The 62,705-nt window shown below is 43.1% G+C and overlaps 3 protein-coding genes across 6 annotated transcripts in view; 2 read left to right on the forward strand and 1 right to left on the reverse strand.

Moving 5' to 3' along the window:
- Positions 1 to 24,759, forward strand: part of LOC122189784 (myosin VIIA and Rab interacting protein) — a 191,422-nt gene extending 166,663 nt beyond the window's left edge. For 3 of the 4 annotated variants that reach the window (XM_042889159.1, XM_042889160.1, XM_042889162.1), the window contains 7 exons: positions 4,400 to 4,639; positions 15,307 to 15,501; positions 18,539 to 18,700; positions 20,296 to 20,400; positions 20,496 to 20,556; positions 21,321 to 21,439; positions 22,086 to 24,759. In XM_042889159.1, the coding sequence (XP_042745093.1) occupies positions 4,400 to 4,639; positions 15,307 to 15,501; positions 18,539 to 18,700; positions 20,296 to 20,400; positions 20,496 to 20,556; positions 21,321 to 21,439; positions 22,086 to 22,118 (915 nt within the window). In that variant the 3' untranslated portion in view covers positions 22,119 to 24,759. The remainder of the gene's footprint in view (positions 1 to 4,399; positions 4,640 to 15,306; positions 15,502 to 18,538; positions 18,701 to 20,295; positions 20,401 to 20,495; positions 20,557 to 21,320; positions 21,440 to 22,085) is intronic. The other variant, XM_042889161.1, reaches the window with a different exon arrangement.
- Positions 24,760 to 26,815: 2,056 nt separating this feature from the next.
- On the reverse strand, positions 26,816 to 31,674 carry LOC122189860 (prolactin-releasing peptide-like). The gene is made up of 3 exons (XM_042889329.1): positions 31,638 to 31,674; positions 28,434 to 28,602; positions 26,816 to 27,143 (listed from the first exon to the last, which is right to left on the reverse strand). Exons 2-3 carry the CDS (start codon positions 28,579 to 28,581, stop codon positions 26,965 to 26,967), a joined length of 327 nt encoding a protein of 108 aa, XP_042745263.1. The 5' UTR covers positions 28,582 to 28,602; positions 31,638 to 31,674; the 3' UTR covers positions 26,816 to 26,964.
- Positions 31,675 to 39,924: 8,250 nt separating this feature from the next.
- Positions 39,925 to 43,441, forward strand: EIF1B (eukaryotic translation initiation factor 1B). The gene is made up of 4 exons (XM_042888647.1): positions 39,925 to 40,060; positions 41,520 to 41,683; positions 42,364 to 42,465; positions 43,054 to 43,441. The coding sequence occupies exons 1-4, from the start codon at positions 40,030 to 40,032 to the stop codon at positions 43,096 to 43,098; spliced, it is 342 nt and encodes a 113-aa protein (XP_042744581.1). The 5' UTR covers positions 39,925 to 40,029; the 3' UTR covers positions 43,099 to 43,441.
- The last annotated feature ends 19,264 nt before the right edge of the window (positions 43,442 to 62,705 follow it).

Below are 62,705 nucleotides of genomic sequence, written 5' to 3' on the forward strand. Positions count from 1 at the left end.
AAAACGATTGCTCTTTTGAACTCCCTTATGAGTTGCCTTGCATCTTCAGTGCTGACTGTACCTCTCTGTTGTGCTCAAAATGCAAGGTTTGGGACTCTGAGCCATTCTCCCTTTCATTTTACCACGTGGGCAAAAAGAGATTCTTTCTGCTCTCTGCTCCTTCAGCCATAGTGGGGCAGGCAGCAATGCTCTGACTTGAGATCACATGCATGCTCTTAAAGCAATGCAGTTTTCCCTGGGAAGTAGTATGGCTGGGTGCGTGCCTTTAGTTTGTGTGTGGGCACACACCCTGGTGGGACCATCAGTGCCTGCCTGCTGCTGTTTGTTTCTCCATTCTCTGGTACAGAAAACTCAGAGCAGGAAGGGGCTGGCCAGAAACCATCATAGCAAGGAAATTGCTAGGGATGAAAAAACCTAGGAAACAATTACAATCATTAAGAGCCTAAGGGGTCGGATTTGAGCTATTATACTAAATTAACTAAGCATCATTTCCATTTCTAGGAAAAATAAAATTAAAGGGATGTGGGGATTTCATGTGATCCCCAAAGTAGTGCATTGGTCTAGAGCCATGGAGGCTGCATCAGAGAGGGACTTACATGTAAACAGTTTGCAAAAGATGGTAGCATACATGCATAGTGAACTGCTGACTGTCAGCTTAAGGACATTTCACTGTGTAGTTCTCACTCTGTGTACATTTTCACATGCTGAATTTACTGAAAACACACAAAATTGCATCACAACGTCGGTGAACAACTGATCATATGTAAATTGCAGTGAAGAAACATACTTTTTCCATATCTTATTGCATTGTAATGGTAACACAATAACTTGTTAACAGTTATGTTTTCATCCATATTTTAGAATAAGACTTCAGTTTAGCAATCTAAGCATTGGGCTTTCTCTTTAATTTGTCTCTTTACTATAGTCTCTGAGACTCACAATAAAAGGAAAGCAGGCTCTTTGCTCTCTCCCTTCTCCAAATCTGCAGAGCTGTCACCAGTAACATTCTGGAACAACTGCAGTCAGTTTGTATCTTACAACTGAATTTTATAGAACATTTCATAGAACTGTCTGGGATTGCACTCAAACAAGGGAACTTAATATTTCATGGAATAGCTTGTGTTGGAAGGGACCTTAAAGCCCATCCAGTTCCGCCGCTGCGCTGTGAGCAGGGCAGCCACCCACCAGACCAGGCTGCCAAGGCCCCATCCAACCTGACCTTGAGTGCCTCCAGAGATGGGGCACCACAGCTTCTCTGGGCAGCTGAATTTGGGGAGATTTTTGCCACTTTATGATGGGTAAAAGAACAGCCTCCTTTAGCAGGTTGCCTGTAGAAATGTTGTAAACACAGCCATGAAGCAAGCACAGTGGGATGTGAAAACTGTCCTGACAACACCAAAGTCCTACTAACAAGTTTCTGATTGCTTATGGAGCATAGAAGACTAAAATTCCTGGGGAGCCATAATTGAGTGGTGCAGCCTTTTATCCACCTACCCTGCTTGTAACAGGAATTATTTTCCAACTTCTTTACAAGAAGTGACCACTCAAACCATCAGACTCTGTTTTCGCCATCATTATTGTTGTTGCTTTATTGGCTTTCGTTATCATTTTGAGTGGAGATGTTGCTTAGTGTAGCTGTAATTCTTAGATGTCTGGTGGAAAGTAGAGTCACTTAATTGCTTCCAGTGATGAGAGTGCCCTCATTACAGAATTGATTCTTTTATCAGAAGACCTTCCCCATACAGTGCAGGTAGGGGGGAGCACTGTGGGACTGCTGGTGCCCGCAGGATGGTGCTTGGGGTGTATTTATGGGAACGGCTGCCCTGAAACTGCCCCAGTTCTCACTGAGAAGCTGCCTGCAAACTCACTATCTGTGTCTTCTTCATCTGGAAACTGGAATTTCTAATCTATTTCCTATTTGAATGGATCTTTTCTGTCCAGGGTTTATAATGTAGCAGGGACTTCTGGAGCCTCAGAGACAGTATTTGGCTTGCTTACTTTATTTTGAGGCTTTTGCATTCACTGAGATTACTCTGAGTTATCAGCCATTTGCTTGCAAGGATTTGCCCAGTGTGTATTAGGAAAAGTGTATTTCCTCTTCATTGTCTGCCAAAGGATTTACAATTGCATTAAACCTACTTGATTTACTTTTAGTGTGGCTGTGTCAGCCTGCCAGACCCTCCCTCAGGCTCTGCTTTCAGATGAACCAGCAGGCCTTTCATTCTTGTTGGCAGATGTTTATGTTATTTACTGCTGATACATGCTGATAGGAACTTATACAATGATTTATATGAACAAAAAGATGTCACTAAACTTAGCAGATAGAGCAAAAGTGTGACCAGTAAAGAATAATGAAATTTAAGAGAGCATCTATTAAATAAATAATACCTTTCAGTGTCTTTATTATTTTTATTCATTGTCACGGCTTCTAATGCATTTTTAATCAGCTAATCCACAGAGGAGGTAACATTTCATCACAAATAGTCAAACACAAGTCAAGCAGCCCAGCAATAACAGAAGCAGCAAAATGTAGCATTTCAGGATATCATTATCTCTGCGTGTAAGCAGGAACTGACAATTCCTACAGATGTAAATACTCCAGCTGCTAAATGTGAGGAGGCTGGCAAGCAGAAAGATGGGGAATAAGAATCCAGCTGAAAGCAAATAAACACCCTCAAAGTGCGTCCTCCCACAGGACTCTATGCTGAAATTCTGTGTCTGCATAGAATGGTGGTTTTTTTGCTCCCTTGCAGTCTCAACTCCAGGCTAAACCGTACTCTTCCTGCCCAGATGTTTCTTGAGGAAGCCTAAACTCATGGTGCAGAGCTGTCAGAGCTCACTAGCAAGTCTTGTGATCCTAAACCACATCATCTGGAAGCAGGAGAGTAGGTCTTTGGAGGTACCATTCAATAAATGCCCAAATACCCATATTAAATAAAGAGGGATTTTAGTAATTAGCTGAGACTAGGTAACTAATAATAATAAATATTTCAAGCTAATGAATTGCATCTCCTAAAATGCAAATGTGCCGTAAATTATCTAAATTGTGATAGTTTTTCTCCAAATTACTGGATAGATGGATTCAGCAGCAAATTTCAGATCTTACAGTAGCTTAGTATGTATTTTTCCATACCAAATTGTAACACTAAGCTGTGAAAGTGCCTGGGAATACAGTACAGCTTGCTGTATGAGAGATGAAGGTTGACACTACAAACATAACGTGTCACCATGAAGAGCAGTTGAGTGAGGAGGATTTGAGGGAATCATCAGAGTTAACATTTGCTGTGACAACTGGAGGCAATTGGTCCATCCATAAACGCTGCTGCTGAGGCTGCAGAGAGAGAGTAGCTGTGCAAAGCAAATCTGCTTATGTATTTCCAAATAAATGGCAGAGAAAGTGCAGCTTTTAGTCTCTCCGGCCATGTCTGGTTCTGTCACAGTAAGAGAGCGCAAGGCAAATTTCCTGCCAAATAGCAATAATTTCCTGTCTGAAGATTGCTCCGAACCATTACCTTAGATCTGCTGCAGTGTGCCTGCCGCTTCCAAGTCCCAGGCTGTGTTCTTTATAGCCTCCTCCTGGATGGCAGAAAGAAGAAAGCATGCTCTGCACATGATTAAATGTTGAGCAGGCACCGTGCTAGGCAGGCACGTAAAAGGATTTTGCTTTCTTTCTATTCAGCCTGCAAAATGAAAAACTTGTGGTCAGGTCTGTTTCTAACCCACCCTATTTAACCAAACATCTGAGTACTTTCACTTTGAGGATTCAGAGGTAAGAAAAAAAGATGCTCCTGAAGTCACATTCTGAGGTGGCTGGTGTTTGGAAAATAATTATAGCTGTAGTGGGTCCACCTATGTAACAGTCACTGGGAAAGCTGGAAATCTTAATGAATGTTGCTTTAAAAAAAAACCAACAAGAAGTTACTTTTCAAACCTTGCTTCCAGTAACCCTTAGGAAAATAAGAATAATGCTCAGGACCAGCAGTAAAGGAATCTGAGCCTGGCTTTCAGCTTGAAGGTGGACACAACTGCCAGGCTGTCAGAATAAGTTACTTCTTGCACTTTAGTTTCCTTATATGTACCATAACTGAGAGTGATGACAGTGCAGTACTGGGAATGAGAAATGCCAATATTCTTTCATTTTATTACCTGCACTGAGATGTGTAATGATTTTAGTAGCTCCTTTCAATGTGACATAAAAGCCAGGAATTAGAAACGTTATCCAACACAACAGGTGTAGGTTGGCCTTCCTCTGTTAAGATGTGGTAATTCTTTTTCAGCCCACATTGTTTGCTTTCTTTCTATCCTGTCTGCACTCTGATTGTACGTATACCCTTTTCTGTGAAACTGCTTTCCTTCTGTACCTATACCGTTTTACACTGTTCTTCTAATTTCTTTGTAGGATTTGGATGATTTATCAGAAACAGATAGAAGCAGTGAGGATCAACATCAGAATATCAAGCCTGAACTTATGGAAGAGGAGCTTAAATCCAGGTTATTTCAGCTTGCTGCTAAAATGAGTGACAAAGAAACATCTTCTGGTGAAGAACAAGAGTCTGAACCTAGAACAGACCCTGAAAACCAGAAGGAAAGTTTGTCCTCAGAAGAAAACGGCAAAAGCATTCAGGAGGAGTTAAAGAAGGTGAGTGCTTATTAGAGGGAAGTAGGTCCATGCTGTACAAGTTAGAATCCAGAAAGAGGAACCTGTGTCTAGAAAATCAAATGTTGGCTGATTAAAAAACTTCAATCTCTGAAGTGCTTCTGAGCTTGCATCTCTTGTGCAGGTAAAGCTTCAACTAAGGTATTTGTTCTATCCTGTGAGCCTACAGCATTAACTCAGAAGCAGTGAACATTGTGTAATAAACCTGTGAAGTGACTGATGCTAATGGAATTATGTCTGTTTATGCTGATGGAGAATCTGCACATATGTTTTTAGTTAAAACTATATCCATATCTCCTTTTTTTTTTTCTCTAGCTCATTTAATTTTTTTCAGTCCTGTTGTTTGCTTTCCTTTTCTTAGTATTGTTCAGCTCATTCTGATATTATGGATTCTTCTTTTACTTCTATCTGTAGGGATATTCTGTGCTTCCTTAGAACTTTACAGCCCTTTTATGCTGCCAAATAAGCAGCTCCAGTCAGTGGTGACATATTGTAGCAAAATGGTAATCTAGTGCCAGATAATGAATAATCCAATTCTGATAATGGAGGAGATCTTCCACTCATTTCATTTCACCCTTACACTATGAAGTCTGACTTCAGTGTCACCCCACAGGGCTTAACATCTGCTCTCTTCCTGTTCCTGAATTTCTTTTCATATCGTAGGGTGTACTTGGTGCTGTGTTCAACCATTTTTGTGCTCAGTTCACCATACAGGAGAATTCCTCAAGTCCTATCCATAGCCTTTAATTCTGGACTTTAATTGCATTGTGTTATATCCTAAGCTAACCTACATATTCTGTTGAATAATTTGATATTGCTGGTCTGTCTTGGTAAACCGAAGATGAGCTAAATTAACGGGGGGGGGGGGTAATCTCTTTCCTTTGTCTGTTAGATGCTGGTAGCCTTCCTTTCTGCAAGTGCACATGGCTGGCTTATGTGCAACTTGATGTCCTCCAGGATCCTGTTTCCTTTTCTGTCAAGCTGTATCCTAGCCAGATAGTCTCCAGCCTATACTGATACAAGGGAGAATTCCTCCCCAGATGCAGGATTTTGCATTTTCTTTTGTTGAACTTCATGAAATGCCTGTCAGCCTGTTTCTCCAGCTTGTCAAGGTCCCTTCTTGAATGGCAAGAAGGCCATCTCAGGTCTCAACCACTCCTCCTAATTTATTCTCTGATTCATTGTTTCTGCCAGTAATGATGATAATATACTGGCCCCAGTACTGGCCACACGGGTATACAACTAGTGGCTGACTTCCAGTTGGACTTAAAGCCTCTCAGCATAATCATTTCAAACCAGCAGTTCAGGAAATTTTCAACCCACCTCAGTGTCTACCTGTCTACACATTTAGTCCATACTTGTTCAGTTCATATAAGAGGATACTATGACAGACAGTACTGAAAGCTTCCTTAAAGCCAAAATATCATTTTATGCTCTTCGAGTAGTGAAGTAGTCATTTACGTCATTGTATAAAGCAATCAGGTTGGCCAGGCATGATTTTCCTTTCATAAATCCATGCTAGCTACTCCCAGTCACCACCTTGTTTTTCATGTTTGAAAGCGGCTTCCAGGAGGATTTGCTTCTGGATCAGTGCCCAGCAACATTCCCCAAATTATCATCATCTTTCAAAAATGAAGAGGAGCAATCTCCCAGTGCCAATGGCCAGCTCCCTTAGCTCTGGTGAGCGTGCTCCATCAGGTCCCGTGAACATGCATGTGTCCCATTTGTTGAGATGTTTGCTCATCTATCAAGAGCTTTTTTTCATTGTTCCAGACTTTTCTATTGGACTCAGGGGCCTGAGAGCAAATCTTGTGTGTAAGTTGAGCTGAAGACAGTATTGTTTAGCCATAGCATTTTTCTTGTCTCATGTCACCATTTCACTTCAGTAATGGGGCCCATTTTCCTTCATCTACCTTTTGTTACTGGTTTACCTGCAGAAGCTTGTTGCCATTTGTGTTCTTCACCAAATTCAACTCCAGGTGGATATTAGCTTTCCTGACACCATAACTATATTTTTGGACACTGTCTCCATGGTCAACCTGGATCTCTTGAAGGGACCTTCAGTGATCATCCAGTACAACATACTTCAAGACCATCTAGAATCTAAAGCATATATACCCATGCATTAACTTGTAAATGACTAGATGACATGTCTCAATGGAGGCAAGCACAGAAAACATATTTTCAAAGAACCAGTAATTTTAGATGCCTTAAAAGCCAGAGACCCTGTAAACTGTCATTTTTAAAAGCCTGATTTTAGAGGAATACGTGTATAGGGAGTTACAGATCTTAGACTGATGTTGGACATTCTCAGCCAGAGACCCAAACTTCTGATTTGGGCATGAAGTTTCAAAGCAAATCTATAGTTGCTCTAACTGAGCAAAGCTTTGTTGCCTACAGTCCACTTGGAGCTTCTGACCACAGACTAAACTGTGTTTTAGTATATTTTAGTACTGTAATATATTCTGTAGTACATTTCAGCTGTGCTGCCTGTCTTTGTTAGCTATTAGTTTTCTATTCTCAAGCTCTATTCTGGCTCACATTAGCAATGTTAAATCGCAGGGAATTAGTGATTACAGTACACGTGACCACAGAATAAGATTTCAGAAAACATGTATCTTCTGTTGGATCACTGGCAGTTGAGTACTTCATGCTCATGAAAATCTGCTTTCTATATGTCTACACCTTTAAAAGTCTAGAGTTCTGTTTTTAGTGGAAGCAGGGAATCTCATGTAATCACACTGATTATATGATGCTTTAAAAATAATATATTAAGGTTTCTATCAGTGAGAAGAACTGGCACACCTTACATCTTCAGTGGGGAGTCAGCTGATGCTGGACATTCATGGATTTTTATTTCTTCCCTCCAACTGAGCTTTTGTGTTGTATGTCTGCCTTTAAGATACAAGATGGAAAATGCTGACCTGTGAGATACTTGTTTAGATCATGTATGATACTTGAGGGGTTAAATGGGTATTAATTAATATTGGCTAATTTTAGGACTTAAACTTTTCTAAAACGTCAGCACACTCACCTTCAATGTTTCTAAGTCTAATTGCCTAAAATGGTCTTGTGGAGGTTCACAGCTCCCTAAAGCAAATATAACCCCACAGCACGCTTGTTTTTATAGGTAATATTTTGTGCTTATTAAGTTACAGAAGCAGTTTGTGGTCTTTAACCAGTGTGCAGACCCCTAAAAAGCCTGCTCATCCCAGCTGCATAATGAAAGGCCATGGGGGTCTTTTTTTTCCCCCCCCCCCACTAATACCCTAGCCAATTAAAAGCAAAAAATAAAGCAAATAAGTCAGGTCTGTATTTCAAGGAACAGACAAGAGTTACATCCTAGAAAGCAATTTGATCAGTATCCAAGTAAATGTTTAAATCCTCAATTCAACAAAGAAGTCGAGCATATGTTCTAGTTTTTGCTGGACACAAATGCTACTCGTGAGATTTCTCCCAGATATCATTTATTGATATTTACTATGCAAAATTAAGTTGATCCTGAGAGTGTTTTGTCAAAATCTGAGTGTGATTTCAAGTAAAATAGATGCTTCAAGAGCATAATTGTAATTTTTTTAAAGTTTTTAATAATGGACATTGATGTTTGTGATCCCCCAATTCTGACACCTTCTGGGCTGAATGCAGTTGCCTATGTCTGGATTTCTTGTCCATCTGAGATGCCTTGGGATATCCCACAGGATCTTGAGCTGCTTGTCTGGGGAAAGCATGTCCCTCATGTCTGTCTGACAGCTGTGTTTGAAAGTCCCCAGATGCTTTGAGGTGTTTCAAACTGCACCTCATGTTTAAGCCATTGAATCTACCTGGAGAAGTGAAGAATGTGTGGGATTTCAGCAGGCTTCACACAGGGAATACAACACCTTTGTAAATAGGTTTTCTATAGTCTTGGATTTTATACTTATGTGAAGTTTGTCCAAGACATCTCTGTCCAGTGTGCATGAAATGGGAATCTCATTCAGTTGTGTGATGATTGAAAACTTATTTACTTAGCAAGAAAACGTAAAAGTCATTTGACAGGTACAGCTACAGAAAATCAGTTACGATTAGTATAAACTCCTGTTAACAGATTGGCAGAAAAAAAATAGGTTGTCACACACACACAAAAAGTTATTGTTTTGTTGTGTTTTTTATGCAGTCCAGAAATTTGGCAGTGACAGATGAGATCTGTCAGATCTGCCCAGAAGGCATTCAAGGAAGTGCTGCTCTTCAGCTCGGTGACAGTGTCCCAGCACAGCCAACAGCACAGCTGTGGTTCTGTCACTGCTCCAATGCAAAACCAGTCAGTGTAGTTTGAATAGACTTCAGTAAGTCAGGGAGATTAAGGTAAAGCTCCTGATTTGACTCTGGAGAGTGGTAGTATGATGGGTTTTATGAGCTTGTTTGGGACAGTGAACTCTAGGAAAGGGACAGTAGTAAGCAGTAAGAAGTGATTTGGCACAAGACATCTCATCTAAGCACAGGTGTTTCAGACATGAGTGACTGGCATAAGTGGAGTACATACCCTTTTGTAATGTGAAACACACACAGCATCCAGAAATTGAAGAGATAGCTGACTTAGCACTGCTGCAAAAATCTCCTGTTGCTAGTTCCATGTTGTTTTGGGGTGGGGGTAGAAATCAGTATTTCCAATCTGCTTTATTTTGTGAAAAACTATGTGTCATTTGCAAAATCTGTCTTAATGAGATCAGTTATTTTGAATATAAAATAAACCAGACTTTGCTTTGTTTTAAATATTTTAGTAATGAGGATAATACTTCCTAGTATTTTATGTTTGTTAGTTTCTTTGTCCTTGTGCTCATCCCGAAGTTCTAAGTCTGAAGCTTTATAAATATTAACCTCTGCAGATATTAACATAACTTTTCTGCCTTCTTATTTAACTGCTTTCCCACTATCTAGGAAAAACAAAAGGCTTTTGATCTTCATTTAAAGCTGCAGTTTTTATCCACTGTATTGCAGCAGGTGAGAGCATTTTGTTTTGTCTGTGTCTTTTGACATCTCTTACATACTTATGTAAGCGATGTTACAAAGTGATATTGAGGGTTTCCTCATTCCCCAAGCAAAATTCTCAAATTCTTATTATTTTCCTAGAAATATTAGGCCTGAAATACCAAACCTCTTGACTAGATTCAATGATCATTGCAGAAAATGGTTTTCTAATCAGAACGATACCTGTGTTATGATGGCAGTGATGAGCATGAAGTAGATATTTGAAGCAGACTGGCTCTCTTATTTGGATTCATTATGAGAAAATCTGATTTTATCAGCAAAGAACAGAAGGCAAACATAAGGTATATTATCTTCATATTCTCACATTCACGTCTATTAAAAAATCTGAAAGGAAAATTTTAGAAGTTGATTTCAGCAATACCTTTTTGGCAGTTCCTGATCACAGCAGTCTCCAAAGCTCACTCTAAGCTCCCAATTTAAAATTGAACAAAACCCTTAATTCATTATAGAAGCTGTACACAGTGCATAGGCACTTTCTCTTTTTGCTGCTAATGTCTATTGCTTACCATTCTTTTAGGTGGGAATAGATCTCACATTCTGTGCTATTTGAGTCTCAGTTTATAAGAATCAAGTGTTAGAACATATTTTCATTTTATTCACTAAACAAATGTATACTTACCATGTATTTCAAAATGCATGCTATTTGTAGTATCTCATACGTAGTACTCAACAAACTAATGTTGCACCATTTTCTCAGTCATTAAAAAATGCAGCAACTTTTTTGTGTCAAATGTTGATGCTTAATTCATCAAAACATTACTGCTCCCCACTTTCTCCTTTTTTTCTGTACTCTGAGTTAAGTTTTGTCCTGGGAGTTTTAATCACCCGAAGGATCTTGGTTTTCTTCAGTGAAAATACCAAGGGCGATTTTAAACAAGAAGTATTTTTACTTTTGTGCAATGTTGTCAGGCTGTAGACACTCACAGAGAATGCTGGGTAGATTTTAAGACTTGAATGTTTCCTTTCCGTAATATTTTACCTCCTGGAAAATAATTTCCTTCCTCATGACTATAGAAACCTGTAACTATATTAGGACAGTGGATTGGCTTTGTTAGCAAAAATGTAGTATTGATAATTACCTTGCAGAACCAAAAAGAGAGAAAATAGGTGATTCTGTACAATGATTTGGCTTTCCTTTTCTAAATGAGTGCTCGTCAATGAGGTACTGATACTAAAGTCAGGGTAAGAAGTCTCAAATAGAAGAGTCATTTCTTAATAGCATAGTTTATTATTGTGCACTTGTCTTCATTTCAAGGGAAATTTTAGCTTCCTTTCCCAGTCTTTATGGTGTTGATTGGTTGCAACACACTTTTAAGCCAAAATGTCTTTTGAATGCCAAGGTTGCTGGCTGGGCCTTGGTAGCTCTGTGCTTCCCACACCATGATGTGGCCAGTGTCCCCACTCTTGCTTGCCCATGCAGAAGGCAGACTTGTGGTGGTCTTTTCAGGTCCTTCTCAAAGCTTTGCAGTGAACTCCCATAGGCTTCAGAGAAGGGAAAAGGCAGATTTGGGTTCTGGTGTTGTTTTTGTCAAGTTTGTCTAGGTACCCTGAAGTGATGAATGAACCAGAAGCAAAGACAAACTTTTCTTCTCCCAGCCCCATAAACTCCCCACACAAAGAAGGTGAGGCCTGTTGACTGAGAAACAGGCTTGAGACTGGAGCTGAACATAACTGCAGTGCAGTTGACGTGATCAAAACTGGCACGACTCTTAGCAACAAAGGAAGTTTCCCTTGCTTTATTTCTTGATCTGTTGATGTCAGTTGTGCTCTAAGGAATCACTGGTTGCTGCCTGCCACAACAGTTTAACAGAGCTTAACAGTAGTATAATGTTATAGTGGCAAAAAAAAAAGAAGATTCTAATGGCTGAGTACAGCATGAAGATAAAAATAGGGCAACTAAAGGAGAACTTCACTACTTTAAAAAGCTTGAGCAATAAAACAGATAGCTTTCATGGACAAGAAATGATGTGTGGATGTCATAGGTTGCTGAATTGCTTAGGAGTACTTAATGCTTGACTACTCTCAGCAGCTTGGACACTGACATTGTTTCAGGTATAAATAAATAAGTAAAGACAATTATAAATAAATTCAGATATAAATAAAGCATTTTACTTGATTTCCATTATTCATCATCCTTTCTGTCAGCACTTCTAATTCAAGAAGAAGAAAAAAAAGAAATAGGCAGTGTCAGCAGGGGAAGGAGTGTCAGCCAAAGAGAGGGGAAATGGCTTGACAGGAAGAGCTGGCTTAGACCACTGAAACATCTGCACAAGCACAGATGGAAATGGCAAAGATGTTTCATATGATGATTATGATTAGTTATATTCAGAACACGCAGGCACACGTACGTGTGCATTTGTTTGCACACACAAACACTTCTTTAGTATTCCTTTGGTTTTAAAACTCTTCCACAAAGAACTCAGGAACCTGAACTTCTCCTTTTGATGATATCTACAATATTTGTAAGCCTGAGCATGAATTATCATAAAAAGATACAAATGAATGTTTTCCTCTTTCCTCTAAGCTCTTAATCTCAAATTCAGTAGGAGGTGAGATTCTCAAAAGTGGTGCATGCACACAAATTTAAATCATTTTGTGGATCAAATCAAATCTGTATCAATTTAATTTGAGAAGAGTGGTGTTAACTGACTATTGTGGTATCGCAGATGAAACCAGGATGCATCACGGTGTTTCAGGAAGAATGGCTGTGCTTAATTTTTCTGTGCTAGCTGTTTGTAAATAGAAATTGCTTTCTGTGTGTATCACATCTATATTCTTTGCTCAACAAGACAGATGGGAGAGAATTTGTCATGGTGTGCTAGCTGTCTCTGTGAATGCCCTATGGGTGTTAACAATGACCGTTCTTGCATGGACAAGATAAATTAGATAGCCAAAGGTCTCTGTAGCAGTTTGAAATATCCACCTACCAGGATGGTCTTGGTATGCGTGTCTGTGAATGTTAAGTTATTTTTATAGAATCTCATAACTCTTAAGCTTGATGTGATGGATTGAGAGAGGGATTGTGAAGCACCAAAATTCCAGAACTTTTCTTTTTTCCTTACATGCATGAAATAATTTTCCCTAGAGTAGCTTACTATGTTTGCAAGCCAGCCGTTATGAAACATGAGTGACTGAAACAGCTTTTGACAGTTGCTGAAGAAGAAGTAGGCACATCAGTGAAAACATTTACTGAGTATGCAGTTTGTCCAGTTTGAGAACTCCTGAACACTCTACATTTTTATTTCACATCTTCCTCGAGCAGACATTGATCACTTCTTATGTCTTGCATCATGCAGCCCAAGGCAAAGTTGACTTCTGAATAGCCTTCAGCGGAGAACTTTCACAAAGTTTAAGTGTAAACACTTCAAAGTGTTGCTCATGCTCTTAAGTTTTGTGAGATCTGCTGGTCAGAGGTACTCTAAGGAAGGTCATTTTTACTGTCCCTGTTATTTCTCTATGATATTTAGTGCTGTATCCTTGTCACGCTGTAAAAGTAGAAGTTTCAAAAGCTTAAATAAAAGCTGTGACTCCTGTGCCTGGATACCTGCAACCAGGATCGAAATATGTTCACTGAGATAGGCGCTTTATAAACATTCATCTAGCTGCCTTGTGCAACATTTAATGTGAATCAAATGTTTGGTTTTAAAAGCCAAGCAGCATTTGCCACTAACAACTTACCTCAGAAATCTAGAAAAGCTAAAATTCATATTTGTTTCTGGCTGAACTTTTTTTTCTCCTGATCATATATGTTGAGAATATAGGGTATTTTGTTCAAAATCTCGATTTCATAAGGATTCCTATCATAGAACATTTGCCAGGAAAATAATAGCACTGTTATACAGTACTTCGTAATAAGTGCCAGTATGAACTCTCTGATACTGGTGTAAGAAACCTTTTTCTAGTTAGATTTAGTCTTCTTTTGGAAATCCATCATTAACTACAAAGGATAATTAAAAAAAAAAAAAGAACACTGAAGTGAGGTTACAGGTTTTGAAATGGAGAACACACATCAGCAAAGATGATGAAGAAAATGTAGATGATGAAAATGTAGTGTCTGGCCTTTATTCTGTCTTGTTCTCTACTGACAAAATAGAATAAGAATTAGGTACTTGTAAAAGCAAATAATAAAACAAAGTAACATTGATTTCTTTTCTATCCTATAAAATTATTGATCTGTTTTTAACCTAATTGGCACTTGTGAACGTAAATGGAAAAAACAGTCAGCTCTTTATGAGATTCAAGTATTTGTTCGCTGTAAGAGAGTCCTAGGCTTCCTTGTTCATGGCTGTCCTACCAGGCAAAAGATCTGTGTGCAGTAGCATACAGTATTTGCTTTGTTCTCTTTATTTTTAATCTCATGTGTCCAATTATTTCTTGTAATTCAGAGAAATAACAGTGCTAAGGATGCCTTATTGTACTGGTATACTACAATTGAGCAGACACTGCTAAAGAAGTAGTGGTTCAGTAAAAGTCATATCTAACATAGAAATGAGAAACAAACTACAGGAAAGAGAATAGGAAGTTTTCCAGTTCAACCCCCCAGCGTTTGTGTGATCGAAAAAAACACTATTTTCCCCATATTCTGCTAAGAAGACTGTCAGAAATATTGGTTACAATAACATTTGCATTACAAAGGGTGTAGGTGGATGGGTCTCACATTCACATGCATAAGTGTATGCGTGTTTGAGGGATTAGTTGAGTTTAGATCAGAACTTCCTTCACTTTTAGACAAAGCAGCACTGTATGTATTGCACGTAAATTCAGTGATGGTGGTTGTGTTGGCTTCAACAGGCTCTGTCTCAGCCACCAAGTTGTACGGTTTAGATGTTGGGTTTGATGCTTGAGGGTTACGGCAGGTGAAATTTCACTGCCATCGGAGGTTTTGTGCTGAAGGCTGAAGCTTCGGTAAGAATCATCTGAATTGGGATGGGTGACAACCAATTGCAAATCAGGAACACTGATGAAGAATAAAGGCTTACAGTTGGTTGAGGTATTACATTTTTGAACATGGATTAAACTGCATGCTTTTGCTTGGTATTTGATATAGCTTATTTAACAAATGTTTATGTACTTATAGCTCAACCTTTCTTTTTTGGGGCCATCGTACAATTCCTAGCAGTCATCCATATAAACTGCTGTCCTCACTGGGCTGTTGCAGATTGCTCTCCCCTGTTTGTGGCTGCAGTAGGATGGCTCCTGTAGATAAGGAGACATGCTTCCACATCTGTTTCCCAGCACCCAAAAAAGAAGGCTGTGGTTCAAAATCTGCTTTAAAAGCTATTGCAAAGATAGCTGTATCTAGCTCACTTGGATTTTAAAGCTAGATATGGGTATGTTCCTTTCACATAAGGTTTGGAATAGCCCTCCAGTAGAAATAGTTGTGGAATAGTTGTGGAATAGTTGTGTATGTGTGTTACTTGTCTGCTGTATCTGTGTGCATGTGCTGAAAAGGGAGAAATAGGTGCCTCAGCAACTAGCCAAGTGTATTATTTTTGGCATTTTTAAACCTACAGGTATAGCAAATGCTACATAATACCATAGGTATATAGGTATAGCCATGCTACATAATACCCCTCTGTGCTAACATAGTGCTGTTTTCTCTCTCTACTCTTGTATCAAAACAGAAGTACTCTGCTGTCTCTCTCTGCAACATATCTACAGAGGTCCTGAAAGTCATCAATGCCACTGAAGAGCTGATAGCAGAATCCACCAGTCCCTGTGATTTCCCAGATGATGTTCAGGACAAGGGAAGAGGTTCATTCCCACTGGGGACCGACCCCATCAGACTCGACGAGCAGCTCACCACACTGGAAGAAAACGTAAGAACACAAATCAGCGTGTGAGTGGGTGTGTGTGTGTGTGTGAGGCAGCTGGAAAGAGAGAGTGCTTAGGCAGCATCAGCCTGTGGTATGAATTAGTCCTGTGTTGCTAAACAGATACACCAACAGAACCAAAGATCTTATTTCAACGCAGCGTATTCAGCTGCGTTGTGTGTTCCTTTTTTTCAATGTGTTGTTATTTGAGAGAGGGGACGTGCTGTGTTTTACAACCAATTTCAGAAACCCTATCTTAAAAATTAACATAAGCCCTCCAAATCCCTGTGGCTGTCCAGCTGTGCCATGCCTCGCTGAAACCACGCATCCCCAAGTCCCAGCACAGCTTCATTGTTGTAAGGGCAGGTAGGGAAAGCCTGCCCCAAGTCACACAGAAAAGTGGAGGGCTTCTTCTCCGTGCACACTTCCCCAGCACTGAGCACCAGGAGCCAGTAAGAGCAGCAGGCTGGAGGGGTCAAATTAAACAAACATCTCCTTTTTCTTGAGTGCCTGTCATCTTCAGGAAAGGTGTGATGCTGAATCAGAGAGAAGTCACTGCCCACTGGAATATTTTCATGGACCCACGTAATGCAGTTGGTACACTTGTAACTTAAAAGATCTCACAGGAATCCACTCCTATTATACCATCCTGACCAGTTCAAGAAAGCACATCGTGTATGTCTTTAGCCCCCAGAAAATTTTCAAAGACAGAATCTCTTCTTAGGGGAAACTGCATTAAAAACTATCTGAGGTGCATTTTTTACTCACTTAAGCTCCAGCAATCCTTCATGTCCTTCTTACTATTTGACATCTGTGGTGCTGTGATCTCCAGTTGCATTTGGGCCAGGCATTTCTCACTGAGAAGATACTGTATGCTGAGGCAGAGCACTGCTTGCTGTGGTGTTCATTAATAAGGCTCAGCTCAGCCTTGCTGAGACCCCACACATCTTTCTCTGCTCCAGAAAGGATTTTGAAGTAGGTGGCAAAAGTGCTTGCTGTCAGGATTGCAGTACTGCACATCCACAGATTTAAAGAGCCTTAAGAAATTCAGGAATGCAGAATTTTTACCAGTGCAGATGGGGGCACACATGCATGCGCTACATCCGCTTGGAAGCCTCCTCCTCCTCCTCTGGAAATACACCATTGCTGTTTGGAAGTTCAGGTAAAGAGAATCTTTCTATTAGGGAAAACCTTCTATTTAGATGTAGCTGGAAAATGATCAATAAAATTGAAATCTAATAAATCTAGAGAGTGACTGAGTTACAAAAATATCATTGACTTTCTTTTTTCTTTTTTCTTCTTTTTTGTGGTCTCTTTCTGAAGAGGTTTGTTATTACACTGTCCCTTTTCTTCTTTCTCTGAGCTTTTGGATATAATAGATAAATCCAAAAAAGGACCTGTTAATCTGAAGTGGCTGTTGTATGTTGGACCACAAAGACACTTCACTGAAGTAAATGGAAAGAATAATTAAAACCCACAAAAGCAGGAACAATTATATTTAGATCATAATGTTACCTTCACAGTCTATATCTGTCTCTAAGTACTTGAGCAAAGGTGTTAAATCAGGTCACTTATTTGTTCTAAGTACATTTTAGAAGGATTTCTTGCCATTATATTGCCCCTTAGAAAATGCAGTTCATACAAGATGTAGTGAGTTTGTTTCTTAGCAAAAATATGAACAAGATATGTATAAATTAATGCCTTGAAACAATGAATACGAAGAAAAAATTGCAAGCAATTAAGAGCTTAATAACAAAATAAAATAATAATAATAATAATAATAATAGTAATTCTTCATCACTGTAGACCCATAAACTCACAGTGTGGCCAGAGATTATTTAAATACCTGTTATGTCAAAGGACTGCAGGGTCTGGGAGTTATGGGCAGAAATAATGACTTGAGTGCAAGACATATGTAGGGAAGTTACACTCAAGGATCTGCTTCTGATCCCGTTTGTTTGCCCATTGAGCCATGAAGTCTGCCACAGGGTATGTTGAATTCATGGTCTTTTTGTAGCACTGCAGCCTTACTGGTGTTGGGGTGAGTGAAACTGCCAGTGGGAAAAATGAGAAAATATATTTCATTTCCACTGTCCTGTTACCAGCCTCATGGAACAGTCTGTTGGCTATCTATAAATAGGCAGAAAGAGTAGTATTTTGACATGGGTCAGCACAGTTTCAAGCACAGTTGTCAAAAGCTGGTGTTAGAAAATCACCCTTTTCTATAAACCAAACACCTCCATTCAGCTGTATCTTAGGTTTCTTTATGAAGTAGAAGAAACACATAAGACACAATGCATCGTGAATTAGTGCTCTGAGTGGCAGAATGGGAAATGAAATCTCTTCTTTCAGTTATCAGAATTATCATAGATGTGTCAACATATTGTTTTTAGGGAAGATCTCTAAGTTATGGCATCTGTCATTCACGTGTTGCCCAGATAAGTCTATTGACTCCCCACAGGGCCAGGGGATGGCAAAACTTTTGGCTGCTGCATATTTGTGTGAGACCCGAGTGAAATGGAAAATTGAGTTGTACATCTGAGCATCATTATTTTATAACAAGTTCATGGCCACATGTTGCTGGACTGTTATTCTTGCACGGTTTTGGATTGCCAGAATGCATTGAGTGTGAATAATACTGAAGGCATTAAGTGTTTCAGTAAATACTGTTTTACATGAGGTGTGATCTGTTGACTTTACCTTGCGAGCTTTAATTTTTGTTGTGAAATTGAATGTTAAAAATAGAAAAGGAAACTTTTAAGCATTCTTTTGTGGTTTGGTTTGGTGCGGGCTTTTTTGCTAGCGAATCCAGAACAAGTCTTTTTTGGCATAGCATCGTAGCACCTAAGGAATTTGGAGTTCAGCTTCTTCATTCTCCTCCCTTCTCTTTACAGATGTGTGTTTTTGCATTATTCCTGAATGATTTACCTCTGCCAGCACCTACTAGCAATGACTTAGTGAGGAGGGGAGCTCAGAGGTGTCGTGGAGAACCTCTGTGCTCACAGAACAGGAATCACTGCCCCTGTCCCCCTTGGCCCCACAGGTGTACCTGACGGCCAGCACAGTGTATGGCCTGGAGGGGCAGCTGACCAGCCTGGAGGATGCAGCACGGCAAATCAGCAGCGTGACAGCAGAATCGGAGCTGGCTGAGCTGGAGGACCAGGTGGCCACTGCAGCTGCCCAGGTGCATCATGCAGAGCTGCAGGTGAGGACGGCTGCTCCTCGCCACTCACTGCTTCATGCCGCCTTCCCTCCCTTCCACCTGCGCACGCTTCTTTGCAACATTCTCTTGTACTGCAGCAAACTCTCGGTCCAAGGATACATGACTGCATCACAGGAGCTGAGCAAAGCACAGCTGAGACGTGTCACTCAGCACAGCCAGATGTACTGTATTTGTTTCTTCCCTTGTTTTCAGACAGGAGTGCAGCAGTGTGTTGCTGTAGTACTGTCCCTGCTCCTCGCTCCCATAGAGATCGTGTGGTGTGCTGTCATGCATAGGGCTGTTGTCTGACTGCAAATGCAGCCTTGGCTAGTTCTAATCAACAGATTGTAGAGCAGTCTATAAAGAAGCCAGGGTGGATCTACCTGAAAAGGCCAAGGGCAGAGCTTTTTGCAAGTCTGCTTTGGGATTTGACTGCTGAGCCGTGCACAGCTCAGCAAAAGGCAGAGGCTCCTGTGCTATGTGGCCTAGTGTCTCTGTAGCGGGTTCCAGGAAGTCTGAGACTGCAAGAAACTTCAAGGCCTGATCAGAAAGCTGAACAAGAGAAGGCTGCCATGCTGCATGGGGACAGTGCGCACATGAGTAGCAGTGTGCTGCAGTGCTTCCTGACTGGGCTGTGCCACATGATGGCCTCAGCAGGGCACTGCCTGTTTATTTTGCTCAGTGGAAGTGTGCTCAAAGCCCTCAGTTTGATACCTTCCAGACGTCAGAAGTGCAGTGCTGAAATAAATAGATGGCAAATTGGCAGTGGCCTCATTGGCCATGGTCGGTAATTTCTGCTACGCACCTTAATGGAAGTGAGAAGAGAGGAGGGGAGAGGCCTGAGTGACGAGGGCAGGATGACAAAAAGATAGCATGCAATTGGACTGAAGGCCCTCTGCAGAACAAACGCCTCAGGTGTTGTAAATCAGGAATCAGATTAACGTGCAGCTGACAGCTCACTTCTCTGACACTCATCAGCCTACTTTCCCCCTACATTTGCTTCCCTGGCCTGTTGTTTCTCCCAGCAACTTCTTTTCCATTGAATGCTTTTTCATAGTGATACTTGCATTTATGCACGTTTGTGTTTAGCATGCATATTACTTACAACAAATTTTCAAGATCAAACGTTTGCATTTTGTGACAGAGGATGTACTTTGTGTGTGCTTGAAATTAATTTTGAATTATGAAATGTGTCCCAAGCAGTAGTTATTTAAATGTAGCCTTTGAAAAACACAGCTTGAATGAACCTGGAAGTATAGCTAGCAGTAACTGGGAGATGGCAGATAGGGGATTCTCTTCTTTCTTTTTTTCCTCAAAAGGAGCAAAATGCTTTTTCCTTGGAGTCACACAGTAGGCTGGATTGCTCTTTCCCTTCATCTTAATTAACCCCCTTTTGACATCAGGACTAAAGTATACAGGAAAGCAAAGTGTCAGAGTTGCTGAAGAGCTCAGCCATCTGTTTGTATGCTTTGATTAAAGAAGATGTGACTGGGGGGAGGGATATATTCTAGTGGTGGCATCCATAGTAATTTTCAAACTTCTTTTTCCCCCTCCCCATCTGTCTGTCTGTCTCTCTCTCTCTCTTATTTTCTTTGAAGATTTCAGATATTGAGAGCAGAATATCAGCTCTCACTGTTGCAGGCTTGAACGTGGCTCCATGTGTTCACCTGACAAGGAAACGGGATCAAAAGCAAACAAACCAGGTGCCAGAACATTATGTAGTATTCAAAAATACAATGGGGAAATCTTGCCTCGTTTTCCATAATGGAGTTGAGTAATGCATTTGTGTTGTTTTCAGATGCATACTATTGACACCTCAAGACAGCAGAGGAGGAAACTTCCAGCTCCACCAATAAAAGGTGCACTGAAGTTGTTACCTATGCTATGTTTGTAGACGCTCCTTAGAAGTTTCAGTGTAATGTACAATTCAACAAAATAGGGGTGAGATTAAGTTATAAAATGAACAGAGAAAGCCTAGATGTGTCCACCCTCTTCATTTGCCATTGCACTTGTAAAAACAAAATACACATTCAGTACATAAAACATCACCACTCCCTCTTTCAGCAGATGGTATGAGAGTAGCAAATTAGCAGGAGCAGAAGCAAAAGGCTGGGAAAAGCAAATGAAGCATGCTGAATTCATGTCTTGCAGAAGTTAGGCTGCTGCCAAGCACACAAGGGTAGGCTGTGAGGGGCAGGCAATCATAGGGCTAATTGCCACTTGCCACCCTTCACAGCCTACAGCTGCTTTCTTAATGACTGTGCCTACCAAGTTCAGTCCATGTTACCAGGCTCAGAGATGTGGCTAGTATGCTAGAGTATGGCTGTGAATTAGTTTTGTAAAATACAGTGCTCTTTTCTTCCATGTTTCCTTCATCTCTGACAGTTTTACATCCTGCTTTACTCGTGTAATTCCAATATTTGACATGGCCTCAAACTTTAGTAAACTTCCAGTATCACAGCATGCTGTTTCCCATTTAAATTAAATCCGTGTTTTGTCCTAGGGGAAGTTTTTGTCTTATTTGTCCTAGGGGAAGATTTCTCCCTCCAGCAGCTGTGACTCTTCAGGAGCATTGCTACGTTGGCTGCAGTCTGTTAAATCTCCATGTTTGTATTTTTCCCAGGTGAAAAAATAGATGGGTCTCCAATTACCACTGTCAGAACATTTAACAGAAACTTCATGCTTCAAGGATCTCTAACACAAAGAACTAAAGAGAGGAAAAGCACTGCCAAGGACTTAATGGTAAAATCAACACAAATGTTTTTAAAGCTGCTTATGAAGTGGGTTATATAGAGAGATGCCAGTGTAGGCAGATGTATTTCAACATCTTCACAAAACTTCTCTTAATAGTGTGAAGAAAAATAATACATTGCTCTAAACGATTGTGTTCGTTACACTGGAAGCTGTCTGACTATATACCACCAGCACATAGCAGCTGTTTGCTCCTGAATGTTAGCCTGTAGGAAGGCATGCCAGCTGTCAGGTAATTAGTTAGGTGCTATCCTTATTTAAAGTAAAGAAATAAAGTTGTGGTCCTGCAGTTCAGGCCCTCCCAACACCAACTGCACAGTGCAGTTCTACAGGTGAGGGGTCATCCTGCATTGCACTGGTTTCTGAGAAGTGTTCAAAGGTAGCCTAAGTGAAACTTGAGGAGTAGGCAGGCAGGCCGTGTGTTGGCAAGGCAGGATTTGAACAAATAGGTTTCACTGCAGAACCATCAGTCGTCATTGATCTTTCATCAAGGAAAAAAATGTTAACTGTGCCTAAGCAGTTTGCCATTAAATAAGTGGAAGAGAAATGAGGAAGTGAGAAGGACCAGGCTCCCTTTGGCAGGCTTGTTTTGTGTTTGGCTGATGTTTTCTCTCTTCCTTGTCCCTCTCTATTCCAGGAACCTGCTATAGGATCTGCTGTGATGTACTAAACTTTGACTTGTCTACTGCCAATAACACACTGCCTAAGGCTGTACACTAGAGTGCCTTTACTTAACAGCCATTGTGTATGTCCAGCTGAAAATGGACCCTCAAGAACCCACAATGCCTCAGTTATAGGGCTTTGTTTGGATACCTCACTGAGAAAGCTGTCCAAGTCTTCAGCATTGTGGTCTGCTAAAGGAAACTCTGCCTTAAAGTTCTCACAAGACTCTGGAAGGGACGCTAAGTTTCAAAAGCAAGGCTCCACATTTTAAGATGCACTTTTTCTCCCCATTGATTGTACTAAAGTATGTCGTCTTTAAACTGCAGTATGTTTTTGTACACTCAGTCAATCACAATTACAGGCCAATATTTCATACCGAAAGAGTGAACAAAGCAGACCTGTGATCCACATTTGCTGGCCTCTTATATATGTAGGCATCTGTCTTGTCGAGCAATAAGAACAACTCTGTGCAGTGTATGCTGCTTTTAGCTGCTTGGTGAGAGTGGAGGATCTGTGTATCTAACTGCTCCCCCGGAGCCAGTGGAAGTTTTGACAAGGCAGGTGGGAGGAGATGCGATGTGCAAAGACTTCTCTGTTTGCTCAGAGTACCTTTGACAGAGTTCTAGCTCCAGGGCTCTGTGTTCTGCTGTCGGAGATAGGGGGGAGCATGGATGTCATGATGAGCCATGAATTGGTGGTACGCAGCACATGTGGACCAGATGTCTGCTGGGTTACAGTCCTGGCATCTGGACACATCTGAGTACTGTTGTGAAACCACCACCTTTGTCTGTCTCGTTCCTCTTGGTATCATTGTCTGCTTGGTGATGTCCAACCACTCTGTAGTTCAGAATCTGTTCTGACCAAGTCTTTAAGATTGGAGAAAGAAAGTAAAAGCGCTGTGGGTGAGATCTCTGCTGACTGACTGGTGGCTGTGAGGTGGCTGCAACCTGTACGAGATTCCCTTCTGCCACTTGCTGTCTTTTCTGAGGAGGAGATGAATGTAGCCCAGATGTCTTTTCCTTTACCCATCTATAACCAATTTGGTGTAGTACCTAGGGCCTGTCACTGGTGCTCACTACAATTGGACCACTCTGAATTGGACTGTGAGTCACCAGATGTCTTCTTTCCTTTCCTGAGACCCCAGAAATTTGCACCAAACCCTGGAAAGCCTTTGAACAGATGCCCGTGAGGGACGATGCTGCTTACAAGGTGTCCCTCTCACCCTTTCTGGGAAGGGCCGTGCCAATTTGCAGTGCTTTTTGTTCTGGGGTGTACAAAGGAATTTGTTAGAGAAGGTAAGTGTGAGGCCAGTGAATCTTTTGTAAGCCACACAATGCAGTGCAAGTATATGCAGATATATGCACACATATGCAGACTGGGCAGATGGGAGGCATGCTGTGAAGGAGGACATGAACTGCTAAGATCCCCCACAGCATGAAGGGTCAGAGGACACCTCCCTGAAGTGAGATGTTTCTGTCCTTTGCTGGTACCTACAGAGCAAAACCTAACTCTCGGAGTATAGCAAGGCCTAGGAGGCAGGGGAGGCTGGTAAGGAAGGGCTGGATGGGCAGGCTGGGAAAACAGCTCCAGTCACATTTCCACCTTCAGTATTTGAAGCTGAGCCCGTCAGCGTGCTGCTGTCCAGCCGTACGTAGGGACATGTCACACATCTACAGCCATCTTCCTACCTTGGAGGCAGAAGTGTTGCTCCATCTCTCCAATGAATTTCCATCTGCCGAAATGTGGCTCGATGTGTTTATTCTGGGTGAAATTACGCCTTCTCTTACTCTCACACAATACCAGTTCTCTGGAACTGGTTTGCACAGATGTGAGGGCAGAATTTGGCCCGCTCTGTTTAATATATAAGTATATATGTAACAATAGACTTTATTTATATATGCAATCCATAAAGGAGATTAAACAGAGTAGGATGCCTAGGAATTTTCTGTTATGCAGTCTCCTCCTCCTCCCTTGACTGTTCTCGTGTATGTATACAACACATTCCCAGGTTCTGGTTAACGCAGGTATGTGTGTTATGAGATGTCATTACTGGTGGTTGGTCTACATATTCGTCTAATAATAATAACCAATATTGTGTATGATGCAGAAATGACTAATTTTAATAGAATAACTCTTTGGCTTTTGTTCTGTTAGCGTGATTTAAACAAGCCAACAAAGTTTGGAATAGGTTGTTTTCTTTAAGAGGCATGAAAAACAACTATTATCGTGTTACAATGTTAAAATATTCAGTCTTCTTTGACAGAAAAATGTGTACTGTGTAGGCATTGCAAAAAAAAAAAAAAAAAAGAAAAAAAGAAAAAAAATCCCACCTGCTACATGGCATTTGAATTTTTACAACTGTTTATTGTGCCAAATATGTGCAAAGATATAATTTACTGTTTTAAAAAATCATAAAAGCATACGTTATAGCACACAAAGGATTATTTTGTCATCAAGTGATTTCAATCTTTAGTGTTAATATTTATATTTAGATTAATTTTTATAAATGAAAATATTTTAACAGGTAAAATGAAGGCGATATGATCAATTTGATTGAGTCTGAGTGGATATTAAGCTTGCCTTGTTGTTGTTATCTGCATACTCACCAAGAATTATTGTCAAGAGAAATTATAAAAGAGTAAAAACAATTTATGAAAAAAATGCCTTTCCAAGGACTTGATTCATAAAGAAAACACAAAAGCTCTCCTCTGTAGTGTGGATCTGTGTGCCCTTTGGTCAGCAAACACTCTGCCCACACTGCTGCATCGCAAACAACCATTCTCAGTTAAATGCAAATGGGCAACTCAAAGTCCTCTTGCTCAGCTGAAGGGAGAAATAACCCCTACCACCTCCAGGTCACGTCATTTTCCAGGGAAGTGGAGCATCCGTACCTTACTGACAGACCACTCACAAGCAGAAACAAGAGTTGAATTATCTGCTATAATTAATGCAATCTTTATTAAATTTTAGTAGTGATTCTAACAAAGCACGACTAGGAATGCGAGTTCATTCTAGTTTGTCATCTGCAGTATGACTCAGTAACCATCATTCATTAGCTGAATTGTAAACTATCTTTTCTGGATGCGTGCAGTGGATTAAACTGCATTTGAGTAGTCTTGCTGCGAGTAGTTATCAAGATTAAACATACTGCAAATAACGCTTCTTCTAAAATGAGTATAACATGAGTTAATTACTCTGGCAAACAGGAGTACTGAGCCACAACACAAGGCTTATTGATGTGGTCTAATGTTGCCATTCATACATTGTGATGCTCAGAGAGCTTGATCAGATCATGTACTTGAAAACAACAACATGGTTTTAAAGGCAGTCAGACAGTTTAGGCCCTTATCTTTTTTTATATCAGTGCACCCTACCTGCAGTAGGCACAGAACTACTCTGAAGAGTTTAATTAGCCAATTTTCTTAGAATCATAGAATACTTTAGGTTGGAAGGGACCTCGAGGACCATCGAGTTCCAACCCCCCTGCCACAGGCGGGTTGCCAGCTGCTAGATCAAGTACTACATCAGATTGCCCAGGGCCCCATCCAACCTGGCCTTGAACACCTCCAATGATGGGGCATCCGCAGCCTCTCTGGACAATCTGTTTCAGTACCTCACCACTCTCTCAGTACAAAACTTCCCTCCCGACATCTAACCTAAATCTCCCCTCCTTTAGTTTTAAACCATTCCCCCTTCTCCTGTCACTTCCTACCCATGTAAAAAGTTGGTTTCCCTCATGTTTATAAACGCCCTTTAAATATTGGAAGGCCGCAATGAGTTCTCCCCACAGCCTTCTCTTTTCCAGGCTGAGCAAGCCCAGTTCTTTCAGCCTGTCTTTATAGGAGAGATGCTGCAGTCCTTGGATCATCTTCATGGCCCTGCTCTGGACCCTCTCCAAAGCCCCACATCCTTCCTGTGTTGGGGGCCTCAGACCTGGATGCAGAGGGGGGATTCCAGAGGGGGCCTCACCAGAGCTGAGTAAAGGGGAACAATCACCTCCCTTGTCCTGCTGGCCACCCCTCTTCTGATGGAACCCAGGACACCATTGGCCTTCTGGGATGCAAGTGCACACTGCTGGCTCGTGTTAAATTATTCATTAGCCAGGACCCCTAAGTCTTTCTCAGGAGGGCTACTCTCAAGGACTTCTCCTCTCAGTTTGAGTACACACCTGGGATTACCTTGACCCAAGTGCAAAACCTTGCACTTTTTTTTAATAGTAATTATTTCTTAATTTTCTGTCCTTCCTCAGGGACAAGATAGTTATCTTTGACAGAGGCTCCTTTTTGTTCACTGATACATTTTCAGCAGCACAGCAAGAATGATAAAAGGCCAGAGTGTATTTCAGGGCTGCATTCCCACAAGTGAATGTTAACAGTCTGCATAAAAGCTACAGATTTCATGCCGTTAATGCAGGTACATTAAAAAGTAACGAGAGCCTTTTTTTTTTTCATCCAACCATTGCTTTTTATTTTTACATACCAACGGCCACTGACTTTAAAATGTGACAGGAGGATTTCATGGTACACTAACACTGCTGAGTTTAAATCCCAGCACAGGAGCTCTTTGGATTTTGGGTAAGAGTAACGTTACAATGTGCAGCATCATCACAGCTCAGAGAAGGGAACGGTGGTGATTAAAGAGAGAAGAAACACTTTTTAAAGCTATGGTTACACTTAGTGCTGGCGTCAACGCATTGCCTTTTACCTCTAACCTCAATGTGTTTCTTCTTGAAGGAATTTGCCGCAGCAGAGAGAGGAGCAGCATGGGATGGCCAGGCAAAAGCAGAGCCCTGAGGTGCAGGGTAGGGGCAACTCAGAGAGCAGAGGTTAGGTCACCGCCTCAGGGCACAGCCATCACCAGTCACTGTCCTCTGCATCCAACACTTCCTGCTCCCACAAGGCGTTCAGGAGGAAATCCAGGCGCCTGCTCACAGGCCTTAAGCTTCCACGGCCACCTCTCAGCTGCCTCTTCCCAAACCGGCCAATGGGTCGAACGCCACGTCCCACGTACCAAAAGGGATCAATCTCAGGGCCTGGAATTCAAAGAGCTGGGTTGATATTTTTTTTTCTATGGAATGCACTCATAGTTGGCCTTATAGCCTAGTTTAGTTCTACAGCAGGTGTGGAGAAGGCATAATACTAACGTACAGCGTCAGTGAAAATGAACAAACACTGGAGGTGATACCAAATCATTCCAAAGACCCCAAAGGGAACAGGAAACAGGAAACAGACCCCAAAGGAACAGGACTTAATGCGTAATGAAGTATGAGAGTCACACAAAAGTCTCACACAGGGCAGCAGGATTTTCCCCTGTGAGTTTTGCTGCTTGAACTCAGAAAACCAAACAAAAGATCCACTTTTGTTTCTCCACACAGTGTTTAACATCCCGCTGCCTGCCAAATCCCAAGTCATTTCTTTATTTTGACTCAAGGACCTAAAAACCAAGACTGCCTACATCTCCAGTTCTCTCTGTAAGGAGAGGGATGTCCACCTGTGAGCCTGTGGCCTTCCTTCCCACATGCACCTCTTGCTCACTGCACTTTCAACCATGAGCCGTTGCTCCTTGGGGGGAAGGTGAGATTTGACAATACAAATTTTCCCAAAAATACTTTGGTTTGTATGTTAGCTTTTGCTTGGGACATACAGTGCTCTCCTTCATTCAGGTTGGTTCTTCACAGTATTTCTGAACAAGCATGCTTCAGACACTTGTATTTTGACTTTCAGATAATTTGATGTTGGAGGCTGTGGATGCCCCATCCCTGGAGGCATTCAAGGCCAGGCTGGATGTGGCTCTGGGCAGCCTGGTCTGCTGGTTGGTGACCCTGCACATAGCAGGGGGTTGAAACTAGGTGAGCATTGTGGTCCTTTTCAACCCAGGCCATTCTATGATTCTATGATGTTTCCAGACACAAATTAGGATCTCTGTTAAGCACATTTAAGCAACCGGCGCTTGCTTTATTACTTCTTAAAAGTAAATGTTAACTGTCACAGATCTATGGAACATAGATGAAAATAAGCTGTTTAAATAGTCAATATAAACTGCCTTGCATTTTGTCAGTCTTCTGTACATCGGTGTGTTCTCAGGTATTTATTAACAATTGCAGTATTTCCCTTGACAAATTCAGGGCTATAAGGTAGAGATTAAGATCTGTATATGCTCTTAAAAGTGTAAATTGAAGAGCAGGACCTCCCTCCACTGTTTTACCATAGAAACACCTGCAAGGATTTGCAGTTGAACTCTGCCTGGCAGCCTGACCCTGATCCCTTGTAACCAGGGGCCACAGGATCACCATCACATTGCATCAGGTGAGAGTCATACTTACTTCTGTTGTCTATTTGATGTTTAAAAGGTCTGCTCTGTCTCGAAGCAAAGCTGAGCGATACCAAGAGCACCAGCATGTAGATGGTGACCAGCTTTAAGTGCTTTGGTGACCACGAGGGGTGCGATGCCCACAGGATCAGATGCCACATGGTGGAGCGTTGGTAGGAAGGCTGTGAGGAGGAAAGTGGACATAGGGACATCAAAGCTCTCAAGGTGAAGGAAGATGTCAGTTGTGACTGCACGTTCCTATCAGGGCCATTTCATGACTCAGTGCTGACACTGGGGATGTCCTGAGTATTTCTGTTTAAAGACTGCTGTGAACCATCTACTGAGTGAAGACGTGCAGCTTGAGCTTTCCCTCAAAGTCCATGAAAGCCCATGGCACAGCTTCACAGGGCATAGAATCCCAGCCCTGAGACTGCCACTGACCATCCTCATGGCCTTTCATATGTGGGCACTGGACATCAGTACGTTCTAGCCACTATCTCCATCATTGTATGGGGCTGCTGAATCACGGCCTGAGCCTCTGATTGACCACCTGAGGTGAGCACTGAGTCAGCCACAGGAGCACAGGTGAAGGCAATTCAGCTGTGCTGCAGGAAGGCGTGGAGCCAGGCTGCACTTCTCCTAGACCCATTTAAGAGCTGACTGCCAGTGGGGAAGGGCCTCTTCTGGAGATCCACTCCACTGGAGTTTTACAGCAAGCCTAGGATAGGGTGAGTGTCCTTCTTTCCTACTCCAATATAGTAATTACATCAGCCAAGCTCCTGGATATACTATATCCTCTGTATATTCATTGACTGCACAATCACCCTTTCCCCACTTGTGAGATACCTTTCACATTTATATTTTAAACAATCTCTTTACATCTAAATACATTAGAAAATCTTCTTGAAAGGAAATCATCTTCTTATGTGAGCTTTCACGGATAGCAGGCAAAAGTATGATTTCCAGTTTTGTTTCCACTGTTAGTTCTTCCAGTCCTGTAAATGCATTTAGATGCAACAGCCAGAAGGTGCTGGGTTGGGAAAACAGCATGTAGGAGGTGCCTGATCCTGGCCTTTGCTTACCACTACACCCTGTATGTGTGACATTTTGGTCAAGCTTCATCACGTTTCTCCCAGTTGTAATGCTAAGAGCCTACCTTGTGCAAAATCTAACTGTATTTGACAGTCTGGAGCCTCTGCCAGTGGAAGTAAGGGGAAGCCTTGCTTGTTTAAGTGTCACTTAAGAGATGTACAGGTACAGAGCTACAGGAAATACTCTTGGCTATGCCCACACTGAAGCTGCTCCCTGTGTGAGGGTGGGATTTTCCCCTTTTCTGCCTCAGCACTGTTATGCTCAAATCTTAGCTCATTTTCAGTGTGGGCAGAGCAGGAATGGAAAAACTCTTGATACAAGTTGTTCCCAAGCATATTGCAAGGGCAACAAAAGAAAAAAGACAGAATCTGATAATGTCTTTTATTGCAATACAAAGTCAAAAGCTGTTTAACTTCTACTGTTCAGTGCCGGTGTATTTTTTCCCCCAATCTAGCAGTTGCTTAGCAGGCAGCTTAGAGAAAAGCGATTTTAACCAGTAATTTTAACAGAACTGTGAGTTGATTTTTTTTTTTTACACTGAATATCACAGAGGCAACCGGCACAGAATGTTCTTTACGTGTAAAACAACATGGGATGCATTCTGTGCACCAATTCCAGCTGGTGTACGTCGCAGTGAGACAAAAATGAAGGTGCTTAAGGAATCTCTCCTGTGTGCTTACACAGCTGCAGACGGGTTTTCTGGATTACTTGCTGCCTGGTTTTGTGTACAGCTTTTCTGGGAACTTACTGGTGGCAAATGGCAAAAATAAAAGGAAGAGCTTTTAGCACAGTTTTTCCTAAGCAGTGCTGTGTCTCAGCATCCAACATCTGGTCCTCTGCCTGAATCAGCCAGTGGGGACACTTCCCAGACTGCCGCAGTGTGTTCAATGTTCTGTTTGCCCCCTGACCTGGCTAGGGTTTCAGTGAAGCACGTGGCTCTCCTCTGAGTAACTTGCAATGCCCAAATAATCAGGGGGCCCGGCATCTCCACTTCTCCCTAATTCTTCCACCTTCTAATTTTTCTATCTCTGCTTATATGGGGAGAAACTGAGGCAGAGGTGATGCCACCAACTTGACCCCAAATGATGCCAAGCAACTCTAACCCCAGCTCCACCTTTCTGTAGGCACAAAAGAGAAGTACAAATCCCTGTTTACCTGCTCACAGGTCTTTGTGTTGGCCCTGTGATCTCCTCAGGTCTGGATTTTCCTAATCCCACAGCCTACCAGCCTTCTTCCAAAGGGAAAACGGTAAAAACAAGATGATGTGGTCTCCTTGCCTGCTCCTCATTTCCAACTGTTAAATGATCGCCAAAAAGCTTTAAAAATGAACCAGTTTCAACCAAACATGACACAAAAATTTCAGGAACGGTTTTGCTCCTGGAGCAAAGCACGAAGTTGGCACTTCTCCCAATCCAGTCAACTTGCCACTTCTTCTCAGTCCCTGTGCAGAGCCTTTACACTTTGGCTGAGCAATATTGATGAGAGCAGTCTGGCAACTTCGAGCAGCATCAGAGGAGAAAGTTACAGCATATTCATGTCACTGGTAAAGTTACAGTGAAGCACTCATTTCTATTGCCAGCTAAGCCCACAAGGAAGTCACTAAACCTAGGTCCCATTTCTAGCCTTGAGTCCCAGCCCCAAGCAGTGTGGGGGCAGCCTGGCCCTCCCAGCCCTCCTGCTGGGCACCTGGCTCACAGCACACTGAACCTGAGCTCTGCTACAGATCCATCAGATCTAAACTGATCGTGGATATCTTCAGAAGACAAAGTGCTATAAATTCCTTAAACCCTAAAGCAGCATCTTACCAGCTGCTGCAGACCTTCCTCCAGTGCAAACCAATCAACTTTCACGCTTGAAAGCAGTGGTGGAAACCTCTGCCAGAGCTCAAACATGGGGTGACTGTAGGTCTGGGAGCAGGGCTCCCATCACCACCACACCTCAGGCTCCAACGGGCTCCGTCCCTGCGGAGCTGTGTTTCCTCAGCCCTGCTTGCTTTGCTGCCAACACCGGACAAAGTGCTCAGCAACAAGCACAGCTACGTACGTTAGTGGAGAAAAGTAAAAGCTAAAATACAAAGGAAATCCAGAGGAGAGAGGTGCCAAAGCAGGTAGCAGGAGTCACTCACCTGTGCGCAGCAGGGCTGCTCCTTACGATGCGCTGCTCCCAGCAAAAGCAGGGCAGATGCTGGGGGCTTGTGGCTTTTATAGCACAGGGAAGTGGGTTTGAAGGCGGGGAGAGCCAAGAGGTGGGTCAGGAGGACGTCAGCAATGCTGGAGAGCAAAATTTAAATTCACAAAGGGAGGGGAAGAGAAGTGAGGCTCTGTTAAGAGAGCCATTGATCAGGGCAGGGAGCAGGAGCCAAGGGGCTGGGGCCAGGGGCAGACAGGAGTAGCACGGCTGCCACGTTCAGCAGAGCAGAACCCACCTCCCCATAGTCTGTAGCAGCCGTGCTCCTCTTCTTGCTGTCCCCATCCGAGGCCACATGTGGAGGAGCTCTCGTCTGACCTGCGGCTGGGGCCAACTCAGCCTGCTTATGTGTGAGGCCCTGCAACTGACTGAACCCAGCCTGGTTCAGCAGCATGCCTAAGTGTGGATAAGTGCTGTGGCAAGGAAGTTTCATCTGCACGAGGCTGAGATCTTGGGCAATTCTGCATTTCTACAGCATCCATCTCTTCGGCACAGCTGTTTTTACCTTTCTCTCTTGACTAATGTGTTAGCACAGTTCTTGCTGATAAGAATCCACTGTTTAGCAGCTGTATTCACCACCAAGTTTTGCAGCATTCATGTCGGCAACTGTTCCTCTTCTCCATCTGAGTCCTGGGGAGAGGCTGGAATGTGAAGGGACCAGGGACTGAGCCACAGGGTTCTGTTCAGGCAGAGGATCCTGCTCCGTGCCTGGTGAGGCTGAGCATCTGCAGTGAGCACCTCCATAACTCTCCGCTCAGGGAAGCTGGCCCTGAGATGTGACTCACTCCACAAGCTGAGAGTGAATAGGAAATACTACAACAAGACCTGTTCAGTTTTTCTATAAAGATGCTCCCATGCCTCTCCCTGGCTTACCCAGTATCCAGGCATCAAGTGGGTAACCCCACCACCACCCTATCTCTGCCTGGGGAGGAGGTGATCACTAATTCGTGTGGTTAAAATGAATCTACCCTTTATATACAGCGGTTTTCTCTATGTGCATGTGTATGAACACACGGAGTAAAGCCTAAGAAATACTCTTCCTCTTTCCAGTTTCCATTTACTAACAGATAAAAGAAGTGTCTTCCTCATCAAAGTTTTCAAGAGTTTACTCAGACTACTTAGGATTGTGTACCATAGCAGCATGTGAAGAGCACTTCAAGTCTGAGATAGCACAAAAGGTCTTTCTGCACCTAACGCAATCGATATACATGCTTTCTTCAGCAACCTCCTATCAGCATGTTCGCTTTGAACCTTGCAAATACCCCCTACTTAAAAATCAATCTGCTCCCAAGAGCCAGTCAGTGGCTGCGCTTCCATTGTGCTAATTCCATGTGCATGCCTGGAGAGGGTGTCTTCTCACTAAGTAAAGCCCTTCAGTGCTTTGGATCACAGATCTTCTCCCTACATGTTTATTTTGACCACAAAATGTAGTATCATTTCTTGATCTCTAGTGAGCAATTGCCAGAATGAGAGCTTCTTCTCTGCTGGATGTGTAGCATGTATTCTTGTTTTGCTAAGTGATCCTATCATCTTAAAGCAGAAATAAAAGCCAATTTACTCCTTCTACCCTGGCTGCCATTGCAACTGCAATGGGAGCCTTTCGAGAGCAGTGAGAATTTTCACTGGTTTATACCTACTCAGAAGAGACTGTGTAAAACAAAACTGTGCAATACCTTCGTGTTAACATGGTTTGCTGCTTATAGATAAATGTGCCTGAAAAATAGCATGCCATACATAGAAAAAAAGCATTATTAGGAGAGCCAGCATGTAAAATGCTATAATATACCCAGCTGCCTTCACTCAGGCCCCAGGTCGATCTACTGCATCATCCTGTGGTTGGCAGCAGCCAGCAGAGAACATCTAGGTAAGCTGCAAAGAGGGGAATACATTTTGATGTTCCCCATGGGAATATTCTCCCAGGACCCTGAGACGTGTGGCTCAGAGATTTCCCAAGTCAAATGTGTCTTTGTAGCTGGGAGCCTTTAATGGATTACTTTTTCCTTCACGACTGCTTCTTGAACCCATCTAAATTCTCAGCATCCACACAGTCATATGCCAGGGACTTCACAGCTGCCCCCAGCTACAAGGATCGCATCCATGCCTCTGTCCCAAGCACGCCACCTGCCAGTTCCAAATATGTTTTTATTTTTGCTTTTGGTCTTTCTGCCTTCATGAAACATTACTATAAAATATTCTAAGCAATGAAGATTAATCAGCTATAGAGACAGTCTATTTAAATGAGCCTTCTCAGGCATTTCTCTTATCACAGTACTATTTTACTCCATCCGTGTTGACTGCAAGGTGTCTTTTTTTTTTTCCAGCAGACCACAACCAAACTGCCTCAGTGCTATATATGATACTCAGAAGCTTCACATCAATCATTCTGTTTTCTCAGAGTCATTTCTGGCAATTGTGATCTTCATTATTTTTATGATGCTGTTCATAGCAAGGCTTATGCTTTGAGGAAAGCAAGGCTGCACAGAAAAGCAAAAGACATTCCTAGTTGGAAGTAACTGGGAGAGAGCGATCAAAAGAATGGAGTTAATGAGAGAGTGACTTGGGAAAATCATCTCGAGGACATCTTGGTGTGCACTGAAGGGGCAGAAGATTCAGTGTTAAAACTTGCATCTTTCTGTGTTTAGGGAGAAGTTGGGCACGCGCTCACAAACAGAAGGTGAAAACCACCAGTGCACATTCAGTACTTTATTGGATACAGTGGATAGAGAAATAGGGTGGTGGTGTTTTTTCCAGCCCACCACTCTGTTTCACATACCAGAACGCAAACAGTTTGAAAATGCCATGGTGCTGAATGTCTGCATGAGCCACGAATCTGCTCTGCTTTCCATACTGCAGTACAGCATGAATTCTGTACGGGAAAAGAAGCAGTAAAACGTTGCCATTCTGATTTCGCTTATCTTTGAATAAGAGGGAGGGATTTGTTCTGCCTGGAAATTCTGAATTGACATTAACTAGGAAATATTTAATCAGCTATTGAGGAGACATCCAGCTGCACTAAGTGAGCTTCAGAAAACCACGTCAGGCAACTAGATGAAGTGTTAATTACGTGTGGAATTACACTGAAGCCGTTCTCTACTAATATTCAGGTTTCAAGAAAAGCCAGGACTGGCTGTATTCTGGAGTAATTTTCTTCTTTGAGAAACAGAACCATCTAGTGGCTAACACAGAAATTATCTTCTTGTTATCACAGAGCAACGAACATCCATAGCTTTCAAACGAAAGGGTGAGTATGTCAAACCCTAAATGCATACCTAAAGCTAAACCAAAAGGCATATGACCCAGATCTCTAGGAATCTGGACTGGATATTCATGTGCTTACCACTAGCAAGGTGCCAACTTTTCCCAGTTCTCCCAGTTATCACAGGCTTACTGAGGAGCTCAGGCACGGGCTGCATGCAGCTCAGGCTATTGACCAATCTCCCTAAGCCCTTCTTTGGCATGCTGCACCACACTTAGAACCCTGATGAAAAAATACAAGCCAGGCTTAGCCTGGTTACAGCCACCTTCCAAAACACATTGCTGGAGGTAGGGAGAATATTTCTTCTGAAACTTTTACTTTTCTTCCTCCCTCCATTACACAGCCCTCTGCACAGCACGGAGGTATGCATGGCGGATGAATGCAGCTGGCTAGAGTAGACAGTCATGCAGTAGGAGCAGGGAAGATTACAGTTCAAGAAAGGAAATGGAGGTTGGAAATATTCTGGCCTGTCTTGAAGCATGCAGTGCTTCATTCCAGCATTCTGACCTATCTGGGGAGTTACTGCTGGGTTCTGAATTAGCATGGCATTTTGCACAAAAGTGTACTTTTTGCCTGCATTCTATTCTATTTTTCATCTGCAAGCCAATGAATCCCCGGATTTCATCCTTGGAGCTGATCCAGTCATAAATAACCTTCAACGATTCACATGTTCATCTTTTCCTGAACAACAGTTGCCAGGTTATCCATTAGTCATGTAATGGCAGGAGTATCTCTCCCAATCCATTCTTTGAGTACTGATGTCTAGTAGATATCAGTGACTGAGATTAACTCCAGCCTGGGCTCTCCAACAATTGGACATAATCTAAAATTGAACCCAAAGCAACAACAAATCTGGGTTCCACATGGGTTTTAGACCTATTTTAACTGCTACTATTTTTTTTTTTCTGTGCAATCGTCTACAGAAAAGTGCAGCTGGAAACCTTTGGCATCATGACAGTCACACAACTATGGCCACAGCAGTGGCTGCACAAGAATTCCTGACTTATAGAGGAGTTTTACAGTGTCCAGACACAAAGTGCAGCGTGGGCACAGGGACAGTGGTAACATCACAGAGCAACAGGTGATGACACGTTCAAGAGAAGGACTGTGACCACATCACCCTCACTGAGAACCTTTGGGCGTGGGCAGAGCCTGGTCCAGTTTGTTCGTGCCTGGACTCCTGTCGAGCGTGTGTGCGAGGCTTGGAGGTGGAACGAGCGTTTGGTTTGGGTGTTGGGTTGTGCTTTGGGGACTGCGGGCAGCGGCTCTCAGTGCCCATCCCTACAGCCATCACCTGCATTTCCCTGGCCTGTCTGGCTCAGGCAGCCGGGGTCCCACGAGGCGCACGCGTAGCAGCAGAGGTGAGCTGGGTGGAAATGGGGTGAGCTGGGTGGATGTGGGGAGCTGCCAGGGCCGAAGCCTGACCCTGAGGGGTGTGGGCGGCCCAGGCATGGAACCAGGAGGGTTTCCTGCCGAGGGACTGGCATATTTCCTCTGCCTGAGCCTGGGACAGCGACTGACCGTGCCCTCTCTCCCTTCTTGCAGTGCGCAACTTTCATCACTGTGGTGCTGGTGACGGGGGAGCCGATCCTCGCCTTCAGTCCCCAGCAGGCCACAGCGTGAACATCATGGCAGCTGAGCAGGCATGGATGTGTCCCATCTGCCGTGACGAGCAAAAGGACGTGGCCTATGTGGTACCTTGTCGCCACGAGTTCTGCCTGGCCTGCATCCTGCAGTGGGCCAAGCAGAGGAACAGCTGCCCGCTCTGCAGGACGGTCATGACTGTCATCAAGGTTGCTGAGTGGGATGATAACGATGACCTGGATTTCGTTATCCAGCCCCCAGCACAGCCTGAACCCACCAGCTTCCAGGCAGGCATTGCTCCTGCCTACAGCCCCCACAGCTCTTTGCCATCTCCTTTGCTGTCCCCTTTGCCATCCCCTCTGCCCTTTCTGCTGCTGCCAGAGGAGCAGGAGAGTGAGGAGGCAGAAGAGCAGGATGCTCAGGAGGCAGATGAAGAGGGGGCTGAGGAAGCAGTGGAGCAGTGGGCAATGGAGGAGGATGAGCAGTGGGCAATGGAGGACAAAGAGCAGTGGGCAATGGAGGAGGAAGAGCAGCGGGCAATGGAGCAGGAAGAGCAGCGGGCCGAGGAGTCAGATGAAGGGGAGGCAGAGGAGACAGAGCAGCTGCAAGCTGATGAAGCAGACGACCAGGAGGCTGAGGAAGCAGAGGAGCTGCAGGCTGAGGAGGCAGAGGAAGAGCCTACAGTGGGAGGTCTCCTGCCTGGGGTCTGGGCAGCTCTGTTCAGGCAGCACCAGCAGATCCTGGACCCTGTGCTGCCCTGGCTGCGGCAAGCGCTGACAGTCATCTTTGGGGCACAGTGGTGGCCAACGCTGCCAACTGAGAGCATCATCCTGAATGCTCTGTGCAAGGTCGGGCTGGACAGCCAGGCCCTGGTGCAGGAGGTGTGGCCTGTCCTGGAGGACAGAGCAGAGGCCCTCATCCAGAGACTCATGGACATCATTGTGTGCCACTGCGGCGAGGAGGCCCTCAGTCAGCTGGGCCTCCAAGGTGCCAACGAGGCCTTGGGAGCAGCAGGACAGCCCTGTGGCCGCTCCGAGCCCCACAGCCTCCCTACGAGCGACCCTCAGCTCACGGCCCGCCAGTGCCAACACACAGGACCTGCCCAGCGCACCGCAGGTTGTCCTTCATGGCTGCCCCAGTCACTGCCCCACTGCTCACAGCCTGAGGGAACCACGAGCAGACAGAGTGGGGCACAGCGGCTCTTCAGCTCCTCGCCGCTCCCCTGTCGGCGCCCAGCAGCCCCTAAGAGAAGGGCTGACAGTGACGACGACCCAGAGCAGCCCTGCAAGAGGCTGTGCCATCAGCGGCGCTAGCAGCATCTTTAATTAAAAATAAAGGTAGAAAAGATTAGTCCGCAAAGTCTCAGTTTCACTCCAAACGGAGCTGGCGATCCACGCACACAGTGCTGCATCCTGCCCCTCAGCCAACCATCACCACCAGGCCGTCATGTTTGTACAACTTATTCTGTGTTGTCCTTACGGATCGCAGACATCAACACTGCAGAAAGAAAGATAAAGCCAGCACAAAAAGTTTGTGCAGATCAGCTCCTGCCTACCAATGTGCTCCACCCATCTTGAAAATCACAGGGCTTTTACTGTTTCATCTTTCAAATCAGAAACTTAAAAAAGAATCACTGCTAGAAAAATGGGGGAAAAAGCAAGGAGACAGTAAAAAGAAAGTATTGGTGTGGTAAGCCTCTCATTTAACTAATTCTACACAAGTCTCTCTTGTAGTACAGTCCAGACCATAAAGAGATTGGCTGAACTTATCATAAAGGCAACATTTCTCCCAAAAGCTGGAGATAATATGGAAACTCAGTCTTTTTTGAACTTGTCTAACTTAGCTGCGCAGCGTCATGTAGGAAAGTATTCCTTTTATTTACCTGCATAGACAAATGCATTTTCTAGTATCAAATGTAAAGACAAAATCAGATGGGCCTAGCAAGCAAGAAATCCACAATGGATTTAGCTTAAATTTATGCCCCAGAAGTATGTATAGGAATCATAACTTCTCATTTCTGTAAGGCTCTCTGATCAAGGACATTTCTAGTGGAGAATAAGGAAAAAAAAAATACTAGGGAAAGGAGAAAGTCATAATTAAGAGCATATGGCATCACAGTCTTGACCAACAAATGATAAGGGAGGCAAGGAGGAGGATCAGACCTGGTCAGTCACAGTGACTGCTGAAGGTATGCTGGAGAGTAGTTATTCCAGCAGGGTTTCCTGATGGAGGTGTTGGAAATATCCAAGTAATTTTCCAGGATGGTATCTCTGATAAAGCCGATATTATGCACAATTGCCGTGTTGAGCCTCCTGCAAGCAGGAGCTCACAGAAAACAGAGTTTCATCTTTTATCACCTACTGCTCGACTCTTATCTCTCTCTCCCCTCGGTCCTCATTCGCTGAGTACTGCAGGTTTACATTACACTCTTTCACCACGTTTCACTAATCATGCAAATACCAAGTAAACACAAATCCTTGCCACCCAAACACAAATATCTTAATTGGTTAATTGCCTTCTAACAATCGCTTTCTTAACATCTGCTCATAACTTTCATGCCTGCTTTACAACATGAACATAAACACAACCTCTTAATTGTTTAATTACCCCCTAGCATTTGTGCCCTTTACACTGGGTCATTGTTCCAATCATCCATCTGTCCTTGCATAGAGATAAGCTTGGAAGGAGGATAGAGGAGAGTATCTTGGAGCCTGCCTATGGCATCCTAACATTAAATGTATTTCACTCCTGCTGGCCTACTGAACAACCTAAATGTTTAGAACATTTAAAGTCTATGGCAGCTTTGTGAGAAAGAATTTGTCACATAATTCCGTAACCATGTTTTGAAAATATGTTACTAATATCTATATGGTATTTCTGCTTTTCACATCAGCTATTTCTAAGGATATGCTACAACTTACTTCTTTAGATCAATTGCCCTTTTCAATATTTTTAAATATTTGTTAATATTGCTCTTTCAATAAAAGGCCCCAAAGCCGAGGCTGCGGGCCCAGCAGCCATCTGCTCCCCCAGCGGCGGCGCGGTGCACGCTGGGTACTGTAGTCCTTCGGCGCGGAACGGCGCCGCGCGGCCTTCATCGGCGGGGTGGAGAGAACTCGAGTTCCCGTGAGGCAGCGCGGGGCCGGCGGGGGCGCTCAGGAGCGCGGCGCGGGAGATCCGCCATTTTGTGAGGGGAAACGGAGGCCGCTGCTTGTTAGCGGTAATGCGGGGCGGCGTGCCGCGGGGGCTCTGAGTGCTGTTTTCCGCCGGCGTTCGCTCCCCCTCTCATTCTTTTCTCTTTTTGCTCCCCTCGCAGGTTCGTCCGCCTCCTTGCGCTCTCGTTATCCCACCCCTCGCTCTTTCCCCACCCTCCCCGCTCCCTCCCCTCCCCGCTCCCCGCCCCCGCCGGCATTGCGGAGCCGCAGACGTGACCCGAGCGGAGCCAGCCGCGGCCTTTCCCCGCTGCGCCAGCCTCTCGCCGCAGAATCGCATGTCATCTATCCAGAACCTCCAATCCTTCGGTAAGAGCCCGTCGGCTGCCCCTTCCCCGTCCCGGGTAACCGCGGAGCCGGCCCCAAGCGAGCCCCGGTCGGTGTCGGGCCGCCGGAGCCCCTCGTGCAGCGCCATTTGCCAGCGCTGCGGTCTGAGGCCTCCTCGGGCTGCCTGGCCTTGTGCACCGACATGGGGCAACAGAAGCGAGGGCGTCCAGCTGCTCGCTGGCTTGTATCAGAAATAACTAGCTGGAAGCGCGGAGGGCATTGTCCCACGGCGCTGATGAGGCCGCACCTGGAATACTGCGTTCAGTTTTGGGGCCTTCACTAAAGGACGCAGAGGCCCTGGAGCGTGTCTAGAGAAGGGCAGCAGAGCTGTGAGGGACTGAAGCGGCTGAGGGAGCTGGGATTGTTCAGTCTGGAGAAGAGGAGGCTCAAGGGAGACCTGATTGCTCTCTACGATCACCTGAAAGGAGGTTGTGGTGAGGTGGGGGTCGGCCTCTTTTCCCACCTAACAAGAAATAGGGTGAGAGGGAACGGCCTGAAGTTGTACCAGGGGATGTTCGGGATAGTAGCAAAAAACTCTTACCAGAAAGAGCAGTGAGGCAGTGGCACAGGCTGCCGAGGGAGGTGGTGCAGACACCATCCCTGGAGGTGTCCAAGAACCGAGTGGATGTGGCACTGAGGGACATGGTCAGTGAGCATGGTCGGTCAGTGGTTGGACTAGGTGATCTTAGAGGTCTTTTCTAATTATAATGATTGTGTGATTTCATTAACTGGAAACATTTCTTCTGAAATGCCTGTTTCACCAGTGTTAGGTACATTTAAGCTTGGAAGAACTTCAGAGCTGGTACTGCTGCATTTAAAGCCTAAATAACCTTGTTATAATTCTTACCTAAAGTTGAGAGGTTGGTTCAGAGACTGCATCTGGTGTCTCATAGCGTCTGTTGCTATGTTTTATATTAAAAGCTAGGAATTATGTCTGTGACTGAAAAGGCTGGTAATGTAGTTGTCATGTCATACAGTTTACGTTTTGAACTTGTAAAGGTGTGTTCGTTCAGGAGTTGTTCTATTTTTCTGTACTTAGTTAACCTGATTAACAGAAATATGACCACCTTACGAACTTTTTTTTTCCCCTTGAAGTACTTAATGACTGTCTGAAATGTGCTTTTAAAAGCGCATGCTGTATAGGATTCTTCGTTTCAGGTGAGGAGTTTCACAATTTATAGTTTACAGTAAATAAAATAGTGCAGTAAAATAGGACTGTGGCTGAAAAGTGTTACATCCAGACAGGTATTAAAGAGCGCTGTGAGTAAGCCAGGTGAGACTTAATAGAGCTCTAGAAAGTTTGTTGTTAACAGATTTTGAAACAGGAGAGAAAAAGAGCTACATTACCCTTAAAAAAAGACGTGAGGTGAGGAATTGTTGGGTTTTAAGCTTGTTCTTTTTTTCTTCCATGGGATTTAGATGGATGCTTTTCTTCTTGCAGACCCCTTTGCTGATGCTACAAAGGGTGACGACTTACTCCCGGCAGGGACTGAGGATTACATTCATATAAGGATCCAACAGCGAAACGGAAGAAAGACTCTAACCACCGTTCAGGGAATTGCAGATGACTATGACAAGAAGAAACTTGTGAAAGCCTTCAAAAAGGTGAAATTGTTGATTTAAGAATAAAGATGAAAGAGTTATGTTAGCTATTAATGTTAAGTAACCAAACATTTGTTTTATATCATTCCTTGTAGTGGACATCACTTGAGATTCCCTTCTCCTATCTGTCTCAAAAGTTCCATTGGTGTCCAGTGATGCTTGCTTTTTGCTAAGAAGCTAAATGTTTCTTTCCTATGAATAAAATTCAGCATATTCTGAATTGTTCATTTAAATTTCACAAATGTTTGGCATTGTTGATGTAAAGAATAAGATCAATTGGAGATAAATTATTTCTGCATTCCTGCTTCTGCCAGAGTTGGGTTACCATTGAAGTAGAGCCCTTGAGTTTTTCTAGGGTAACAATACTTATATTTTTAATAGTGCAGAGCTGGAAGAGTACTTTAGGCCTTTGTTTTTTGTTCTTGTAGTTTGCATTGGCCAGTTCCTTTAGGATGGGAGCTAATCCTCTCTTTACTTGAATTTCAGCAGCTTGCTTTTTCTCTCTGTATATATCAGACACATTCGATTTGCTTTCAGAATGAGCTTAGAGTACATCTAGCCTTTGCTGAGCTTGGCAGTGGAACTTAGTGAGCAGCTTTGGGGATAAAATTCTCCTGAAAAGTCTTACTAAGCAAAATCAAAATGCACATTAGATGTCTTACAATACAAATCTCTCTCTCTAGAAATTTGCTTGTAACGGTACTGTGATTGAGCATCCTGAGTACGGTGAAGTTATCCAGCTTCAAGGTGACCAGAGGAAGAACATCTGCCAGTTCCTCTTGGAGGTGAGGAACTACTGATAAATACCTAGCAGTATTCTAAACCTGTCTGCAGGTAATAGTGTAATGGATGACACTGATGCTAATTAAGCAGTTAAATATGTCTATGATAGTTCCTTTATACTTGCACCCAGAAAGTAGAATGACATTTGCAGGATTAGTAGACCTTGAGCGAAAATGTTGCTTTGGAGTGCATTTACCCTGCTACAACAGAACACACTTTTTGTTTTCTGGCAGTGCAGCTCAACTTTGTAAATCAAGTGCTTGATGCAAACCATAATTTTAAAACTGGTGCTTCTGTAGAGGAAGCTGTCGCCACCGTTTTGCTGATGTAAATCATGATGCACAGGGATTCTAAACCATTGAAGACCAAGTGCTAGGACTACAGAAAAATCCAGCATCTGACAGGATTTTATTTTTGGTGTAGTAAATTCTTCCCTGTGGCCCAGAAATAGTCTAGAAAACAGAACACTGCTTTCTTGAGTTTATACTGTATTTCAGTTTCTTTAATCAAAGTAGAAGATTGCAGTGACTTAATACCACAGTGTCTTCCGTGTGGAAGCTGTACTGAAGTTTGTTGCTTTTCTCCTGTAGATTGGCATTGTCAAGGAAGAACAACTGAAGGTTCATGGTTTCTAACCCACCCCTACTCCCATGAAGAATCCTTCAGTGTTTGGTCCTACCCAGCCTGGCTCTTCTGTGAAAAATGTATCTTTGCAGTGAATGGACTTCCCTATTATCTCACCATTCTGAATTGGTTTCAGATTTGCATGACTGTGTGAAACATGTGGTGTGTAGACTAGAAACACATAAGAAAACTCCAGTAAGGTGGTAATGAAGACGCTTGTGAACTTCAGCACATTTCCAATGGAAATGTTTTAGTGATGATTGTTCAGTTGACTGTTTTTCACCTGACTTAACTGTGTGGGTTGTATTAAAATAGTGTGTGGTGTTGCTTAAAAAATAAAAGTTGATTCATGTATTTTCTGGGATATCTGAAATGCTTTAGCTTAAGGTTTAAACTAGTGCAGCAGCCTTACTACAGAGTGGCTGAAGTGTTTTGTGGCAAGTATAGCTCACTGCTTACTGAAAAAAAAATGGCAAATCTACATGAAGTATTAGCTGACGAATCAGTAGATTAGCTTGATGCAATCTTATGCTGTAGCTGTAAGACTAGAGCTTAAGTCTTTTATGTAGGTGTATCTTAATAGCAGCATGATAAGATGTTCTTTGTTAAGTAGCTGAATCTTCTCTCCAAAATTTACTGCAGAATGTAGTAATGGTGTTAAGCGTAGTAGGGCTAACGTAAGTTCATCTACTTAAAGCTGCTATTACTGAGAGTATATTAAACATCAGGGTCTTGAATGCTTCTCCCAAACCGTTTGACTTTCATCTCTTCTGTCAGAGTGAAGAGGAACAGTACTGAGTTGGACTCTGCAATGATTGAGCATTTAATGTTGGCAGGCAGTACTTCTATTAGCTGGTAGTGTTAGCTGCAGAAGTGAGGAAAGGAACAGGCTCTTCACTAAGCTTTTTTTCTGGTGTGAAAAATTTTAATATGGAGGATCTTGTTCTGGGGTTTGTGTGTTACTAGAGAAAGCTGATTTAGGCTTTATCCAGTGTTATAATAGAGGTGTTAGGGTTCTTTTCTACCAAGCTCCTCATCTAGTTTTAGTTAGCTGTAGGTATTTAGTGTTTTGAGTGCAAGGCACGTCTCTTAATGGAATGAAATGACTTTATCTGGTGAACGTGGGGGGAAAAAAAATGGATTGCCAAAGTAGACATCAAGAATGTGAGAAATTTTCCTGTTTATTACCACCTGTATCTGTACTCTTCGCATTCAGAGGCTTGCCTTTCTAGACAAATGCTCAGTTGCAACCTGTTAGAACATTTTTAGATTCTTGAGTTCAGGTAAGAACTTTTATGCCACTAATAACAACTGGGGGAGCACTGCGGAGCATCCATATGACATTTTTGTACTCTGTGGTTTAGATAATTGTAAGAATCCACTCTTCTGTCTCTCAATTTCCATGCATTCTTCAGGCCTTTCTGCTCCAGAAGGGTGTCCCAGAAGAGAGAGTACCCTTCAGGTGTCATGTGCTTAGGATGAGGAGGAGAAGCCTCCTGTAAACAGAATATCAACACATGGAACTAAAATCCAAAGACTGACAACTATTATGCTAGTCTTGCACATTAGTGAGATAGTCATTGTTCCCCAAGTTTACCAAGTCCTGATTCACAGGTGATTAATCCTTTGGTGTGTGTAGCACTTAATGATCTTCATTTGATCAAATACTGGAAAAAGATGTTTTATTTCAGAGCTTGTTCTGTTGCCCAATGGGGGGAGCGGGGAAACAGGATAGTCGTCTGTTTCACTGATACTACATGAGTACTTGTAGTGGGTTTTTGAATTGGAGATTAACAAATGATTAGCAAGTCTCATGTGTTACTGAGTCAGTCTTCATTTCAAATGCTGTTCTGTTAACTTTCATTACCTAAGCTGAGTCATTTCTCTGTAGTCATTCTACTTGAAATAAATAAGAAACTTTATTTTGTTCCCTTCATTTAAGAGTGCTTTCTGAAAGGAGGAGTCTTGAGTTGATAGGTGGCTTGATTTTTATGCTGTACTGGTGGAGCTGCTTGTGCTTTGACTTTTGAAGAACAAAAATGAGAGGGAATAAGTAGTACCTTTTAAATTCAAATTGATGGGATTTGTTGTTGCAGCAAGCAAAAATTCGTCTTGCTAGAAAGAATGTAGGAATTTATCCTTGAACTGTGTTTAAAACTGGTGTCACGATGAGATTGTAGCTAACCGTGTTACAGACGTGGTTTCTTCCAGAGAAAAGGCTTCCACAATTTCATGTTCTATGGTATTGAAATGTCTGTCAAAACGCAGACTTGAAATACAGGCCCTTGTTCCAAGAAAGCTGAAGAACGTGAGACTAGAAAAAAGCTATTTAGGGTTATGCTGTTCCACCTTGTTCCACAGTGAAGCCAGTTTTCAAACTTTGTCCCAAGATAAATTAGAAAATAGGATGTTGCCTGTAATTACTGAGGCAGGAAAAGGGAGCTAGAAAACACTTCTCAACCTACAGGGACTGAGGCTGTGCAAGCTCAGACAGCAAATAGTGGTGTTTTCTTCTGTTGGAATATTGTAAAGCCTCTACACTCCATATCTCCAGGGTTGCCTCCTTAGAGATACGGAGGTTTAGCTGCTAGCTGGAGTTGGCTGCAGGAGCTGCTATTTCGTAGCCTTGCTGTGTATAGGTATATTAGGCTATTATAGCTGGCCAGTAAGCTGGAGTAAGCTGTTGTATAGATAAAGAGATAGACATAACAGATATATGTATAGATATAGATTGTTGGAATTGGCTGTTCAGAGCATACATCTGTTGAAGGAGAGCGTTGCTTCCCAAACTCTGGTAGCAGTCAGTATTTGTAGAAGATAGTGGTTTAAGTCTGTAAGCTTTCCATTCTCTGTGAATTATCACAGACCTGCCCGTGTGATCTGCCAAGTCTTTGTTTCAGAGACAGTTGTGAGGAGCACAGCTATGGGCTTTTCCCAAGCAAATTCCTTTGAAAAGGAGTGCACAAATTGAACCAGTGAATACCATGTGCACAATGGCATTGCTTAACGTCTCCTTTCCTGCAGCGTGATCTTTGTACAGCCTAAATGAAGTGTTCTATTCTGGATGATGATTTGGAGGGGGAAAACAACACAAAACCTCAGGAAATAAGCTTGTCTCTTTAGTCTGTCATAATTAGTTTAGCTTTTCCTGGAGCTGGCTTCTAGCATTGCTATTTCTGTTTGTGTATTTTTTAAAACACTTAATAGAATTTCCTCGAGGGCTTGGCATTTAAGGTTCTAAATGCATCTAAACTCTAATGCATCATAAAACTTGTGAGCTGTTGTTGGGAGCTTATCTTACATATCTGAAAACTAAGCAGAGTTCTGCCTTTATCCTCTTCTGCCATCCTGACTGTAATCACTACACTGGTGCCTTATAGGTGCGTAATGTGTTCACAAACCACCAGTAAGCAGGGGTGAGGCAGTGCCCCCTGCTGTAACACAAGTCCTGCTTGTAGTCTGGTAAGATCTCATGTGCTGCCCTGTTACAGGCTGTGCTGCTCTAATCCTACAGTACAGGACAGGTACTTTGAGTTCCAAGCCAGCAGTTCTTAATCCTCCTGGAAGGCTGCAGGGTATGGAGTTTTCATTGACACCCTTGTTTAATTTGGCTCAGCCTTCTCTCTTATTATGTGAATATATGTATGAGACTAGTATTTATAAAGTTAAAGAATGTGACAGGCTGTTTGATAATTATTTGGACAAGTCGTAACCTGTATTAAAGTATTGCTAGAGAGCAGAGACAACAGTCTTTTGAAATAAAATGTACCAATGTTGTTTTATGTATTTTTTTTCCCAAAGCAAATGGAATTTTAATACTAGTAAGAAAGGATTGGTTTTTCTTTTTTTTGGTGGAAGATAGAAGTGCCATTTAATGTGGTGTGTGTCATCCTCTTGTAACAGAGCTGATGTCTTCAAGGAGTGTTCCATTTCCACTTCTAAATATCTGCTGTAAGTCATGTTAACTGACATCAAAGTATTGAGACTTGTTCTGGGATGATCATAGCTCTAAAACAAGACAATGACTATTGCCTTGAGATCTGAAATTTTGGGTAGAACATCATCCAATTTCTTGACTAAGCAGTGTTTTAAGAAGCCACTAATATGTGCACAAGTTTGGTCTTAGCTATTTTAGAACGTGACATCTGTGAAATGTAACATCACATTTCAGAACTGAATTTGGGGTCAGATAGTAGTACTTATGTATATAATTATTTTTTTTTTCTCCATATTTTAAGCCATCTTTGCTTATCCATCTTTGATTATACAGGTGAAGAAACCCCACCACTTTAATCTGTGCATTATGTCGAAGCTTCAGTTAGAGTAGCTGAATTCTGTGGATGTGGTTGCAGGTAGAATGGCCACGCTGCTTGAAAATGGGATTCATCTGCAGCTGTTTGTGGTCCTTATCAAATCAGGTATGGAAACAGCACTGTTCCTACAGTACAGACAGACAACTCTTGGTGTCATGATGGAGCTGCTGACTCCGTGAGAGGTGGCACTGCATATGTTTTGGTAGCTGTCCATGATGTGAACTAGGAGGGTGCTCATTTAGATGGACCTAGCAAATGTCTAATACAATGATGTAGAACCAGAGAGTAGTTCTGCAGTGAGGAAGGTTAAAAATGGCCTATTCCAAGGAGTCCTGCTAGAAAAATCAACTAAGGGCAGCCCCTGTTGTAGAGGAAGCACCCTTAGCTGCTTAATACATCTACAGTGAGGGGCTTATTTCCTGATGATTGATGGGCTGCATCAGCATGCATCAGTAGTATTGACACATCTGTGCTTGTTAACACTGGTGAAAAAGATAGCTCTGTAAACACTTGTCAGACCTACAGCACCTGTAACTCAAAGCACGGATTGGGATTTCAAGATGCAGAACAAAACCAGTGTCTGGGTTCCTTTGTCCAGTAGTAACTTGTAAAATGAGCCATGAGTTATTCAAGAGAACAAGTGAGATTTCTGTATGAAAAAAAATTACAGGGAATACTAGAAAGAGTATTTTCCTTCCTTACCCACCTTTCCCTTAGGTATGATTTTGCAGTGGCATGAAGATATTTCCTTATTGTCCTGCAGTGGAACACAGTGAATAGTGGTTTGTTTGAAAGCAGCTGAACACTGGAATCCTCACCCACCCTTGCTTGTCTTGTGTAGAGCGCTGAGCTGCTTCTGCAGGACATTGGGATGAGGGAAGGGGCATCTCATGGGGTCTGTAACTTGTTTCATTCTTAGAACAAAGTCGCAGTGAAACCAAATCATTGTTCAGTAACACTGGAAGGTAAGTGCATAATGCAACAGCACGTGTTTCTTCAGGGGGCAAGGAGGTATCTGTACCTCTGTGCAGTGCAGAGCCCTTTGTGTCACCCCACCTGAAGCCAATACATCTGCTGGCACTTGCCTTGCACTGTGCAGGAGCAGCTGTGTGGTTTCCATTTCTTAGCTGGTGTTTATAGCAGACAGTTTGGTACGCAGCTGCGTCTCCAGCAATAAATCTAAACTAACAGAACGTGCTGTTTAAGGTTTGTGATCTGATGGAGCTGGATGCTTGGTGTTGGTGTGTTATAGTCCTTCAATTATCTTTTGTCTGCCTGATAAGACCTCCTGACAACTTCAGGACAGTTCCCTCTGAATGAGGGAATTTGCCAGTAGTCCACTATGGAAATTTGCAGTGGAGGAAAAAAGCCCTGCGAGACTGGAAATGGGCAAGGCTGGCTGAGAACAAGTCAGCATCTGAGGACAGTATTTTATACACAAAATGAAAGCACGCTGTTGCTAGCAGTTGCCTGCTGCTAGATGACAGTGCAGCAGTGGAAATGCAAAGGAAACTTGCTCAGTTGGTTGCTTAAAATGGCAGTACCACTTTTACATGGCTGTCTCAAGGCTCTACAGGGTGTTAAGCAAAAAAAAAAGGTGATGTGATATTTGGAATTGTCTAGGCTGTGACATTCGCTCCATTTACTCGGTAGACTCCCAGCTCACCTAAATCACAAGAGATGATGTCTGATCTCTGATTGGTATGTGAGCAGCTAAGTTGATTTTGGACTGCTAATACTCATTTTTTTTTTAGAAGGAAGGCATTAAGAATGTTTTAAAAGGGGAGCTTGGGGGAAACAATTGAATTCAAAGAGGCAACGTGATAATCTTCAAGTGCTTGACTTGTGGGGCTATGTTTCTATAAGCCAACTATTAACATAGCCTCTCTTACATTATGTAACAGGCATTTCTTGCCCAGAAGAGTTCTTGTGTTTAGCTCAGTGCTCTAAATCCATCCCCTAAGCAGTGCTTTCTTACAGATCTCCTTGCAGTAAGACACAGCATGGACTGTGTGAGCTTTTGGCAAGCATGATGCTGCTTAGGTTGAGCTGCCCAGCTCTGCTTATCCAGCAGCACAGCTTTGTGATGGGAACAATACAGCTGCTGAAAGCTGCATCAGTTGCAGTTTATGCCTCTGGTCTAGTTTAGTGATCTAGGAAGAAAGGGGGTTGACTTTTTTCCAGTCCAAGCATGCATCAAGAGAAATTGTCCTAAAATTGTTGAAATTGGATGGACAGTATTTTCTAGATTACATCTTATAGTGCTGATACTGGCAAAGCATCCACTGGGTTTTTATTTTCAAAAGTGGGCCTTTAATGGTAGGCTATACAAACAGTTTCAAAATTGGGCTTGTAACAGCCAAAACCTGTGTGCATCCAGAAAGCTTTTGCTTAAGAAAGAAGAAAATTGTATGGTGTTGATTAAGAAGTGCAAAAGTGCTTGGATTTACAGCTGCCAGGTTTGAAGCAGTGTCCTGCAATGCAGAGGTGTGAGCTGACTGCTGTGGTGTGTGCTTACCTGTCTACCATCCTTTGTGTGAGATAAGTGGGATTGAAGTGATCAGTAACACACAGTTATTGTGAGATCATGGAGAAAGGATTTTAAAGTATTTTTTTCTTCCCCAAAAGCAACTAAATAACCAGCCTCTGTCAAACCAACCTATTTTATCAGCTTGAAATAGGTTTTAAATAAAGCTTATGTAAATGTTTGCTTGCTGTTTCCAGTCTGTATCCCTAGATGGCAATGGAAGACAGTACATGCTGAGCGTGACAATAAACCAGGGAATGCAGAGAGGGAAATTGTGGTAAAATTCCCAGGTGATTGATTGTGCAACTCATAACCTGTGTGAAGTTGTACCCTAAAAGAAATTTCTTCTACCTGACAGAGATCTGTCCTTAGATGTACCCCTTCCCCATGGCTGGTACCCTATGGCTTCCTATGCCAACACAGCATAGCTCAGTGCATGCTCACCACAGCCTCTTGCACAGCTTGCACAGGGCGGTCCTGGTGCTCCACCTTAGAGAGGAGAAAAGTTCACTGCTATAGGCCACAATGACAGTGACCACAATGTCTTTGTAACACGCTCAAGTCAGGTAATGGCAAGGGGCCACAGAAAGAGACAGACGTTTTCCATCTCTAGTTTCTACCATCTCTGATAGTTCTGGGAGGGAAATTGATGGGAAGTGATTTGCTTTTGGGGGGAAGGAGTTGGTTCTTGTCCACCGTTCTCTTGGGTTTGCAGGCTCAGAGAAACATTGGTTGTTGAGAATGGTTCTGCTAGACTGAGGCAATGAAGAGAAACGTGTGTGTGTGTGTGTGTGTGTGTGTAAAGGGAAAATGGGAGTGACTGCATGCCAGGCCCTGATGTCTGCAGGAAAGTGCTGGAAGGAACCAGTGCTGCAGAAGCAGGCAAAACAATGAGAGCTGCCAGTAGTGGCCCTGCTAGGGGTCAGAAGTTTGTATGGCTAAAGTCCTCTCCTGTGCCACCCGAGGCTGCCTGGGCCCTTACAGATATCTGGGTGGACCTGGTCATGGATAATGCCTGGGGGCTCACGCATCTGCCATGGATGTATGAGTTGGAGCAGCCCATTAGAGATGGAATCCTTGAGCAGTCAAGATGCTTTGGATTTCTGTGGATACAAATTAAAAAAGAATTTGAAAAAGACTTTTTAAAAAAATCTGTAACATCAGAACTGTAACTGGCTTTTATTAAAGCTGTCATAGAAAAGAAAAATGCTCTGAGTTGGTAAGTGTTGTACAGTGCTCCTATGGCTTTGGCTATGAAAGGATAAAACTTCATCACCATGTGATCTTCTAGGAAGCTTGTGTTTTTTCCTAAGCTGAAATGAGTGATTTCTAACTCAACACTTGATTCAGTAGCTGCTATGAGTCAGTAGCAGTCTTTCCCTTGGCCTTTGGATGATTCAGGTGAATAAATGGTACTTTGTGCAACCAAAGCTTCCCTTTTGTATATTAGGGTTTTTTTTTTTTTTTTTTTTGAGGCGTGAAGCATTACACGATTACAAGATTCCAAAGTACATCGTGTCCATGAAATGTGACTTTCTGAAACTCCATGGCCAATTCTATCAAATGGGTAGATGACTTGTACCAGGTGAGCCTGGTTCCAATCACTGGGCATGCAATTGCAGTATGTGCCACACCAGAATATAGCACAGACATGTGCAAAGTTATGTCTCCAGATAAATCTGTCAGTAATTTAAAGCCTGTTTTCTTAAAATTATGTATGGATGCTTCTATGACTCGTTTGATTTTTTTTCTAGAAAAAGCAGGAATGCTGACCCTTCCTGCTCAGAAATTTCAGATGCTCATGGACTCTCTTAGCTTATAAAAGCTGGGTTCAGTGATGCTCTCTGGTCTGGTGGTAGGGCACACTGTGATTTTCTAGCTTATTTCAACTAGCACTGTTCCATAAAATCAGGTACATTTATGTCACCGAGACCTAGTTTTGCAGGGTGAGGAGATGTAAATCCTTCTGGATTGATACAGAAGACCCACCTATATTTTGGGATCCTCAGGCAAAAACATATCCTGCCAGCTATCAGACTAACTCAAAATGAAGTTCGTGTTCCTTGCTGAAGGTATTTGTTAGTCTCCCTTTCTTTTGGTTGTGCTGAGTCCATGCTCAATTTTAAATTCAATAAGCTGCAGTGAAAACTTTTTGGTTTGGGTTGGTTTTTTTTTGTGTGTGTGTGAAAACAATGGGAAGGTGTTTGTTATCAGGTTGATAGATGAGTTAGCAAATGTTTGAAAATCCTCAGCTGCTTGTTATCCATGATGGTGCATTTCTTTCAGTTACAACCATGTTCCTATAGGGCAGGTACCCCATAGCTATGAGAAACAAAAATGACAAATTACGTTGGTGTTGCACTGTTAGAACTTCGAGCTTCTGTTTTCCTTATCTTAATGTGGGCCATGGGAGGAAAGCTGCTCATCTATCTGTTCACGGTCTGATTTCCAGCTTCCTAGGACCTGAGCTTCCAGCACACACTGCTCAAAAGCACAGGGAAGATTGTCCTGTGTCTGCTTGCATGGCACCAGCTCTGCCTCTCTGAAAAGCCATGAAGCTCACAAAACTGCCAATTGGATGTGGTTTACAGCAGAGATGCACTCTGCTGTTATTACATCCAAGGCTGAACTAGTTTGTTCGTATATTTTTCACGTGCCTTCCCTTCTGTTTGTACCCTATTGTTGCACCATGAAATTATATGTGAAAGCAGAAGCAAATTGTTTGGGAGAAAAATATTTTATTTTCCTTGTTAAGCGTTTGAATGTCAGCATGAAACATAGAATTAAAATTCCCACCTGTAAGTTGAAAATACTGGTCTCAGAAAGGGTGCCTTTCTCTGATGCACCTTCTCTGACTTGTACCTGCCTTGAGCTGAGGTCCTGCAAGTGGGAACCTGAGGAGGAACAGACATCTCCTTTCTTTCTTTGCAGCAGTTGGTATATAGGATCACAGAATTGTTTGAGTTGGAAGGGACCCTTAAAGGCCATTTAGTCTAACTCCCCTGCAATGAATAGGGATACCTGCAGCTAGACCACATTGCTCAGAGCCCCCTCCAGCCTGATCCTCAATGTCTCCAAGGCCGGGTGCTCACCACCCCTCTGGGCATCCCGTTCCTGTGCCTCATTGCCCTTATCATAAAAAACATCTTCCTTATATCCAAACTAAATCTCCCTTCATTTTGTTTGTAACAATTTTCCTTTGTCTTATCGCAACAGACCCTGCTAAAGAATCTGTCTTTCTTTCTTGTAGCCCTGTTTTATAGTGACTGAAAAGTCACTCTCGGGTCTCCCTAGAGCTTTCTCCAGGCTCAACAGCTCCAGCTCTCTCAGCCTGTTCTCATAGGGGAGGTGTTCCATTCTTTGGATCATTTTTGTGGCCCTCCTCTGGATGCACCAATAGATCCCTGCCTCTCCTGTACTGAGGACTTGACATCTGGACACAGTGCTCCAGATTAGGCCTGCAGAGCAGAGGGGCAGGATCACTTTTCTCACCCTGCTGGCCACAATTCTTTGAGTGAAGCCCAAGATTCAGTTGGCTTTCTGGGCTGTGCAGGCACATAGAACCACAGAACCATTAAGCCTGGAAAAGACTACTAAGATCATCTAGTCTAACCATCAACCCATCCCCACCATGCCACTAAACCATGTCCCTCAGTGCCATATCTTCATGTTTCTTGAACACCTCCAGGGACAGTGACTCCACCATTTCCCTGGGCAGCTTGTTCCAGTACCTCAGCACTCTGAGAATTTTTTCCTGATATCCAACCTGAACACACGCATCAGACTTCCTAGTCAAGCCTTATTTCCAACCAGCTTTCACTCAGTGCTGCTGTTTGTTTACAGTTGAGTGTAAACTACAGTTTTTACAGCAGTAGGGAAATGGTGCCTTGACTCTTCCAGTATGACACAAAGCTGCTGCTCACTGCAGGTCTCATTCCTTTGACCTCTGGTTGCTGAAAAACAGCAGAAAGGGAAGCAGAATCATAGAATAGCTTAGGTTGGAAATCACTTTAAAAATTCCCTACTTGCAACTCCCTGCTGTAGGCAAAGTCAATTAGAGCAGGATCAGGGTGCCCAGGGCACCACCTAAACTGGCCCTTCAGGGATGGGACACCCACAGCTTCTGTGGACAGCTGTGCCAGGGCCTCACTGCCTTCATAGTGAAGTATTTCTTCCAGGTACCTAATCTATGCTCGCCTCTTTTCTGTCTAAAAGCACTACCCCTTGTGCTGGCACTACGTTCCCTGACAGAGAGACTATTCCCACCTTTCCTGCAGGCTGCCTTTATTTGCTTACAGCAAATAAACACAGGGTGCTATTAGGTTTCCCTGGAGCCTTCTCTTCCCCAGACAGAACAGCCCCATCTCTCTCAGCCTTTATTCATAAGAGAAGTACTCCATCCTCCGAGCACCTTCATGGCTTCCTCTGTATCCCCTCCAACTGCTCCAGTCCTTATGCTGGGGGGGCCTGAACCGAACGCAGCACTGCAGGTGGGGGTTCCTGAAGCACGGCAGAGGAGGCCCCACTCCAGCCCAGAGCCCTTCTCACAGCTGTCTTGCCCCTGCAATGACCCCGAGCTCTGCAGGCCCCCACAGCATCACAAGTCCTAGGTCTGTCCTGAGGGTGAGCCAGGAGGCTGCCCCTACCTGACCACAGAGATGAGCAGCCCTGAGGAGTCCTTCTTCCACATTGTTGGCTCATATTCCACTTCTCATCCACCAGTACTTCCAGGTCCTTTTCCTCAGGGCTGTGCTCCATCCTTACATCCCCCTGCTGGTACTGATAGTCAGGTTGCCACGAAGCAGGTGCAAGACCTTGCATTTAGATTTGTTAAACCTCATGAGGCTCTCCTGGGCCCACTGCTCGAGCCTGTCTAGGTCTCTCTGAATAGCATTCTGTTCCAAGGTGTGTCAACTTCACCACACAGCTTGGTACCATCTGCAAACTTGCTGAGGGTGCATTCGATTCCACTGTCCGTGTCACTGATGAAGATGCTAAAGAGCACCGGTTCCTGTACAAACTCCTGAGGGACACCACTCATCACTGATCTCCATCCTGACATTGAGCCACTGACCACCCACTCTGGATACAGAAGTGTAGCCAAGGCTCACTGATAGAAGGTAAGGCGTCAGTCCCTTTCCAATACTGGCTAGAGAAATTTGGTTGGTTCAGACACTGGGGACCTGAAAGTGCTTCATCAGAATGATGTACTCCCCTCCAGCTGTCTTACCTGCTGAAGGACCTAGCTGATGCCACCACTGTTAAGATTTCAAACCACAGCTGGCAGACATGGAATAGGTTACCTCTAGCGCTGCCTTTCTGCTGCCATCCCATGCAGTCACACTGTAGAACAAGCTGTAATCCAAAATGTAGCTTAACATCTTCAGTTCACATGTTGAAGGCTTCCTGATCCCCTGTGGAAAGTTTTAGATTCTGTTGAAACGTTAGCCATGAGGAAAGGCGACCTACTCTTCTGGTTGAGATGTCTTTCTTTTGGGGCTGCTGAACTCTTATAGCGGTTCAGGTCATTCTGGTTAACGTCAACTCTCAAGTATGGCAATTGTAGCTTGCTGCGTGCTCAAGGACACTTAGTTCTGCAAGACCACTAAAATGAAAAGGAGTAACTTCTATTCAGAATGAACATGCTCGTTACAATACTAGGAGCCCACGGCACTAGGCACCATTCAACATCACAAGCTAGTGCCTGCCCCTCTCCAAATATCATGAAAGTAGGCGCTAGATGCGAGCTTAAGAACTGAATTTCAGAACTGCAGTATTTGATGGCCTGCCTGCCTCCCAGTGTGCTGTAAAAGGTGGCAAGGTGAGCAAAGGCAAAATCCTGATTCAGGACATAGCCCCCTTCCACTGGCATTATTGTTGGATGTGAACTTAGAAATGGATGCAACCTGTAAGGCCAGGTAACAGCTGCTTAGACGCCCTTTGGAAACTGCCAGTAGTGCTTAAGGGCAGGCTCCAGCAAGTCTCTCAGGTGCCTGAGTGCCTATTGATTGCTGTGGGACTGCAGATGCCTAATTATATTTCCATACTTTGTCCAAAGCTCTCCTAATCCTCTCCTCGAGTTCTATTTCAGGAAACCAAATGACTGGAACTGCCTTGAGTGTTTGGAAAGCACACAGGTTCCCTTGGAAGCAAGGACTTGCAGGCATGTCACTTAATTCTGGAATGTATTGATTACAAGATACAGAATCTTAAGCCAAATAATTTGTTGATGGATTTGTGTAGTCCATACTTATTCCATTCCCGGCCTAGATTAAATCTGTAAGCATGACTCAAATGCTTACAGTGCACACTTCTGTACCCAAGGACTTGTCATAAAACTTATGGACTGAGCACATCAGCCTAGATATCAGCAGGAAAGCCATTGGGAGCTACATAGGCCAGCCTAGGTCAGTTTAATGGAAGTAAGTGCTGCCGTTTTACACACTGGGTATGCTCAATTTCAGCTAGTGTAGCAGCCTAAGCATTTTGTGTAAACTCCCTCTCCCACTGCTGAAGACAGGTGAGTACTTTAACACTGCAAAAACAAGTAGATTTTGTTATTCACTGAGAAGTGTGGTTCTTCAATGCACGTAGATTCTTTACTGGGCTCCTAGCTGAAGAACAGAGCTGACTGCATTGCATTATTATTCTCAGGGCCACGACATTGCTTTTATGTAACTACGTGTATAATCAAAGAATTTTAGGATGTTATAATCACAAAATAAACAAGAGAGGCAAAGCAGACTACGATAACAAAAGAGGATAAATAGAAGGTTTACCCCTATCCTGGGCTCACTCACAAAACTCCAGCAGAGGCAATCTCCAGAAGAGATCCTTCCCCACTGGTAGCCAGCTCTTAAATGGGTCTAGGAGGAGTGCAGCCAGGCTCCACCACTTCTGGCAGCACAGCTGAATTGCCTTCACCTGTGCTCCTGTGGCTGACACATTGCTCCCCTCAGGTGGTCAATCAGAGGCTCAGGCCGTGACTGCAGTTCCCATACACTATGGATGTGACCTAGCTAAAAATGAATCTTTGATCACTCAGTAAAGAAATTTGGACTACCAGTTATTCTTTTGGATGAAAAACTGAGGTTTTACTACACTAATAGCTGTTCTGGAGACTTGAATTTGCATTCATGGACTGGATCTGAAGGTCATAATTTCTTGAGATTTTTGAGCAAATATCTCTTGCACGTAAAAGCAGATTAATTTAATAACCCAGATTAGCAGGGTCTAAAGTGTTTTCAGAGGTATCTCTGCATTTTATCAGATTTCTAAGATTCCTATAATTTCTTAACCAAGTGTTCCTCCTCAACTTGTTCTTTTCTTATCAGAAAGAATATCTTTTTTTTTTTCTTTTGCTTTTCAAAGGCAGAGTGAGAAAAGATCCACCAAAATATACTGTTCATCTGGTTACCTCCTTCCTTCAGCACATCCTTCAAACCACAACTCTCCACATCCCAACTAGCAGCACAGGCAGGATGCAGAGATGTTCTCCTGCACACGGGGCTGAAATTCAGGCTTCAGGCAAAGGGGTGGTTCCAGCTGCTCTGCAGAGGCCTCTCCTAAGGAATAGCTGAGTAAGGTGGAGAGGCACAGGGTTGTGTTTTTATATTGCCGGAAGGCAAGAGTTGAGGAAGGTGATGGAAGGGAGGAGAGGGGAAGAGGTCAGTCAGCTCTGCTGTTTGTATAAGTTCTGGAAATGTAGAATAAATATTTCCTGAGCTGAATAAATACACCTCTTCAGCACTGATGAAATCCCTCAATGTAAACAAACCAAGTTTCACTGTCCATCCCCATCAAACAAACCACATAACAGCAACAACAACAAATCCTGCATATTATAAGATTTCATTGGATGAAACAGCTTAATATCTATTTCTGCTCCCATATAGTTGTGAGCTGCTCTTCTCAGGGGTCAGTAGTGGAGGAAGAGTTGCTGGTAGTTTAGCAATAATGTTTAATGAACTGAAAAATTACCTGTTTGTAGGAGGATTAATAACTCTCTGCACATTAATCTCATGTTGGTTTGTCAGTGAAAAGAACAAATGTCTCATAGTGGTGTCCTGCTGCTTTCAGTCTACAGCTCCATTCAAGTCACTCTCCTGTAGCCCAGCTTTCAGAGCAGCGGTGCCAGTTGTGATCTTGGAAAGTCTGCAGGCTAATTTCCAAACCATGCTACTTTTCGGTGGTGAGCAATAAAGCCTCACTAGGTTTTAGCTCTCCTGAGAAGGTCAAGCCACAATTCCCTGCATAGTTGCAATTCTAGCGTTGCTGTTGGAAGTGGTGTGTTTTATCAATGGGAAGATGAGTGCTTTTGAGCTACCCTTCCCTTAAAATCCTGGAAGAAAGCAGGGGTGCACATTTTACCACAGGGTAAACTCAGCAATGGCCAATGCAGATGAAGCTGTCTCTCCAGGATTATTTTCAAGTAAAAGCTGTAGGTGTCATGTCACCAATGCAATGCCACAAAGGGAATGGTGTCAGGAATTGGGGTGTTTTAAAGCTTGCAGTGGTGGAGGTAGTAGAAAGAAAAGATCTAAAGGGAATATTCGTGATGCTAACTCTGCTGTTACAGTCTGCCATCCATGTTGTGTATGAAGAATGGTTTAAGCAATTTTCAGCTCTCCCCATGAAGCAGCTTTCAGAAAGGTAAATTGTTACAGTAAAGCATGAGCTCTAGAGCAAACACGGCATGATAGCTGGTACCTCCAGGAATGGGCTCTCCAGCATTAAACAAAACTTTATCTCATGACTTTCATAGACTGAAGCAATGAGGGCTTTCATTTATATCCCCAAGAAATGTAACAAGCCACCTTTCCTGCAGAGTTCACTAAAAGAGATAGATGATTAAATCTGGTGGGGAAATGAATGACCTAGTTCTAGGCCTTGCACAATGAACACCTTTGATCACTGATCTGCACAATGAGCTGACTTTTTTCTACAGCACGCTGAATGAAAAGCTGGTCTGGCAATGGGGAAGCAATATGACAGTCAAAAAATGGCTATTAGAAGCAGGGCTTCTGTTTCCTGTCCAAGCCCACAAGTCTGAGAGTATGTCTGGACAGATGTAGCATTAGGGAAAGAAAAAAAACTAAACAAAACTATGGCAGTTTTAGATCTCCAAATATTCATTTCCACAGTTACTGCTGAATGTGATATTAATACTGCAACATTTCTCTAACCAGCCTAATTCTGGCCTGATACTCCTACCAGAATTTAGTGCAGTTTCCATTCTCCGTGTCTTAATTTCTCTTGTTTTTGTTCTATCTGTTGTTACCAAGTAAAATTAGACTGCAATTTAATTATAATACAATCAGCATTTCTGGTCAATTAGAATAAGTGCCCTCAAGCCCCGGTTGGTGCTTTTGTCCAGGCAGTCTTATCCAGCAGTCACAGGGGATGCTGTGGGACCCGTGGGCTGCTGGATAACCTTCAAAGAGCTGAGTGGGACTCACTGGTGAGCTCATGTGCCAGGGCAGGGGCCTTGCCATGAACCAGGTGTCCTGCTGCCACCAAGAAGTTTAAAGAGAATCGTGATCTAATGGTATTAGTCCATCATACAGTAGCAGCAAGAAATTACACAGTTTGGATAGACATTAGAAGGCAGGAAAAACTGTGCTTGTCAGGGCTGTGTTTGGGTAGAAATGAGATTTGGCCAGGCTTCAGTGGGGAAACCTGTTTGAGAAGGGGGGAATTTCTCTTAGGACTGCCACTGCTAGCAAGGCACCATGATGCACACTGCATGGCTAGAGATTGTAAGCACACCTATGATTGCCTGAGAGACCATCGGGCACTAAGTGCTCAACCAACATCATTTCAATTACGCTGCTCAATAAAACTACATGGAAGGACTCTGTGGATGTTTAAAGTAGTCACCAAATGCTGCTGATCATTTGCTGCAGACGCAAGGAGTAGCTCATGCACATCCTCAGGCTTACAGGGCAGGGTTACTGGTGCTCCTCTGCAATTTGAGGGGCTTTGAAATCTCCCTGTAGTGCTGCACAAAGGAGGTGCTTGTTGAATTCCTCCAGCAATTGGGTAGTATGCTGATAGCAGTCCAGAAGCATTGCTGTAGGGTCCTCAAGTCGAATCTTTACCAAGTCTTTGAAAAACTAATGCACTCAAAAATGAGGATGGAAAATGTGTCTCGTGGTCTGCCCTGTACATGAAGAAGGGCTTCTGAGCAGATTAAAAAAACCCAAATCTTTCAGTATCATTTGTTTACTTAGCCACAGCAGAGCTAGCAAAACCAACTGTTGTCTACTCTCACTTTAATTGCAATGCTGGTAAGCCTTCTGGGTTTTTTTGTTTGTTCCTTAGTCTAATTGGCTTGTGAAGGCATATATATTTAGAAGATTTTGATTGTTTTGTTTACCCATTTTTAGTCCCTCTCCTTGAATGAATGAATTTTTGAATGAATTTTAATACCTTGGGTCTTCAGCATTGAGTTTCACAAGGTATTGCATGTAAACCATGATGCTCTTCCCTGTAGTTATAGTGCTCAATGGCTGTATCTGATTTAGTTTGTGCCATGCACGTCCTGCAGCTCAGCTGAAACGTCGTAGCTTGTCAGGTTGACATCTCCTAGGAGAAGTCCCCAAATTTAACATATTGTTTTCTGTCACCAAGGTGCTGATTAATTTATGTTTGTACTGCTATGTTTTCCTCAAGCACCCACTTAAAACATCTTAAAGTGAGAATTATCTTCCTGTGTTATTACTCTGGTTTCAAGCACATAAATACAAGTCTTCTTTTCCTAGCTAGACTCAGCTCTGTATGGCAGAAAACTGTTTCAATATCCCTATGTACTGCAGAAAGCCAACTGGAATAAATGCAAGCGCATGTATGGGAAAGAGCTAGGTACTAAGTATCAGTGTTACCCAAAGATGTTAGAGCAGCACGAAGCAAAAATAATGATCTGTAGTCATAGATGTCCTGGCACTGTTTTGCACAGCTACTACTTCTATACCTAATTTCAGGCACCCCTTTTGTGCTAATGAAACTCTGTTAAGAACTAAACACTATGGGCAATGCAAGCAGGAAATAAGAAAGGATGTCCAGAAAAGCTTTCAGTCTTTCTGGATGTAGGAAAGAAGAGGGACTGCGAGAAAGCATGCAACTTACAGGCAGAAGATTAGGAAATGAGTCACTAAAAATGGAACTATTTAAGATATAAAACTCACACTGAGATCTCTTTAGTTTGCTTCAGTGTTTTCCTCTTAAGTCCATATTATGGCAGTCATTTAAAACACATATGCTCAATAAAATGACTGTACAGGTCTCACATCCAAGAGTAAGAGATGAGGTAAAGACGTTTTCTCTTATTTAAATGTGTCCAATAGCCACCAAGAGCTCTGAGTGACTCTTCCAGAGGATTACAATAGGGCATATATTTAAGAGGCACATCATTGATTTATTACCAGCTTCCGGTGAGATGATGTATGAAGGGAACATGAAGATCAATAAGGCAAGCGAAATGAAAGCGCTTGAGATAAGCAGCAGGAGATGGAAAAAATCAATGCCATCCAGTTACTATAATGGTAAAACAGAGTCCAGAAGAGATAATATTAAATTCACAAGTTACATATTTTAAATACCTGCCAGTAACATCACCTTTGACAATACACCTACAATAGGGAGTGGTTATCAGTGTATTCACATAATTAATTGCAGTGAAATTCTTCAGATTCCCAGTCAATTTCTACTGTAAACTATCACAGTAAGTTCACGGCCATGACAAGACATGTTTTCCAGAATAATCTTTATATGGAATATGTATTGATATGAGATCAAATATTAACCTGCTTTTCATAACCTGGAAGAAATAATCCACATCAGGAATAACGACATTGACTATCACCCTCTTATCAGCTGTTCATTTGTCGATACTATTTGCCTGAATATTTTTTCTCCGCTTCTTCTGCATTTAGTCCTCATTTGATTCCACTGTGAAAATGTACAGCTTGGTGCTGTGAGAGAATGAAGGCTCCTGCTTCTTTTCCTAGTCACTCAGGATTGTACCGTATGGTACATTCTCCATATCTGACATTAAATCATAACGTGCATTATATTTTTTCCAGAATTTCCTCACTGCCCAGGGGTTCTCCCACCTGTTCAACCACTTTTAGGTCCATGCCACTGAAAGGGCATCCTTTCACTGTTGTGATATTAGAATTTGTTAGATTTTGTTGGCATTTTGAAACCTCTCCTTAAATACTCTTTGGACAAATCAAGCAAAAGCCAAAAATGTTTCAATGCCATTTTATCCTTTCAGGAGGCAACAAAGCACTGTTCCAAAGCCCAACGAGACAGCCTAAGCCCACAGCCTCAGCAACTCTTGTACCAGATGCTCAGTTGGCTTGCTGTAAAGAAGTTAAGAGACCTTTGCTTACGTGGAGGGGTCTCTGCTAGTAGAGAGCGAATAGAGGAAATCCTGAGGACACCATCATTTTTAGCACAGATCTACCACTTATTTCTGCATTTCTGTGGGCTCCTTGCCTTTCCCCTTGCCTTTCCCCTTGCCTTGCCTTTCCCCTTGCCTTGCCTTTCCCCTTGCCTTTCCCCTTGCCTTGCCTCTCCTTTCTCCTTTCCCGATTCCCCTTTCCCCATTCCCCTTTCCCCATTCCCCTTCCCTTTCCCATTCCCTTCACTTTCCACTTCCCTTCCCTTTTCCCTTTCCCCTTTCCCCTTTCCCCATTCCCCTTTCCCCATTCCCCTTCCCTTCACTTTCCACTTCCCTTCCCTTTCCCCTTCCCTTTCCCCTTCCCCTTCCCTT

Source organism: Lagopus leucura, unplaced genomic scaffold (assembly GCF_019238085.1).
Source record: "Lagopus leucura isolate 7727_CA_CO unplaced genomic scaffold, USGS_WTPT01 Super-Scaffold_100157, whole genome shotgun sequence".
Classification (NCBI taxonomy): Eukaryota; Metazoa; Chordata; class Aves; order Galliformes; family Phasianidae; genus Lagopus; species Lagopus leucura.

Bases quoted from the DNA above. Each gene is read 5' to 3' on its own strand.
- EIF1B (XM_042888647.1), top strand. From the start codon at position 40,030: ATGTCATCTATCCAGAACCTCCAATCCTTCG. The intron at 40,061-41,519 runs GTAAGAGCCCGT...TTCTTCTTGCAG, and splicing joins CCAGAACCTCCAATCCTTCG to ACCCCTTTGCTGATGCTACA. The intron at 42,466-43,053 runs GTGAGGAACTAC...TTTCTCCTGTAG, and splicing joins TCTGCCAGTTCCTCTTGGAG to ATTGGCATTGTCAAGGAAGA.
- LOC122189860 (XM_042889329.1), bottom strand. From the start codon at position 28,581: ATGTGGCATCTGATCCTGTGGGCATCGCACCCCTCGTGGTCACCAAAG. The intron at 27,144-28,433 runs GTAAGTATGACT...TTTGAATTCCAG, and splicing joins ACATCAAATAGACAACAGAA to GCCCTGAGATTGATCCCTTT.